This window comes from Megascapheus bottae, chromosome X (assembly GCF_031878675.1).
Source record: "Megascapheus bottae isolate mThoBot1 chromosome X, mThoBot2.hap1, whole genome shotgun sequence".
Classification (NCBI taxonomy): Eukaryota; Metazoa; Chordata; class Mammalia; order Rodentia; family Geomyidae; genus Megascapheus; species Megascapheus bottae.
In genome coordinates this window covers 35,150,699-35,222,787 of record NC_143547.1, presented here as the reverse complement: position 1 = coordinate 35,222,787, position 72,089 = coordinate 35,150,699, and the positions used below count along the sequence as shown (strand labels likewise).

Below are 72,089 nucleotides of genomic sequence, written 5' to 3'. Positions count from 1 at the left end.
CAGAGAGGAGCTGAGCCCTTCCTCAGGATTTTGTTGCTGTTGATTGAGGACACTAGAAATTCACCCATCAGTGTGCAGATTCATCTCAAGAACCAGCATTTGGAAGAGGTAGGTAGTGCTATCTCAGGGTCCATGGAACAGCCAGATGGAGAAATCACATAGTATTTATAGGAAAGGGACCGTAAGATAACTCAGGTTCTTAAGTAATTTATCCTTGGGAACAGAGGCCTGTGGAGCTACAGGCCTCTGGGATGCATTGGTCCACCCCTGACTCTGTAGGAAACACTGGCTCCCAGTGGTCCCATCCTGTCCCCACAGGTTCTTGGTGAAGCCAAGAACTGCCAAACATACTTGTCAGAGAGCTTTTACTGAGGTGCTTCTATTAATTTTTAAGCATTTCTTCATGTACTGCGGTTTACTTGTTCATAGAGCCTTTTTATTTAGTTCATGCTAGCCTCAAACTTATGATTCTTCTGCATTAATCTCTCAGCAGCTGGGATTAATGTCATGAGCCATTCTGTCGACATTACCTCTTTCCAGATTAAAAGTATAAAAAAATATGTTTCAAGCTGGGCACAGTGGCTCACATCTGTAATTCTAGCTACTCAGGAGGCTGAAATCTGAGGATTGAGGTTTAAAGACAGCCTGGGCACTAAACAACGTGAGACTCATGTCCAATTAACCACTACAAAATGGGAAATGGGGCTGTCGCCCAGAGAGCTCAGGGACAACACTCAGGCCCAATGATAGGGCAGTAGCCCTGAGATAAAGAGCTCAGGGATAGTGCCCAGGCCCTGAGTTCAAACCCCATGTGTGACAAAAATTAATTAATTAATTAATTAATTAAATAAAGAATATGCTGAAACCACTCAGTCCTGCTTTTAGAACTGATTCTGCCCTGTGCAGTTTCCTTATTGAATGTTGCTCTCAGTATTGCCTCTATATTGGCAAGTTAGAGAGCTAGGTGAGCCAGAACCAGACTGTGAGTGGAAAACTTGAAACGCTGTGAGAATCAGTTGTCTGTGATTTACAGAAAATGCATTAGACGATTCATTGGGAAGACTTACCTAGGGGTAGGGGTTGCATGGTGTCTTAGCTTTTTTTTTTTACATTCCTGGGTCTTGAATTCAGTGCCTGGGCACTGCTCTTGAGCTTTCGCAAGGCTAGAGCCCTGCCACTTGAGCCACAGCCCCATTTCTGGCTTTTTCTATGTATGTCGTACCGAGCAATTGAATGCGGGTCTTCATGTGTGCTAGGCAATTACTCTATCACTAGGCCAAACTCCTAGGCCAGTGTCTCAGTTTTTATCTGGACTGAATTGGAGACAAGATAGACAGGATGTTCCTCACAGATTCCAGTGAAGTGCTCCTGTTTAGCCCACTCTGCTATCTCTGTCCGGACCCCAGACTTTCATGAGTACAGGGAAGCAGGCATCAGAGAGGCTAAGAAGGCAGGAAGGAAACTGAACTGGGGTTCCTTGCTGTTACCTTGATCAGTCCCTCTGGCTCTCTGAGTTGGGCTGTGTCACCTCCAAGTTAGCCCCCTCCTAGTAGATCAGCCTATCCATACCTTGAATTGTGGTTCCTAGCTGTGTGACTGTTGATCAGTCATAGCAGAGCTCTGAGCAGCACACTCTGGATGGGCTGTGTTATTTTCAATAAGCCCCCTCATATCACGCCAGCCTCTCCATCCCTTGGGCTGAGTCTCTGATTCTTTTCAATAGGTAACACAAACTTTCCTCCAGGTAGGAACTGGCAGTGGATTTCAAGGCCCTAGCCAGCACTGTTCACCTTGGCCCACATTTCTAGATTTCCTGCAAAGTGCAGGATATGGAGTAGGAGACAAAGCTTAGGAGATGGAGGAAATCATCGCGGGGCTAACGCTGTCTCACATTCAGTGCTTGCTTAACTCTGAGCACCACTGAGGCTGTACTGGGCTAGGGTGGGAGCCACACAGAGGTGAGGGAGGGTTCCCTGGACACATGGACAGGACAATGCTAACTTCGTATGCACTAGATACCATAGCTAGCTCAGTGCAGCACTATGCATGACAATTTTTTTATATTTTCCTTTGCTTAAGAAATATATTTATCTCATAAAGGTGCTCATATTTCTACCTTAAAGGAGATTTTTCAGTATCTTTTGCCAGTGATCATAAGCAGAGTTAGGAGAGACCATGGTCGTTCCACAGGTAGAAATACATGTGTGTTGTGGCCTTTATAAGGATTTTTCCTAGGCTATATGCTTGCTTCAAATGAATGGCAAAAGGAAGGAAGGAAGGAAGGAAGGAAGGAAGGAAGGAAGGAAGGAAGGAAGGAAGGAAGGAAGGAAGGAAAGAAGGAAAGAAGGAAGGGCTTGACCCCTAAGTGAAACATTAGTTGGAGTGTGATAACTGATTAAGAGCAAGATAAAAGAAATGAGGGAGTAGTGGGGGATTGAATTAGAAATGAAGGAGCTGTGGAATGAATGAAGTCATTTTCTCTGCAGGAGCACAAGTGATGCAGATCTTTCTTAGTGCTCAAATTTATTGCTCTCAGCAAAAGTTACTTTGCCTTATTATGTTTTTTACAGTATTTTTAATATAACAATAGTTATACAAAGGCTTCCACATTATTCTGATGCTTCTTATTTCCCATTTCTCAATGTTTTTTTTAATGTGATGAGACCTTCTGAGTAGCTATTTCCCCCTTTTGTACTTTTTTTATTAAAGAATTTATTAACATTGATTTTTACATCTTATTTCAAGTGACATATTCAGTTTTTTGTTTTTTATTAAAGAATTGATTAACATTGATTTTTCCCCATATTTCAAATGACGTATTAACAAACAAGTATTCATGAAGGGAATCTCTATATACAATCACTGGCACTTAGATTTTAAAACATAATTAAAATTTGGGTGACGGTTTGTATGTCATAAATACATATTAATGTATGTAAGAAAACATAAAAAGTCTATGAAATTAAAAAAAAACATTTTATAGGGTCAGATGTTGGTCCTAGTGGTAGAGTGCTTTCCTAGCATGCACGAAGACCCAGATTCAGTTCCTAGATACCACATACATAATAAAGCTGGAAGTGCTGCCGTGGCTCAAGTGATACAGTGGTAGCCTTGAGGAAAGCCCAAGGACAGTGCCCAGGCACTGAGTTCAAGCCCCAGGACTGGCAAAAAAAATTATAGTTATTATAAAGGTAATGCGCAAAGAGGTTAGAGTTACATTTGTCAGGTAGAGCATTTACTTTTAGGCAATGTCACCCCTTCCCTTGTTCTCTCCCCACTTTTCCCTCCCATTTCAAATCATAGGTGGATTACCTGATTTTCAGCACTGTGTCCAGTGAGTACCATTCTTGCATTTGTTCCCCATTTTCCCCTCTATTTCTGCACCTCCCATTACACTCACAATGGCCTATAAGGGAACAAATAGAGAAAAGAAAAAGAAAACAACAACAGAAAGCACAAAGGGCTTCACGAGTTCATTTTGATAAATGCCATTTTGTATGATCACATGCACGGGGTCGTTGCCCCTTCCATTATTCAGGTTTCTCCTCTTTCCTTAATTTGTTTTTGCAGGATTTTTTTCTGTTCCTCTTGTAGGCAAAAAGTACAGTCGTAGGTCCAGTTGTCTGGTTTCACAAGTAAGGAGTGATGTCTGGGAATGTTTGAGCATTATCAGTTTGATCCGCATCTTCTCTGTACTTTTAACAATTGTGCTGCCTGACTTCAACTGTTTGCCTTGCAAGGAGGTTTGGAGGGTTTATGGGGTCAAATGCAGCCAGGCCCCTTTACAACTCAGCTCAATGAGAGCCTAGTTGCCAAGACACAGACAGCCAACAATCTAAGCACCCTCCCCCTGTGTAAACCAGTATTACCCAATATAATGTTTCCATGCCAAGGAGCATGGATTTGAAATAAGATACTGTCCAGGAATATCAGTGAGGCATCCTTTATCCATGGGCTTAGCATAGCACATATTGTTTAGTGAGACCCAGATGGCTGGTCCTCCTGTGTACATTCCGGGCCATTCAGTGAGGTGCCATCCCGGCTTGGACCATCTATTACCTAGAATGGTACAGCCAGGGTTTGGAACTGGGGTTCCCTATGTAAACAAGGCTAGAAAATCACCCTGGAGCACGCAGCCCCAAACCTCCCACAACCCAGGTTAATAGACAGACAGACAGACAGACAGGCTAGGAGGTTGGCCTCACTATGTTTACAATACTGGCCAATGAGGAAGCGCCTGGGCCGCATGGACCAGCCAATCCCTGCACAGCATCTCGAGGCCTCCTAGAAGTGACAGCTGTTTGTGTACAAATCTGTCCAATCAGAGAGGAACGCCCAGGCTGGAATTCTGTGGTTACCCAGGCAGTTGTGGACCGGATGATAGACTGCACGGTTCAGGCTTTCTGGTACCGGCTGTCTGGTACTGGCTGCCCGCAAGCTGCTTAGGAGGGCTGCTCCTGAGCGTCGTGGATCCAGGTCCAGGAAGTCCAGGACCTCGGGCCATCCTGTAGGTACAGCTGTTCCTGGTCGATCAGGAGCATCCCAGAGGCGTCCTGGGTTCTTTGATACTGCATTGTGGGAGGGGACAGCACGGGCATGTCGGGACAGTTGACTAAAGGGCACTTTAGTGTTCAGCAGTGAATGAATAGAAGGGTCCATACTAGCATAAGAGACAATAGCATGGCTCACTGTTTAGGGTTGGGACTTATAGGGGGCCATGAAGGCTTCCGGAGAAGGGCTGGTTCCAGTCAGAAGGTCCTCAGGTTCTCTGAGGGTGAAGTGGGCACTGAGTGGGCAGTGTTCTTCCAGACAAGGCAGACCATGGACAAGAGACACTTAGGAACCCTGAGGTGTTCCAGGGGATTCCATGATGTGCAGTGAGCCATGCCCCTGGACTGAGTGTGCGGAACAGTACCCATGTGTCATTTCCCCTCCTTTGGTTGGTTTGTCTACACGTCTGCACTGGGTCTCAAGGAGACAAGGAGCAATGCAAAGCTTTGCTCCAGAGGAGGGAGAGGACAAGCACCCTGTCACTAGGCAGGCAGAAAGATTGACCTTGATGCCTGCTGGGCAAGGAGAGACCCTCATTCATATGTGAGGGAGGAAAGACCCAGGCATCCATGCTGCTCTACTCCTGGTGGCATGGGTGTCCTTTTCTTTTCTTTTTGTAGTTGTGTATGGGACTGGAGCTCAGGGTCTGAGCTGTGTCATGGAACTTTTAACTGAAAACTATCACTGAATACTAACACTTCAAAACACAGTGGTATTTTCTATTGTTTGTGCTTAGCTGTAGATAAAAGTCTAATAGACTTTCCTGACCAACCTGGCTTGGAAGTGAAATACAAAGATCTCAGCCTCCTGAGTAGGTTAGTTTACAAAATGAGCTACCAGAACCCAGATTAGAAGCCCTTTCTTAATACAGTAAATTTGACAAGATTTGATTTAGGTTCTTCACACTTAACTGGAAAAACAATCTTGGAGCACAGATTTCCTGAAAGTTTTGTTTTGGAAAGCAAAAGCCCCAAACATCAGCAGGCAGGTCACTCTTGTGCATTGTTTGCATGGTTTCTCTGGTTTTCTATGAGAATGTCTTCACCTGCTTACCTCTTTTTATTATTATAGTTCTCTTTCATAGTTGTACAAGGGAATCACAATTTTAAATGAAGTGGTTTAGGAGTACTGATCAATGTCACACAAACCAGCACTCTCACTCATCCCTCCACAAACACTTTCTTTCCTTGCTTGTCCTCCCTTTGCCACCTCATTCTGTTGCTGCTAAGGACCCAATAAGAACATATGAACATTAGCAGTTACCTCACTACAGTAGTGTTTCAGTTCAGATATTTGTTATATTTTTTCACCAGTCCTGGGGCTTGAACATTGGGCCTGCCCACTCTCCCTGAGCTTTTTTTGCTCAAGGCTATTATTCTACCATTGGTGCTACAGGGACACTTCTGGCTCTCTCTATTTATATGGTACTGAGGATTGGAAACCAGGGCTTTGTGCTTATTAGGAACGCACTCTACCACTAGGCCACATTCCCAGGCCTTTCACATTTTTAAGAACAATAATTTACTGTGTATGTTATGTCAATTGTGGGTTAAGGAAATACTCCAGAAAAGAATTGTGGACACATGTAATGGATTTTATTACTGAGCACTGGTGGCTCACACCTGTAATCCTAGCTACTCAGGAGCCTGAGACATGAGGAATGTGGTTCAAATCCAGCCTGGGAATGAAAGTCTGTGAGACTCTAATCTCCAATTAACCACCAGAAAACCGGAAGTGATGGTATGACTCAAGGGGTAGAGTACTAGCCTATAGCTGAAGCGCTCAGTGGCAAAACCCAGGCCCAGAATTCAAGTCCTTCTTCTGATCTCCCCCCACCAAAAAAAGAAATATATTATATTAATCTTGTTGGGACATACTGAAATGTTAAATTAAGAAGGTAAATATACATAATTTTAGAAAGTGCTCCTTATTGCTTTAAGATCTCAGTAATGATCATTGATAAATATTCAGCATTACTCATGATATTACACATGACATCCACTGGAGGGAGATTCCTTGCCAACAGTAGCTGTGTAGCTTGACCTCTGAGGACTCAGATGAACTTCTTACAACCCATATTTACATGATGTCATAGCCCAGAGTACCTCAAAGGAAAAGAGAAAAAAAATGTAACAAACAACACTTCAGTAGACTCATGACATAGGGGGGAAATCAAACAAAGAAAAAGACCAGACCTACCTCTTTTTCTTTCATTTTTTCTTCTTTCTTCTTCTTTTTTTTTTATTCTGGTCCTGGGTCTCAGGACCTAGAAACTGTGCTGAAACAACATTTGTGCTCAAGGCTAGTTCTCTGTTTCCTTAGCCACAGTACACCATCTCTCTTTTCCCCCCAGACATTGGAATCTGTTTTGTAATGGGAAAGAACATGTACACAAACTCATATGTCCAAGCTCATGAGAAATCTTTATGTCCTAGGCACATGTTGTCAGGAGTGGGGTAGCCCCCAAAGTTTTGAACCAGAAGAGAATCTCCTCTTCATACACCCTGAGAGGAATGTATGCTGAGGTAATAAAGATGGAAAAAACTAATCTGGGAAACCAAATTATGAATGGAAGATATTCAATTTGGTTCCAAAAATGCACTAATGATTTTTAGGAAGAGAATGAGACCTCCCAATCTTCCCTAATTTTCTTCATGTCCTATCTGCTTTGGATTTTCCAGAGCTACTATTAGAGGATAGAGTTTGTGGTGTTCTGCAGCAGGTGTTCCAGGGATCCTGGAGTTTGTGCACTTCAGAGGCTCAGAGCAAGACAAAAGATTAGAAGAACAGCAGATGCAGTTAAGACTCCAGAGAATCAGCTCAAAAAAGGATCTTCTATGATTCATAGGACCAAGGTAAATCTTGATGTTTACTAAGCATTCATCAGAATCTATAAGTCTTTGATGTTTTCTGGTGCCTCATGCTATAATTCTAGGAATTCAAAAAGGCTGAGACCTGAGAATAGCAATTCAAATTCAGCTATGGCTGAAAATTTTGTTTACTCTAATCCCCAATTATGTGCCACAAAACAGGAAGTAGACTCTTCATTCAAACTCCAAGAGCACTAGCCTTGAGCCACAGAGATCAGGTACAGATCCTAGGCCTTGACTTCCAGTCCCATAAAAAATAAACAAACAAACAAAACAAAAACAGAAACAAAAAATCACCAGCTGTCCAGCTGTAAGAAAACAGATTTTCATCATCATAGGCATGGAACCACTAGCCAAGGGCCAGTGCCTCTCCCATCTCTACTACACTTCTTCCCCTAGAATATTCAGGGTGACCTTCACCAAACACCACATTTCCAATATCAAACTCAGACTGTGACACTGGAAAGAGGGCTAGTATCTCAGTGTGCAGAACATGTCCAAAAGCATCCTGGGATGTGCAAAAGAACTCCAGAACTCCAGGTAAAAGAGAATGAAACAACATATTCCAGGAGAGGGAAGAGCAAAGGAGGCCTTGGGACACAAAACATGTATTGTGGCAAATGGGATCTCTCAGGAGAATCACCTAACAGGCCGATGTACCTCAACACACAATATTTGCGATTGGGACAAAACATTGGGAAGGTAGTGCCACGGACACACTATAAAGTATTCTGAATTTCACACAGGGATTTGCCATCAATCTTCCCCTTGGTGGAGACAGACTTTTCTATTTTCTTATATTTTTCTGTTACAGACTCACTGAAGATGGGCTTTCCCTCTTCCATCAAAGGCACCAAATTTGTGACTCATTTCTACTGTCCCCTTTCTATATTGCAGGGCACTGGTGCATCCTGAGTGAGACCCCACGGCCAGCTAGTCCCGGACCTCAGGTGGGAGGAGAGCCCTTGAAGCCCACAGCCCTGCATGCACCTCAGGACAAGGAGGCTGCAGGTGGCTGCATGAGGAACACATAAGGAAGAGTGGGAACTGAGCGACTCTGAATCAGCTCCCAACTCTAGGCACAATGGAGAGTGAGGACTATGTCCTTTGTCATTGGAAAGGGGACTTGTGGCCTGCTAAGGTGTTGTCCAGAGCAGGGACTCAAACACACAATGAAGGGAGAGAGGGATCACTCTTAGATGTACAAATCCTCTCTGTGGAAAAGGTGCAAGTGAGAAGCACAGATGTAAGGCCCCTCACAGAGGCTGGGACTGAAGCCATTGTGTCCTCAGCAGGATTGTGCTTGAGGGCCAATGAGTTTCCAGGAGATGCTCTGTACAGGGACTCTGGCCCACCAGGCCAGGCTAGTGCCCACACAGAAGCACTTAAAGTAGCATTGGAGATTCTGTCTTCCAGAAAACTAGCAGGGCAAGGAACCCCTGTGGAGTCTCCACAGTCAGAGCCAGAGGCACCAAGGGCTCAGCCTGGCCCTGGCCCTTGCACTGACAAGAAACAGCCCAAACGCAAACTGAATTCTGAACCAAATCTGGGGAAGAGAGCATGCTTACCATCCCATCACATGTGCCATGCTGGCAGTGAGCATGCTCTCCCTGATGAGCAGTCCGTGGCACACACAGCCACTGCTGCTTCTGCACATGAAATGCAAGCTCAGGTATCAGAAAGCTCCAGTGTGAGCTCCCTAGTACCAACAGTGAAGGGAGCCATTAATCCATCACAGAGTGAGAAAACCTTGGGGGCCCCAGCACCCAAGTCCTCTGGGCACCCTAGCTCCTGGAAATGTCGATATGCTAAAGCTCAATTTCCAGGTCTATATATGCAACCAGTTGTGGTCCTCAGCAGGCTCAAAGACCAGAGCCAGAAAGGTGAGGATGCTGGTGAAGGGATCAAAGTATGTGATCCCCACAGGTTCACTATCTCCCCAAAGGGCATGGAGGATTCTGCCAAGAGTGCCTCCCAGGCAGGCTTGCCAGGGGCTGGGGCCTCCTCTGTGTCCCCAAACTCATGGATTCCCCATGCTGTCTCTACTGCAAATAGAAAAAGGAAGTGCCAGCCAGCAGGTGTTAACACAGGAGCAAAGAAATGTAAAGTTCCTAAGACATCCAATGAGCCTAAGGTCACTGGTACCAAGAAGGCAAGTGAGAAACGAAAAGAAACACAAAGCAAAAGTGTGGCTCCCAGGAGCAAGGCACCCCTCATTGAAACAGGAATGCTGGTGTGGTTTTATCTCAGAGGTTATCCATTTTGGCCATCTGTGGTACAAAGTGTGGACCAAACAAAAAACTCAGCCAGGGTGCTGCTGATTGAGCCTAACTTGCTCTCTGAACAGAGAGGCATTCAGGTCCCTCTTTGCAAACTAAAGCCCCTGGAGTGCAGGTCCAAAGACCTCCTTGTGCAGAGAGCCAGCCAGCATTATGGCCTTGGTGTGGCCTGGTGCTTGTCACTGATTACACACTATCAAGAAGTGGTCGCATCAGGAAATTTCAAGGGTTCTTTTCTGGACTACTTGTCAAGCAATGGTCATTTCCTAGTTGCAGAGACCTTTGAAGAAACTGAGCAAAAGGTTCATTTTCCAGTGGTAAAGTACCCCAACCAGGGCGACTCTGAAGAGAAAACATTTCAGGATGGAAAAAGTACCCTAGGCAAGGGGAATTTCCCAGGGTGTGTAAATGGAAAGATGGAGAAAGAGAAGAAAGAGGGGACAGGGGAGGAGCAGAAGATTTATGAGTGGGCAAATTCTGAGAAGGAGGAGGAGAAAGAAATGGAGGACATGGACAAGAATTGGAAAAAAGTGATTGAGGAGGAGAGGGAAGAGGAGGACAAGAAAGATATGGTGAATGAATTGAAGGAAGAGGAGAAAGTAGAAAAGGAGACACAGAAAGAGGAGGAGATAGAGGAGGAAAGAAAGGAGGTGGAAGAGATGGAGGAGAAGCAGGAGGAGGAGAAGGAAGAGGAGGACAAAAAAGCAGAAGAGAAAGAATTAGGGGAGGAGAAGTTGGGGAAGGAGGAGAAAGAGGAGGAAAGGGAGAAGCAAGAGGAGAAAGAAGAGAAGGAGCAGCTGAAGAAGCAGGAGTTTCATGATGTAGAGAAGGATGAGATAATGGAACAGAAAGAATTAGAGGAGGATAGGGAGATGGCAGAGATGGTGGAGGTGAAGATGGATAAAACGGAGAAGAGGAAAGAGGAGAACATGGAAGAGAAGCAGGGGGAGGAGTTGAGGGGGAGGATGTAGGCCATGAGAAGAAGCGAGATGATGAGGAGCAGATAGAGAATGGAGAGGAGGAGGATATGAAGATGGAGGAGTTAAAGTTTGGAAAAGGGGAAGAGGAGCAGAAGGATAATTTGGGGAATGAAGAGAATGTGGGGCAGAAAGAGGAAGAGAAGATTGAAGAGGTGATGTTAAAGAAAGAGGATGAAGAAAAGGAGAAGGAGCAGGTGAAGGAAGTGGAGGAGGCAGAGGAGAAGATGGAGGAGGATGAGGTGGAGGAAGAGGAGGAGAAGGAAGATGCAAAAAGTAAGACAATGTTAGAGAAGAAGAATGATGAGGAGGAGGACAAAAAGCAGGAAGAGGAGGAGGAAGAGGAGGAAAAGAAGGAGGAAGATGAGGAAGAAAAGGAGGAGATTAAGGAGGAGGAGGAGGAGGAAGAAAAGGAGAATGAAGAAATGGGGGAGAAGAAGGAGGAGGAAAAATAGGAAGAGAAGGAGGAGGAGGAGAAAGAGCAGATCAGATATTTCAGAATGATTCTGTCAGACAACTACTACGTGCATACATGAGAGGCAGACCCTCTCATAGTTCTTTAGATTTATATTGATTTGCCCTCTATTTGACCTGTTCCAAAGTTCCATAAATTGAGAATTTACAAAAACTGAATCTTCCTTTTTTTTCAAATAGTTCTTAGCATGGCATTTTCTTTAGTTCACCATCTGGTTCTCAAATTAGTCACAAGTTACTCATTCTATAGACTGCAATCTCTTTGTTTCCCTGAGATTAAGCAGCAGAGATGGTGAGACCTCGTGTAAACTTTTACAGAAACATCCATGGCATCATTCCTTCTTCCAAAGGGACAAGTACACATAAAGAGTTGGATCTCTAATGTCCTCCCTGTATATATTTGGGGAAGAGTCCTGAATGTTGAAACAGGGGACAAAGCTATTTTCCTTGATAACCTTGCAATCCACCTTCAAAAACACACCTTTGGAGTCCATCAAAACACTGACTTATTGTGTTACTGCTGTGCTATTACTAAGGCAAGGGGAATTTACAGCCTGCACAGGCCATATTTCAGCCCAAGCAGGAGCAATTGATCGATCTACTCTTGAAATGCCATTTGTGAGAAGGCCCTTCCTCAAGGATTGAACGACTTCCTGAGGGTGGTCAGGGACACAGGCCCTCAACCGACCTGACAGCAGACTTGTTTCCCTCCATAGTGTCATCTGTCCCTATAAGTAACACTTTGAGTCTTCCAGATCTCAGGGGCTGCCCAGCCGCTGGAAGCCCCAACTGCCTGCTGAGGAGCCCATCCACCTGGTGCCTTGTTAGGCACACTGAATGCCTGCAAATGGGCTTTTGTCTGTCTAAAATCATGCAAGATTTCTGTTTTGACTTTCTAGTTTGCACAACAGAAATGTAGCCTAATCTGTCATCAGAAATGAAAACTCTCACGGTGACTGGGAGTACCGCACAAGGTCAGGGTCTGCAGAATTTACCCTGGACATCACGCACTCCATATCACTCAGTGGAGCCCCTGGACAGATACGAGTGGACAGACACTCTAAAAGTATGTGAAGTGAAGCCCATGTTTAGCAAACTATTGTGAATGATGGTTTCTAGAGAAAAAATATGAGCAAAGCTAGTTTATTTCAAAAGCTCTATGTGGAAACTAAGTTTCACTAGTTTCAAGGGATTATGGAAGTGTTGTAGGAATATGGCTATTTTCATGACATTTGGCGACCTATGCTGATGGTGTGAATTCTTGAGCAATTTATAAACTTACAGTCTGCATTCTCAACAAAACCAAAGTGACTTTCACCCTGAATATTGGTTGTACAGTATGGGGGAATATAACTATATCTCATCCTTAAGTGCTGCACACAAAACAAAATGTATGAACTCTCCTCCAGAAAACCCAAACCTGGGAAACGATGAACTTTTATTTAGCGTTTTGATGTTTGTAACGAACTTTTGTGTTGTGTTTAATAAATATGTCCATTCTTTTTTCCTGTTGTGGATTTGTGCACATGTGACTTCCAGAATGTATAGTCATAGGTGAAGTCCTCCTTCCCCTGGTAATAGTTGTGAGGATCAGAATAACTCCTTGCTCTGTAAGAGCTTTATCTTTCAGTCAGCATGCCTTGTTTTTCCTCTGTGGAAGCTAGTTGCTGAGTTGTACATAACATCCAACTTCAGCTTTCCTATAGCCAAGTGTAGACTCCAAAGATCTCATTTATTCTTGTGTTCAGTAAGTCATTCATTGTGTCCCTCCCTCACTCACTCATAGGTCCAGAAATCCAGAGATGATAAATGTCTTTCTACCCTGTGCAGTAGCCAAGGTGACCTGTGCTAGACCTCAAACGATCATCTGTTCCTAGTGTAACGTGTGCTTGTGTGAAGTGAAATCCCCAAGAATCACTCACACTCAGCTCATGGACTTAGGAGACTCATTCTCAATCCCCTGCTCCTTGTGTCAGTGGTTAAACATCAGGGTCTTCTGCTCATGGTTGGATGTTAGTGCCACATTGAACCAACATATACAGGGTTCTCCCAGGTCTCTCTATCCACAAATGAGGATATCTAAAGAGGTTGGAGCCTTCATTGAATTCTATGTAAGAATTTCTGACAAAGTTTTGTAGACATAATTTGCTTACAAGGCATAATATTCCCTGTGCCAAGTTTTTATTTTTTTCCAGTCCTGGGTTTGGGCTCAGGGCTTGAGCACTGTCCTTGGACTTTCTCAAGGCTAGAACTCTACCACTTGAGTCTCAGCACCACTTCCAGCTTTTTGCTATGTATGTGAGGTATCGAGGAATCGAACTTGGGTCTTCGTGCATGCTAAGCAAGCACTCTACTGCTAGGCCAAACTCCAGGCCTCATGTGCCAACTATTTTGCTTGCTAAAAAACTCTCTTCTCCAGAATCCTCTGAACCTCTGTATCTGGTTCAGTGCACTACCAGCCATGAGCTTGGATCGAGTGAGTGCCAAGCTTGGTCTCAACCCTCATGTCTTTGGTACAATGAGCTCCTCTGACTTTTCTACTCACAGACCGCTACCAAACTCTTCACCCTTCCCTCACTTTTCTCGTCCTTGCCTATTCCATGAATCCTCTGGGCCTCATGACATGGCTGAAATCAGTGTAGAACAAAAATCCCTGCCCACCTTTGAAGGAACTCAAGTTACCCCTTCCAGACACCCTTTAGGTGAGCTCTAGTTAATTTCTATGAATGAAACTTTATAACTAGGGAATACTTTCCTTTACAGCTAAGGCATTCATTTTGTCTAGGTTTGCTTTCATGGAAAAGGAAATAAGTTATCTGTAGAGACACTGAGAAGTAAAGCCATTGGTTATAAAACCTTCAACTTGGCCCTTGTTTTTACTGTTACCTTGGAAGCATGACCTTCCACTACATGTTCTCAGTCCTTACAATAGTGCAACCAATCACTGATTTATTCTCTCCAAATATCTTTGTAATTCCATTTCCCATCATCATGTTTATTTGGTGAAATATGCACATAACAATTATGTGGTGACAACACCACTGGTCATGTCTACCACTCCCATGCTTGATTCAGTCTACCACCTGTGCAAAGGCCTCCTCTTCAATGCCCTGGCACCTGCTCTCTCCCTGAAGATCTTGGTTGTCAGCATTAGCAGGGATTTTCCTAGCAGCCCCTGCCTGAGAGACTACAACAGGAGACTGAGGCAGGGGAACTTGTCCTCAGAGCAAAGTCAGTGAATGCCTGAGCCCCAACCCTAGCTAGTCTAGCCCTCTTAGTACTTACCCATACCTAGGCCCACCAAGTACCCTTATTTCTGGCCTTCAGTCCCCTCTTCAGCCTGCCACCCACAATCCCACTCTGCAGGGCCTTCTGCTTTCCCATTTTCTCTGGCTTAGCCTCCAGGAGCCTCATTAGCTTGCACATTATGACTTTAGTCAACTGCCTCAGATGCCCTGGGCCCAGTGCAGCTGTTCTCTAATTGGTCGAGTAAAAGCACTGATGCTGGAGTTCCTGTGCCTGAGGATACATTGCCACTGGAATCTCAAATACCATGGAACCCCTGGTGTACACAGCTCCTTGCTGTGAGGGGTGTGACAGTAAGCTTAGAAGTATGTGGCTCAGAGAACTTGATGGATTGTGAGAAAATTAGTGCCTCCTCCTTCCCGTGTTCCCTGTACTCCCTTCCCCTGCTTTACCTTATCACATCTCTCATACTCTACTTAACCTGCCCTTTTCTTTCCTTTTTTTTGTTTCTTTTCTTTTTTTGTGGGTCATGGGGCTTGACCTCTGGGCCTTGGTGCTGTTCCTGAGCTCTCCAGCTCAAGGCTACCTCCCTACCCTGATTATAAAGATTTACTATTTGGCTCATATATAGTAGCTACCTCCAAGTTGAAACCAGGAGGATTACAATTATTAGAGATAGATAATCAAGTTGTTTTACCAATAGAATTACCTGTCCATATGTTAATTTCAAGCCCCACTTCCCATTTTCTAGTGGTTAATTGGAGATAAAAGTCTCAGGTCTTTTTGTGCCTGGGCTGGCTTTGAACCTTGATCCTCAGATCTCAGCCTCCTGAGTAGCTAGGATCATATGCGTGAGCCACTGCACCTGGCTCCTTTTCTTTCTTTTACTTTGTGTACCTTTGCTCTCCTTTTCTTCCTTTTCTTTTTCCTTCGTCCTTCTTTTTGATATTGTTTTAGAAGTGGGGCATGAACTCAGGGCCAGTGTACTATCCATTAGATTTTTGATTCAAGACAGCTGCTTTTGAATATGAGGCACACAAACGAGCTTTTTGCTCCTTAATTGAAGGTAGAATCTCATGGACATTTCTTCCTAGAAGTTTTTCAACTAAAAATCTCAGTTCTCAATCTCCTGAGTCACTTGTGTTATTGGTGTGAACTACGGGTACCTTTTTATTTTAATAGATGAAATGAGGCTTGGTGAAAGTCATTGTTTGTGGAGAGTTGTTGGGGTCTGGGCTATATGTTGGGACCCTTTGTGTTGGGTCCCCTACTTTTCCTGTGGGACCCCCTTGTGCCCTAAGTGAGAACCAGGGTCTGGATCACTGCAGAGTGCCTGGAAAGTGATCAGAAGACATGCCTGATGAGAGATGTTCAAATACATAAATGGAGATTCAAGCACAAACTTATTTGGGAACATTTGGCATAAAGCCTAGAGACAGTGAAAATAAATGCATGACCAGGAGTTGGTCTGTCTGGGCCTGAACGCAGCTACCAGAATGGGAGGGGAGGGGAGATCTGCAATTCTTGATTACAGTCTGAATTAGACAGACTTTGAGCTGTTGATGTGGGGTGAGACAGTTCAAGTCTAAATCACAGCACTTTCCCTAAGTTCCTCTTGACCTTGGCATATCCCCTCACCTTTCATTGCCTTGGATTCCCCTGTAGGAGAGAATACATGTACTAACTTCTCTGGGTTGTTACAGCATATAATCACCAAAACTGCTGGCACTGTTTGCTGATAGCAATCCTGGGATAGGATACTGACCCAATCTACAGAAGACTGGGTGAAAGAGATAAGGAGAGTTTAAGATGTGTGCATTCCCAGCTGACCAGGCCAGAGCAAGCTGTGTGTCATGTCACAGGGGTCAAAAGCAGTCATTCCTCCTCAACTGGTGGAGCTGTGGTGTGGCTTGGTTGCTCTGAAGAAGATGGGAGAGGAGGGAGAATCAAATGTCCCAGATGGGTGAGTGTGCCTGCTCTGCTGGTCAGGTGCAGGGTTCCAGTGTGTGTGAAGAGAGCCCCCCACCAGCCTCAGGCAAGTGTCCTGACTCCAATCTTGCTAATCTAGGGAAAAGAACCCACCCACCCCTCACTGTCTGGACTTATTCTGAGGCTTTAAGAGCACACGAGAGCCTCCTATGAGAGCAAAGGAGGCAGCACTGGAGCCCATGTGGACAGGGTGACATTCGGCCTATTTGGAGCTGACTCCTTCCATGGGAGCTCTGGAGCCAGATCTCAGTCTCAGCCCTGCATCTGTTGCTCAACTGATGAATAAACTGGACAAGATGCTTAACCTCTCCTGGTCTCAGGTTCTTTTTCTTCTGAATCTTTAAATGAGGCAAATCAGGCCGTTGTCTCTGTGAGAATTCAGGGAAAAATGAAGACCCAAGGTCTAGCCTAGGGATAGCAATTATTAAGAGGATTTTGTGAGGCCTTAGGATCAAATGCTCCTGCACAGGGCCAGGAATGTGGTCTAGTCATAGGGCACTTACCCAGCATGCAAGAATCCCTGAGTTCTATACCTTGGTATCACATACACAGAAAAGGCCAGAAGTGTACTGTAGCTCAAGAGGAAGCTTAAGAACAGTGTACAGACCTTGAGGTTAAACAGCTGAGTAGGCAAAAAAATCTCCAGTATCAAAAGCTCCCTGTCACTGCAAATGTTTATTTTCCTTTGTGGGGCTTGGTTTCCTCATTTGTGAAGTAATTGCATTACTCTAGGGCTATGAGCTTCTTTTCTGTCTTAAGGAAGAAGTTTTCACGTGTATCCATAGCTCCTCTCACACCATGGTCCTGCATCCTCTGTTCTCCAACACTTAAACTGTGTTTGGCTATTTCTTTTTTCCTGCCATGTCTTTGATGACCTTCATGTCCTTTGCCCTGGAGATGATGTTCAAGGTAGGAAACCCCGGATATTTTTGGTACAGCAGAGGCTTGAGAAACTGCCTGAATTCCCTATTGTCATGGCTTGGTACTAAGTGGCTATCATACACAATCTTTCATAGATGTAACAAGTCATGTAAACAACCCTCAGCCTAGCCTGGGTTAAGGATTGACATGTTTCAAAAGAAAAATATCCAGGCACTGAAGGCAAATGACTGTAATCCCAGCTACTCCAGAGGCTAAGATCTGAGGATCAAGGTTACAAGCCAGCCTGGTTAGGAAAGAAAGCTTGTGAGATATATTGGGTGGAGAAGGGAGTGTGTGGCTGAGTAAATGTGTGGGGGTGGGGTGGTGGTAGTTCTGTCTTGTGGCTAGATCTCAGGACATGGGCCCTGTGCCTGAGATCTTTTTGCTCAAGGCTAGTACTCTACCACTTTGAGTCACAGCTGCACCTCTGATTTTTGTGGGGTTAATTGGAGGTAAGGGCTTCGCAGTGACTTTTCTGCCTAGGATGACTTTGATCTGGGATGCTCATTTCTAATCACCCTAAGTAGCTAGGATTACAAGTGTGAGCCACTGCTGGCCAGCTATAAGATTCTTCTCTCAAATAAGCCACTCAGAAAAAGGCAGAAGTAAAGCTGTGGCTCAAGTGATAGAGCACTGGATTTGAAGAAGGAAGATCAGGCCTGATGACCAGGTGCTAGGATTCATGACTGACCCCTACATTCATGAGAGTTAGAGCCCAAATATCCATACTAAACCCAGACAATCCTGTGACCCAGATACTGCAGGTAGGAAAGCACCTGGTAATTTGCATTTAATCCAGCACCCAGAGCATCCTCATCCACTGGTCTGGAGACAGGTATTGGGAAGCCCGTTGCCTTCACAATCACAGCAAACCATCTTCAGAGAAAGTTATAGATGATAATCATAATTCCTGGAAATGTCATCAGGAAGAAGATGGGCAGGGAAACTCCAACCCGTGACTGTGTCCAGGACCTCAATAAATTATTGACACAAGGTTAAGCTGTTTGTGATGTGATCATTCCGGACTCGATAAGAGAATTTATGTTGGACTTAGGAATACTAATAAGCATTGCAGTAGAATCAGTTTCATCTTCCTGAAAGATGACAAAGGAAAAGACAAATTCTGGAATTATAGGACTGTAGAAGCATCTTCTCCTGAGGGCATCTTCAGCACTCTGACTCTGCAGTTCTTTCAAAGTAAAATAGCAATAAGATTATCATCTCATCTCTGGCCTAGATCTTTCTAGAAAGATCTAGCAAGCATATGCTTTCTGTGGTTATTGGATGAGAGTTTGCTTCTTAGCACTCTTGGTAAAGGAAATGTGAATCACTTTTAGCATTATTCAGTGTTGTGATCATAACATCATTGTTGGCTGAGTGCTCACACCTCTTCCCCCTCCCATATCTCTGTACCTTGATGGCTGACATCCTTGAGGTGTTAGCCAGTATTTATTTCATAATCAAAAGGCATCTGGCAAAGCTGTGGTGCCCTGTCTGCATTGAGGGACAAATGGACGATGAAAAAGACACATTTTTGGCAAATGTGTGTGTCTACTTGGATCACAAATCACATTTCTTCCCTATATTCCTCTTGGTCTGCACACTCATACTGACTGGGGAGCATGGTCATGCCTATCTGGAGAGACAAGAGGAAAAGAAACATTGAATTTGGTAGAATCAAGCCAGGGCTTTTCTATGGCATGAAATCATATTAGACAAAAATGACCTTTAGCCAGGTCCTTTTCCCTTATGGCCTCACTGTTTTCCCCTCCATCTCTGTCAAACTGTAGTGTCTTGCAGCTCTATTGGGCTGCATGGGAAGTGACTGATCCATTGAGACATCTAAAGTCAAAAAACAACTGAAAAATGTGCATAGAGGGCAGAGTCTGCCAGCAGAAGCAGCCATGCTTAGGGGTAAGAGGTAAATACCGAGGTTGCTTCCACAAGGCTGTAGCTACATCCTCCATTTCTCTGTGTTCTCTGGGTGGGACAGCCAAGACTCCATTTCACAATGCTTAGTGGTTCCTGTCACTGAGTTCGAATTTTATTTATCTTGGATATTTCAGCTGAATCTGTCTGCTCACTGAGGACACAGCTGAGGCCCTCCTCATTCTGTGGTTCCCACAGCCTCTACCCCTTGTAGCAGATGTCTTTCCTTTCATAGCAGGGTCTGAAATTAAAACTTAGCCTCTGAAGATTGGCCTGGATGGTGTATGGCTTGAGCTCATCCCTGAGCCTATCTCAGAGGTTTTGGATGATCAAGGCCACCCCAGGCACGTGTGTTTTCAGGCCCTCCTTTGCCAATTGGCATGGTAGTAATGAGATATGGGGATGGAAGCCAGATCCTGTTTTCCCTGGTGTAAATAGGAGTACTTGAGCTGTCAGGATTGTGGCGTGTTGAATTTTCTTGGTTCTGTTACATGTTTAACACTCTCATTGATGCCCTCATTTCACAAAATGTTAGGATTGTTCAACCTATTTTGAATCTGAAACCAAGGAAGCTTTGAGTGATGTGGGGTTTACCCAACAGGCACAGCTTAGAGGGACTGGAAATGGAATGTTCAGCCATTGATAACCAAGAACACAGGGTACTGGCATTAGAAAGGGGTGTCACTCTTTCACAAATCAGTATAGTTCACTTTTTATCCCTCAGAACTTGAAGAATAAGTCCAGCCCCCAAAAGCTGAGCTGAAAATCTTGAAAGGAATATTCTCTTAAACTCACATAGAGCATACTCCTACCGTCCATCTAATACTCAAGAAACCCATCCCATCTGCTATGGTGACTGGACTGACCTGGATTTACCTAATTCCACTTATCAGGGAAGACATTGAGAGGAATGTGAGCCTTCACAGGGAAGGAATTCTACATTGCTAATCTTAGGTCCAGTTAGCATCTTCTGTACATTGGTCAGTTCTCTGAGAAATGAAGTCATAGGAACAGAGAATCTGAGTAGTGTGTCTTAGGGAGAAGCTCCAGGCCCTCTTTTTCCCTGGGTCTCTGGAGTTCCCTTAACACTCACCTGCTCACTGTCTGTTTTCATAGCACATCCCCCAATTTGAAGCATTCTCCCTTGATTCCCCAGAACTCTCACAACGGTGAGTTTCTTTATCAATCAGGTGACCTAATCAACTCCTATCCTCCAGGACTTGTAGAATTCCTGTGGGGAAACCTGGCTTTCTCAGTCCACTTGTGCCACTGTAATATGTATTGAATATTGGCCAGGCACTGTGACTCAAGTTTCTAATCCTACCTATTAAGGAATCTGGGATTGGAAAGATGGCATTTTGAGGCAAGTCTGGGCTGAAACATCCTTGAAACTTCATCAGGATTGATAAAGCTGGGCTAGTGGTGAAGAGAACAAGATGGGAGTAAGTCACACTTGGAAGGAGAGAGAGTGGGTGAATGCAACACTGAGGCTTCATCTACAGCATCAGGCTATCCCAGGTTATGCTGAATAGTGGACGCCATTGGATCCTCCGATTCTCAGGGCAGAAATATAAATCCACATGTCCTGCCTCTAAGACAAATTCTTATCCTTGTCTCTATTCTTGCAAAGACGTCTTCCAGTCTTTTTCTCCACAGAGAAGAAGGATAGATAGTACATTTTCTCAGTGGACACACTGTGTTGACATGGATAGAATGTGGGGTGTAACAAAGTCTTCAGACTATTTTTTTCTGCCCTGAAATCACCCTTGCTTCATTTGGAGAGCCTGAACATGGACAGGCATAGTAATTTGAGTCTATAGCTAAGGCATTGGGCCAGCTCAACATTGCTTTGTGAGAAGCTTTGAGGACCCCAGGGAAATTTGCAGGGAACTTCCAAGCATGAGCAAGGTTTTGTGGACAGAGAAGGGCAGTGTCATCTGAAGTGAGAGTAGAGACAAAAGGTGTATGCCTAGGGAACCACAGGAAGTGTAAGGCTGGAGTTGGACTGGGCAAGTGATCTTGAAAGGTCACAAAAAGTACATCAGGTTTTCAGGGTATTTAGAGCAGAGAGTGATATGAAGGGCCTTGTGTGCCTGAGGAAGATGGGAAGCACAGGAGTTTCACAGGAAAGTGATGCTGCAATACCCCTAGCAGTTGTTTGGGAGCAAGGTAGCCACAGAGGGCTTTGGTAACATTTGTGACAGCACCATGGGCTGAAGGAGGGAGCCTTGGGCTAAGTCCAAGCACTGAGGACATCAGTGGGTGAATCACTGAGTGTACTTTAGGGCTTTCTCTGTTTATGTCCCTGGGAAGGCAGAGACCTCCCATGGGAGGCAGACACATTTGATTGTGACACATTCCTGCCACAGAGCACACAGCCCTGGGACCTGGTCATGGTGTTTGGGCAGCAGGCTCCTTCCACATGCTGCTCTAAACTTCTCTGCATGTCTTCTTGAGTGATGAGAAGGGAACAATAAGGGCAAGGGCCATTGAGGGATGTGCATGATAGATTGTATTTGGACATGTGTGGTTTACACAGATGAAAGTATATGTAGACATGGAGTTTGTGTGCATGTGGAAATATATATATATATATATGCACAGAGAGGTTGTACATGTTAGAGTTGAGGTCAGATGGAGGTGTATGAATGAATGCACACAGCGCTGTGTGCACAATCATGATGTTAGTTGTACATAAGAGAATATGGCTGCATATGGATGTGAAGACATCTGAGCATATGTGAGGATGGGCTCCAATGGCAGGATGTGGATATAGTGTCATGTGTCTCTCCGGGTACTCTGTTGACCCTGTACAATTTATTCTATTTTGCTCCTGATCTTCCTGCTGTGTGTAGAAATCATGTGGTGGTCCTGGGCTGACAGGGTCACTCTTCATCTTCTTGTCCACATACCCATTTCCTAGAGAAGACCTGGAATTTGCCTTGAGCTCCACTTCCCTTAGTTCCTACTGTCTCCAGGTACTGAGACTGTGTTCAGAAAGCCAGAGAGGAGCTGAACCCTTCCTTAGCATATTGTTGCTGTTGATAGGCTTTTGGGGTCCCTGGAAATCCACCAACCAGTGTACAGATCCATCTTCAGAGCCAGCATTTGGAAGAGGCTGGTAGTGATAACTCAAGAGTGCACAAGACAGCCAGACTGAGAAGTTACAAGGTATTTATAAGAAGGGGACCCTAAGACAACTTAGGTTCTTAAGTAATTTATTCTGCAGAACAGAGGCCTTTAGAGCTGCAGAGCCTCTCCTGACTCTGTAGGAGACACTGGCTCCCAGTGGTTCCATACTATCCCCACAGTTACCTAAAATAGTGCTTTGGAGAAGCGAAGAACTGCCAGAAATACTTTCTAGAGAGCTTTTTCTGAGACTTTTCTATTTATTTAAAACTATTCATGTGTTGATTTTTACTTCTTCACAGTCTTGTAATGTAGTTCAGATTGGCCTCAACCTTGGGATTCTTCAGCATCAACCTCTCAGCATCTGGGGATTAAATAATGAGCCATTATGCCTACATTATGTCTTTCCCAATGAAAGGTATAAAAAATTCACTACAACCCCCCCCCCGCCCAGTTCTACCTTTAGATCTGATTCTGCCCATGCAGTTTTCATTAGTCAGCTGTTCTTAGTATCGCCCCTAGATTGGTAAGCTAGAGAATTAAGCCAGCCAAACTCAAATTGTGAGTTGAAAAATTGAAAACTGTGGGAGCTGGTTGTCTGTGATTAGTAGAAAATGCAACAGAGAGCTGGGCTTGGTGGCTCACACCTGTAATCCTAGCTATGCAGGAGGCTGAGATCTAAGGATCAAGGTTCAAAGCCAGCCCAGGCACAAAAGGACCTGAGTCTTATCTCTAATTAACCTCTAGAAAACTGGAAGTGGTGCTTGGCTCTAGGGTAGGACGGTAGCCTTAAGCTGAAGAGCTCAGGGACAGCACCCAGACCGAGTTCAAGCCTCAGGACCCACAAAAAAAGGAAAGAAAAAGAAAATGCAACAGAGGCTTTAAAGTTCAGTTTGGAAGAATTACCTCGGGATCAGGGGTTGCATAGTTTCTCAGCCTTTGCCTGGAATGACTTGGAGACAAGAAAGTTCTCCACAGATTCTAGTAAAATGATTCTGCCTGGCCACTGTCTATGGTCACTATCCAGACCCCAGACTTTCATGAGTGAAGGGAAGGAGGCAGCAGATAGGCAAATGCTAAGAAGGCAGGGAGGAAAGTGAACTGGGGTTCCTTTGATCAGTCACTGTGGCTTCTGAGCTGGACACTGTGGGCTGTGTTATCTCCAAGTGTGCCCTCTCCTATCAGGTCAGGCTCTCCATCCCTGGTGCTTACTCTCTGAGTCTTTTCAGTAAGGAAAGAAAATATTCCTCCAGATAGAAACTTGCAGTCTCTTTCAGGGCCCATCTAGCACTGTCTTCCTTGGCCCACATTTCCATGCTACTGATTGCCTGCTAAATCCACACTGTGCAGGGGACACAAAGCCTGGGGAGCTCTGAGAAGTCACTGAGGAGCTGAGGTTGTCTTGGATACAGTCTCTGGCACAGCTCTGTCCAACAATGGATGCTAAGTGGGACTAGGGTAGGAGCCATAGTGAGGTGAGGAAGGCTTTTCTGAGCTCGGGGACAGGGACAGTGCTGACATCAGCTCTGGGAAGCCCTAGCTGTGTTGCAGAAACTGCAGGTTGTGCTAGCTCTAGGCACCAGGTACCAGGGCTAGCTAAGCAAAGCACTCTGCATGACACATTTAGAGACATATGCTTTGACTGAAGAGACCTATTTATGTCAGGATGGGAGCTCATGTGTCTACTTTAATGGACATTTGTCAATGTCTTTTGACAGCGGCCATGAGAAAAGAGTTAGCAGAGAACATGGTTCTTCATCAGGTAGGGACACATGGGTGTTGTGGCCTTACAGATGCTTTATATTCATTATTCCTATCCTGTCTGCTTGCTTCAAATGAATGGGAGAATAAATGAAGGAATGGACCAATGAAGGAAGGAAGAATGAATTTTGGATCCCAGAGAAAATGAATTGTTGTGTGCTGAGTGAATACAAGAATGAAGATTGACACAACAAATCAGAGAAAGGCTGGATAAGTGGGACTGCATTAAACTGCGGAGCTTTTGTATGGCAAAGGACATAGCTAGTAAATTAATTAGGAAGCCTACAGAGTGGGAGAAGATCTTCATCAACCAAACAACGGACAAAGGCCTCATATCTAAAATATATCAACAGCTCAAAAAATTGAATCACTCCAAAACTAATCTCCAAAGTAACAACCATCCCATTAAAAAATGGGCCAAAGACTTAAAGAGAGTCTTCTCTAAAGAAGAAACAAAAATGGCCTATAGACACATGAAGAAATGCTCAACAACATCTCTGGTCATAAAAGAAATGCAAATCAAAACAACTCTAAGATTCCACCTCACTCCAGTTAGAATGGCCAGGATCAGGAAAATGAATAATAACAGATGCTGGAGGGGATGTGGCCAGGAGGGATCACTACTACACTGTTGGTGGGAGTGCAAACTAGTTCAACCACTATGGAAAGCAGTGTGGCAGTGCCTCAAAAGACTAAACATAGAACTCCCCTATGACCCAGCAATTCCACTACTTGGCATTTACCCAACCATCCAGAAACAAGGGCATACTAAATCCACTAGCACAACAATGTTCATTGCAGCACTATTCACCATAGCAAAGATATGGAACCAACCTAGATGTCCCTCACTTGATGAGTGGATCAACAAGTTGTGGTATTTGTACACAATGGAATTCTATGCTGCTGTCAAAAAGAATGACATCGCCCCATTTGTTAGGAAATGGAAAGACTTAGAAAAAATCATATTAAGTGAAATAAGCCAGACTCAAAGGAACTTAGGCTCAGTGGTTTCCCTCATTTGTCATAATCAGTAGAAACCTTGGGCTCTACTAGCAGAGATCTGCAATAGAGCAAAACCGTAATACATAAGGCCATATAGTATGAAGCTAATTGAAAGGACCTCCAGGATATTGAAACAAAAGCCATATAATGAATGATTGTTGTCCTTAATGTACTATGTTGTCTCTCATCTCCTTTGCTGTCCCTTGGTTATCTCATATTGTTATAGTATCTCACTTTGTTATCTGATATATTGAATTTATTTGTATTTGGCTATTTGAAATTTGATAGGGAAGGGGGGAAAACCAAGACGGGTGGGGGGTGTGGGGGGGGAGGGTAATGGGTACCAAGACATGTGAAAGGGTATCAATGTATGTGAATTAATGCACCTTCTATCTGGCAAATATCATGTAACCCTTTTACTAATTACAATAAAAAATAAAGAAAAAAAAGAATGAAGATTGAAATAGTGAGTGAATGAGGAACTGATGTGGATTGCCAGTGAAAAGTGAGTGAGGAAAGGATTAGACAGAAAGTAAATAAACTCATTTTCTATTCAGAAGGCAAGTGATGGAGCTCTGCTTCCTTAGTGCTAGAATTTTGCTGTCACCTTGGGACATTTTATTTTATTACATTTTATTTTTATATGCTACTTTTATATTAACATTAGTAATATAAATGATTCTCCCTTGTTATCCTTCTTCTATTACTCTGTCTTTTAGGACATATTTTATAGTCATTATAAAGCTAAGATACAGAGGAGTTACTGATACATGAGACAGGTAATGAGTACATTTCTTTTTTAAATTTTATTGTCAGGGTAGTATATAGAGGGGTTTTAGTTACATTCATCAGGTAGTGGGTGCATTACTTCTCACACATTGATACCCCTTCTCATGTTACATTTCTTTTTTAGACAATGTCACCTTGTCCTTTGCTCTATTATGGAATTTCCATCCCATTTGAAACCATAGGCGATTTAGTTCATTTTCAACATAGTGTTCAGTGAGTACCACTGCTGCATTTGTCCATTTGTCCCACCATTTCTGTACTTCTCATTACACTCACAATGAATAAAATGGAACAAACAGAAAAAAAGTAAAGAAAGCAAAAACAGCAAAAAGGAACAAAACTTTGGTTTCATATCCATGAGTTCATTTTGACAAATATCATTTTATATGATCACATGCACATAGTCACTGTGCCTTCTGGTATTCAGGTTTTTCCTCTTTCCTTGACTCTTTTTTTCCAGCATTTTTTGTCTGTTGCCCTTATGGACTTAAAGTAGAGGCTAGCTCTGATTTCACAAGTAAGGAGTGACCTCTTCTGGGGATAGCAGTATCAGTGCTATCTGCATCTTCCCTTTATTAATAACTATTGTGTTGCCTGATTTCCACCCCATTCCAGTGTTTATGGGGTCAGATGCATGCAAAGCCCCTTTACAACTCAGCTCAAGACTGAAGCCAACAGGCTAAGCAGGCTCCCCCTGTGTTAACCATCATTGCCCAGTAGAGGCTTTCTAGCCCAAGGGCTTGATTTTAAAATATGAACAAGACAAGAATATTATTAGCATGAAGCCATTGCTTCATGAGCCAACCAGCAGGTAGTGTGGTCTATCCAGACCGCATTGGTGGGTCAGCTTTCTGGGTACCACACAGAGCATTCATGGAGGTGCCCTCCCGGCCTGGGCCACTTATGACTCACAATGGTGTCACCAGGCTTTGGGGCTGCGCCATAGCAGGAGAATGAGGCCAGCCTAGCAACCTGGAGCACGTGACCTCACGCCTTCCAGTTCCCCAGGGAACTATAGATAACCAGGCCACGAGGATGCCCAAACAATGTTTATACGACCAGCCAATGAGCAAGTGCCTGGGCCACATGGACCAGCCAATCCCTGCACAGCAGCTCGAGGCCTCCTAGAAGTGACAGCTGTTTGTGTACAAATCTGTCCAATCAGAGAGGAACGCCCAGGCTGGAATTCTGTGGTTACCCAGGCAGTTGTGGACCGGCTGATAGACTGCACGGTTCAGGCTTTCTGGTACGGTCTGTCGGGTACTGGCTGCCAGCAAGCTGCTTAGGAGGGCTGCTCCTGAGCGTCGTGGATCCAGGTCCAGGAAGTCCAGGACCTCGGGCCATCCTGTAGGTATAGCTGATCCTGGTCGATCAGGAGGGTCCCAGAGGCGTCCTGGGTTCTGTGACACTGCACTGGGGAAGGGGACAGGGTGGGGATAGCGGGTCCGTGTGGATAATTGGCATTTCAGTGGTGAGAAGTGAGTTAGTGGAAGGGTCCACATTGGCCTGTGATACAATAGCACTGCCTAAAGCTTAGGTTTGGGGCTGGTTGGGGAACTTGAAGACTGCCAGAGGAGAGCTGGTTCCAGTTTTTAGGACTTCCCAGTCTCTGAGGGTCACATCGGTACTGGGTGGGCAGTGGCCCTGGGGTGGACACTCTCCATGTCTGCCACACCGGCAGACATTTTTTTAAAAATATTTATCTTGGTAATGTATCGAGGGGTTACAGTTATTTTTGTAAGGTGCATTACTTTTTAAATTTTTTATTGTCAGAATGATATATAGAAGGGTGACAGTTACATTGATGAAGTATATTATTTCTTGAACATTGTTACCTCTTTTCATGTTTTTCTCCCCCTTTCTCTCCTCCCATCCCTTCCCAAGTTGTAAAGTTCATTCCCAACATAATGTTCTGTGAATATCGCTATTACACTGGCTCACCCTTAGTCCTTTGTCAAATCAACTTGTTTTAGATCTTTCCCTTCCCTGATTCAAATAAACAGATAGCTGTATAAACGGTACACCACGGGTACCAAAGTCAAATATCGCAAACGAGAGGATAAACCATAAGGGGAAAAATAGGAAAAAGAGAAAAAGAAGAGTAAAGAAAAGACTTCGCAGAGCACATTGAGAACAACAAGCACAAGGTTCAGTCTCTTTTTTACCTATACCAGGAGTTCATTTGGCTAAGCATCAGGCTTTACGGCCAGATGCACATAGCTTATCACCTATTGCGCCCCTCTGCTAGGAAAATCCTAGATGCATATCGATTATTACAAATGAGAGAAACCATGTTCCTTTGGGTCTGGCTCACTTCACTTAATATTATTTTTCCCCAAGAGTTTCCATTTCCTTACAAATGAGAAAATGTCATTCTTTCTGATTGCAGCATAGAATTCCATTATGTATTTATACCACATCTTCTTGAGCCATTCATCTACTGAGGGGAGCACAGGGGAGTTTAATCACAGGAATGTGATTCAGCAATGCTCCTACAGTAGTGTGGGAGTGAGATGGGCACAGAGGGCTCTGGTAACATGTGTGAGAGATGGTCTGGGCTTGGCTGCACCCTGGGCTGAAGGAGGGGTTCCTGGGCCCAGTCCTGGTCGGGATGTCATCATACCTCTGACATGGTCAGTTGAGAAGGCTGGGTTGGTAGACACTGAGGATACAGAGTAGATCCACAATTGTGGGGCTTTGTCTGTTTATGTCCCTAGGAACTCAGAGGTGTCCCTTGGGAGACAGCCTCATTTGACTGTGACATACTCCTGCCTTCGAGTCCTCAGGCTTGGGTACGTGGCCCTGATATTTGTGCAGCTGGCTCCTTCTGCACGGTTGTTCTAAACATCTCTGCAGGTCTCAGTGAGTGATGAGCAGGTAAATGTAATGAGGGGATACTGATGGGGTGTGCTTGATAGATTTGCATCCAGACAGGCAGGGGGTACACAGGTGAGAGTGTATATACTCATGGAGTTTGTGTTCGTGTGGGAATATCTGTAATCATGAAGAGGGGGTGAGAATGTATGTACACGTGGAGCGTGTGTGAATGTGGGAATATCTGTAATCATGAAGAGGTTGTACATGTGAGAGTTTATGTATAAATGGATGGTGCGTAAAGGTGTGCACATACAAACTGGTGCACGATCCTGATTGTATGTGTACATATGAGTGCCGGGGCCACCCGGCAGCGAACCAGGATTCCTGAAATAGGGGTCAGGGACTAGGAAAAAATAGAAGAGAGACAAACAGATGGGATTTGGGAGGACCACAGCCCAAGTCAGCAGCCCAAGAAGGCTGTGAGCTCCAGACTGCAGCCCCGTTATTTCCAAATCAAAGCTTATATACTTTCTCGAAACCAGGGAACTGCCAGGGGTTACATTCATATGGTAAATCTCAGATCAGTTAAGCAGGACAAGGCATAAAACAATAAAGCACTAAAGCAATAAATCAAAGATATCAGAAAGTTCACAATACAGACAATGTAGCTCAGAATTTCCTAGGCATGGCACCAGCTCGCTTCTTAGTGTGGTTATCTTACTCTGATGTGCAGATTCAAGGGACAGCCTGGCTCCACACTCTGGCTCCCAACATATGAGCATATGGGTACACACTGGTGTGAGGTCAATTGTGCACATATGAGAGTGTGTTCCTATGAGGGTATGCAAACACGGAGTTTGTGTTCATGTAGGAATATAGGTAAGCATGGAGGGGTTGTATACATGCAAGATCATGTGTAAATGGATTGTATGTAAATGTGTGTACATAGGAATCTGTGCACAATTGTGATTGTATGTGTACATATGAGAATATGGGCGCATATGAGTGTGAGGGCATGTGTCCATATGTGACTATGTTTTCCTATGATGGTATATTGGTATAGTGCCACGGGTCACTCATGGCATTATGCGGCAATTCTAACACTTGTTCTCTCTGCTGCCCTGTTGGTCTTCCTGCCCTGTGTGGAAATCATACAGTGATGTTGGGCTGCCATCATCCCTCTTTGTCCTTTTGTCCACATGCACATTTTCTAGAGAAGGTCTAGGGTTTTCTCTGAGCTCAGCATCCTTTAGCTCATAGAGTTTCCAGGTACTGAGACTGCGTTCAGAAAGCCAGAGAGGAGCTGAGCCCTTCCTCAGGATTTTGTTGCTGTTGATTGAGGACACTAGAATTTCACCCATCAGCATGCAGATTCATCTCAAGAACCAGCATTTGGAAGAGGTAGGTAGTGCTATCTCAGGGTCCATGGAACAGCCACATGGAGAAATCACATAGTATTTATAGGAAAGGGACCCTAAGATAACTCAGGTTCTTAAGTAATTTATCCTCGGGAACAGAGGCCTTTAGAGCTGCAGGCCTCTGGGATGCATTGGTCCACCCCTGACTCTGTAGGAGACACTGGCTCCCAGTGGTCCCCTCCTGTCCACACAGTTATCTACAAGACTGATTTGGTGACATACTTGCTAGAGAGTTCTTTTTTCTGAGAGTTTTAATTTCTAAGTATTTCTTAACTTACTGATTGTTATTCCTTCAGAGTCTTACTATGTAGTGCATGCTGGGTTCAAACTCGAAATTCTTACACATCAGCCTCTCAGCCAATGGGATTAAGTCATGAGCCATTGTGTCTGCATTATCTCTTAACAAATTAAACACATAATAAATTCACTGCAACCCCTCAGTCCTGCCTTTAGAACTGATTCTGCCCTGTGCAGTTTTCCTTAGAGACTGCTGCTCTCACTATTGCCCCTAGATTTGCAAACTAGAGAGTTAAGATAGACAAAGTCAAATTGTGGGCTGAAAAATTGCAAACCTGTGGGAGTCTTTTTAATGTGATTAATGGAAAATGCAATACAGAGGCCAGGAGCTTGGCCTAGTGGTAGAGTGCTTGCCTAGCATGCAAGAAGCCCTGGGTTCCATTCCTGTCCAACACACACAGGAAAACACAGACGTGGTGATGTGGCTCAAGTGGTAGAACGGTGGCCTTGAGAAAGCTCAAGGACAGTGCCCAGGCCAGGCTTCAGAATTCAGTGGGGAATAATTTCCTGGGGACCAAGGGTTGCATACTCTCTCAGCTTTTATCTGCAATGAGTTGGAAGCAAGGTAATCAGGATGTTCTTCACAGACTCTACTAAAAATGCTCCAGTATAGTCCACTCTGTGCTCTATGTCCAGGCCCCAGACTTTCCTGACTAACGATAAGGAGCCAGCAGAGAGGAGAAGGCTAAGAAGGCAGGAGGGAAACTGAACTGGGGTTCCTTGCTGTTGCCCATTGATCAGTCAGTGTGATTCTCTTAGCTGGACACTCTGAGCTGTCTAATCTCCAAGTATGTCCCCTCCTAGTATGGTAGCCCCTTCTGCTGTATCCAGATTGTGCAGGGGAAGACAAAGCCTAGGAACTCTGAGAAGTCGTTGAGGTGCTGTGGCTGCCTTGGATTCCAGTCTCTGGCTCGGCTCTGTCCAACCATGAGGTTGGACTGAGCTAGGGTAGGAGCCACACAGAGGTGAGGGAGGGTTCCCTGGGCACAGAGACATTGTACCCACCAGTTATCATAGCTAGATAAGCAATGCGCTATGGGTGATGCATTTTATGACATTTTCTTTTGCTAAAGAAACATATTTATCTCAAGATGGTTGCTCATTTGTCTACCTTCCAGGAGATTTTTCAGTAACCCTTGGCAGTGGTCATGAGCAGAGTTACGAGAGACCATAAGACATTCCCAGGTAGTGACGCATGTGTCCTGTGGCCTTCCACAAGCTTTATAGGCATTATCCCTCACTTGCTTCAAATGAATGAGAGAAGAAGCAAGGAAGGAAGGAAGGAAGGAAGGAAGGAAGGAAGGAAGGAAGGAAGGAAGGAAGGAAGGAAGGAAGGAAGGAAGGAAGGAAGGAAGGGAGGGAGAGAGGGAAGGAAGGAAGGAAAAAAGGGAGGGAGGAATAGGTGAATGTTTGACCCCCAGTGTGATGAATGAATAATGGGGTGAAGAATGAAATGAGTGAGTAAATAAGTGAGTGGGTGGATTGTCAATAAAAAGACTGAATGAGGAATAAATGAGATAGTGAATGAACTAAGTGATTGTAACTCTTTCTTATTTAGTGCTTGAATTTGTTGCTCTTAGGTTAAGTCACTTTGCATTATTATATTTTTCTGTACTTTTAAAGCACATTAGTTATAGCAATGACTTTCCATTGTTCTTTCGCTCGTTCTTTCCAATCACTCATTCTTTTAAAATATTTCATAGTTATTTTAAAGTTAATATACAGAAGGGTAGGAGTTAGACTATTTAGGTAAGAGTACATTTATTTTTGGACAATATCACCCCTTCCCTTGCTCTCTCGCACTTTTCCTCCCCAGTTTCAACACATCTAGGGTTCACTTGATTTTTCAGCACATTGTCCAGTGACTTCCGCTGCTGCCTTTGCTCCTCTTGGTCCTTCAGTTCCTGCACCTCCCATTACACTCACAATGGGCTACATGATAACAAAAAGAGAAAAGGGAAAGAAAACAACAACAACAAAAAGATATAAAGGGCTTGTTTTCATTTCCATGAGTTCATTTCGATAAATATCATTTTGTATGATCAGATGTACGTAGTGTTTGTGCCTTCTGTTACTCAGATTTCTCCTCTTTCCTTGACTCTCATTTTCAGAATTTATTTTTCTGTTGCCCTTGTAGACAAAAGGTATAGTATAGGTCTGATAAACTAGTTTGGAAAATAAGCAGTGCCCTCTTCTGGGGATTTCTGAACAGTATCAGTTTTTTTATATATGTATATTTTTATTGTAATTAATAAAAGGGTTACATGATATTTGCCATATAGAAGGTGCATTAATTCACATACATTGATACCCTTTCACATGTCTTGGTACCCATTACCCTCCCCCCCACTGCCCCCCTCTTGGTTTTCCCCCTTCCCTATCAAATTTCAAATAACCAAATACAAATAAATTCAATATATCACATAAGAAAGTGAGGTACTGTATCAATATGAGATACCCAAGGGATAGCAAAGGAGATGAGAGATAACATAGTACATTAAGAACAACAATGATTCGTTATATGGCTTTTGTTTCAATATCCTGGAGGTCTTTTCAATTAGCTTCATACTATATGGCCTTATGTATCACGGTTTTGCTCTATTGCAGATCTCTGCTAGTAGAGCCCAAAGTTTCTACTGATTATGACAAATGAGGGAAACCACTGAGCCTAAGTTCCTTTGAGTCTGGCTTACTTCACTTAATATGATTTTTTCTAAGTCTTTCCATTTCCTAACAAATGGGGCGATGTCATTCTTTCTGACAGCAGCATAGAATTCCATTGTGTACAAATACCACAACTTGTTGATCCACTCATCAAGTGAGGGACATCTAGGTTGGTTCCATATCTTTGCTATGGTGAATAATGTTGCAATGAACATTGTTGTGCTAGTGGATTTAGTATGCCCTTGTTTCTGGATGGTTGGGTAAATGCCAAGTAGTGGAATTGCTGGGTCATAGGGGAGTTCTATGTTTAGCCTTTTGAGGCACTGCCATACTGCTTTCCATAGTGGTTGAATGAGTTTGCACTCCCACCAACAGTGTAGTAGTGATCCCTCCTGGCCACATCCCCTCCAGCATCTGCTATTATTCGTTTTCCTGATCCTGGCCATTCTAACTGGAGTGAGGTTGAATCGTAGCGTTGTTTTGATTTGCATTTCTTTTATGACCAGAGATGTTGAGCATTTCTTCATGTGTCTATAGGCCATTTTTGTTTCTTCTTTAGAGAAGACTCTCTTTAAGTCTTTGGCCCATTTTTTAATGGGATGATTGTTACTTTGGAGATTAGTTTTGGAGTGATTCAATTTTTTGAGCTGTTGATATATTTTAGATATGAGGCCTTTGTCCATTGTTTGGTTGGTGAAGATCTTCTCCCACTCTGTAGGCTTCCTAATTAATTTACTAGCTATGTCCTTTGCCATACAAAAGCTCCGCAGTTTAATGCAGTCCATCCTTTCTCTGATTTGTTGTAATTTTTGGTCCTTATTAAGAAAGTTTCGACCTGTGCCAAGGAGGCCTAGTGTATCTCCTATTCCTTCTTGTAAAGTTTTCAATGTGTCAGCTTTTACCTCCAGGTCTTTGATCCATTTAGAGTTAATTCTAGTGCATGGTGACAAAGAAGGATCCAACTTTATTTTTCTGCAGGTGCTTAACCAGTTCTGCCAGCACAACTTGTTAAAGAGGCTGTCTTTCTTCCATTCTATTTTTTTGGCTCCCTTGTCAAAGATTAGGTGGCCATTGGTCTGTGGTTTAATATCTGGGTCCCCAGTTCTATTCCATTGGTCTTCAGGCCTGTTCTTGTGCCAGTACCAAGCTGTTTTGATAATTATAGCCCTGTAATAAAGTCAAAAGTTTGGAATTGAAATTCCTCCAGAGCTGTTCTTTCTGCTAAGAAGTGTTTTTGCTATACGGAGTCTTTTATTATTCCATATGAAATTTTGAATTGCCTCTTCTATTTCTTTAAAGAATGCCATTGGGATATTGATGGGTATTGCGTTGAATTTGTAGATAGCCCTTGGCAAGATTGTCATTTTTACGATGTTGATTCTTCCAATCCAGGAGCATGGGAGGTTTTTTCCATTTCCTTAGTTCTGCTTTAATTTCCTTTTTCAGGGTTTTAAAGTTTCCATCAAAAAAGTCCTTTACGTTCTTGGTTAAGCTAATTCCTAGGTACTTTATTTGAAGGTTCTTTACCAAACTCATTCTATGAAGCCAGTATAACCCGCATCCCCAAACCAGACAGAAACTCATCAAAGAAAGAGAACTATAGACCTATTTCTTTGATGAACATCGATGCAAAACTTCTCAACAAAATACTGGCCAACCTTCTACAACAACTCATCAAAAAATTATACACTATGATCAAACTGGATTCATCACAGGGAGGCAAAGCTGATTCAACATACGCAAATCAATTAATATAATTCAACACATCAACAGGAGCAGGGACAAAAATCACATGATTGTCTCAATAGATGCAGAAAAGGCATTTGACAAGATCCAACACCCCTTTATGTTAAAAGCTCTGTAGAAACTAGGAATCCATGGAACATTCCTCAATATAATAAAGGCTGTGTATGACAAACCCACTGCTAGTATTACACTTAATGGTGAAAATCTAAGGCCATTCCCTCTAAAATCAGGAAGAGACAAGGATGCCCATTCTCTCCACTCCTCTTTAACATAGTATTAGAATTCCTAGCCAGTGCAATAAGGCAAGAAGCAAGCATAAAGGGGATCCAAGTAGGGAAAGAGGAAGTAAAACTATCCCTCTTTGCAGATGACATGATTCTGTATTTAAAGAATCCTATAGACTCTACTCCCAAGCTCCTTGAGCTGATTCAAAACTTTGGAAGGGTAGCAGGGTATAAAATTAACCCCCAACAATGCATGTGTTGGGGCCGGGAGTTTGGCCTAGTGGTTAAAGTGCTTGCCTGGCATGCATGAAGACCCGGGTTCGATTCCTCGGTACCACATACATAGAAAAAAGCCTGAAGTGGTGCTGAGGCTCAAGTGGTAGAGCTCTGACCTTCAGAAAGTCCAAGGACAGTGCTCAGGCCCTGAGCTCAAGCCCATAACTGGCAAAAAAAACAAACAAACAAAAAAAAACAATGCATGTGAATTAATGCATCTTCTATCTGGCAAATATCATGTACCCTTTTATTAATTACAATAAAAAATATATTAAAAAAATTTTAAAAAAAGAAAAAAATTAACCCTCAAAAATCAACTGCCTTCCTTTATGCCAACAGTGAGAGGAATGAGGCAATAAGCAGTATCAATTTTATCTGCATCTTTTCATTACTTAGAACAACTGTGATGCCAGATTTCAAGTAGATTCTTCCTTGCAAGGGGGTTAAGAGGGTTCATGGAGTCAAATGCAGCCAGGCCCCTTTACAACTCAGCTCAATGAGAGCCTAGTTGCCAAGACCAACAGACAGCCAGCAATCTAAGCATCCTCCCCCTGTGTAAACCAGTATTATCCAGTATAGTATTTCCAGTCCAGGGATTTTGGATTTGAAATAAGATACTGCCCGGGAATATCACTGTGAAGTCCCATCTCCATGTGCCTAGCACTAGCATATATGGTCTAGCCAGATCTTGTTGCCTGGTCCTCCTGTGTACATTGCTGGACAGTCAGTGAGGAGCCATCCCAGCTTGGGCCATTTATTACCCAGAATGAAACAGCCAGGCTTTTTTGTTGCAGGGTAGATTGGAATCCCAGTGGGCCTAGAATTCTTCGCCTCCACAACTACTTCTGACTACCTGAGGCCAAACAGTTCAAGATTTAGCCCAGAACTAGGCTTTTCTCAGATCCCTGGAAATCTCATTCTAGAGACAGGATTAAGAATGGAGTGGGAAACTTGTACCTAACTCGAACTGAGCACACTGAAATAGGGGCATAGAAGAAAGTCTTCAATTGTTAAGATCCATGCTGGGTTGGAAGAATAATGCCAGTAATTCCAGCCCCTTAGGAGACTGTGACCCAGATATTCGAATCCATTTTGTTCTGAGACAGAACCATGTACAAAAACCCATGTGTCCAAGATCATAAGAAATCTTATGTCCTAGCCACATGCTGTCAGGGGTGGTATAGTCCACAAAGTTCTGAGCCAAAGGAGAATTTCCTCCATGATGGACCATGAGAGGCATGTAAGCTAAGGTATTAAAGATGGAAGAAACCAATCTGGAAGAAATTATGGATGGGATAATTCTTTCACTTTGGTGTCAAAATGCACTGAGTATTTTAGGAAGTAAAAGTAATCTCCCAGTCTTCATTTAATTGCCTTCTTGTCCTATCTTCTTTGGATTTTCCAGAGCTACTATTAGAGGACAGAGTTTGTGGTGATCTAGGGAAGGTGCTCTGGGGTCCCATGATATCTGTGCACTTCAGAGGCACAAAAACAAGCCAAAGGATTAGAAGATAAGTAGATGCAGAGTTAAGAGTGAAGAGAGTCACCTTGAAACCAGACCTTCTGTGATTCAAGGGAATAAGGTAAGTCTTGATTATTTACTAAGAATTCATCAGCATCTACACATCTTTGATGTTTAGATCACACTGTTCCTTGCTTCCCAATCTTGAACAATAGCAGCAGTGACTGGATGATAGTGATTCACCCTGTAATCCTAAGAATTCAGGTGGCTGAGATCTGAGGATCACAATGCAAAAGCAGCAATGGCTGAAATTTTTCATAGAGTCTTACTGCCCCAAACCTGAGTGGATATGTCACACAAAGGGGTAGAGCACTAGCCTTGACCCACAGGGACAGGGACAAGTCCCAGGCCTTGAATTCAAGTAATGCAAACAACAAAAACACCATAACAACATGAGCAGTCCTGCTGTGAGCCAACAGATCTCAGTCACCCTATGCATGGAATCACTAGCCAGGCACCAGTGCCCACCCACCTCTAGTAGAGTTCCTACCCCAGAACCATCTGGGTGACCTTCACCAAACACTGCATTACCACTGTCAAACTCAGAAGGTGACACTGGGCTGAGGGCCAGATGTGTGTGCAGGAGATGACCACAAGCATCCTGGGATGTGCAGGGCAGCTCTAGCACTCCAAGAAAATGAGAAGGAAACAACACATTCCAAGAGAGGGAAGGGCTAAGGAGGTCCTAGGGCACCAAACAGGTACTGATGTAAAAGTGATCTGAAGTCCGAGGTTGATGTACCTCAACAGACAGCACTCATAGTCCACAGAAAAAAGTGGGGTGTTAGTGCCAGGGACCCACTATAATATCTTCTGAATTTCCCCCAAGTTTTTGGTATCAAGGTTCCCCTTGTTATAAGGACCGACTTTTCTAGTTTCTTTTATTCTTATGAGATAGATTCACTGAAGATGGGCTTTCCCTCTTTCATCAAGGGAAGCAAATTTGTGACTCATTTCTGCTGTCTATTTTATATTGCAGGGCACTGGTGCATCCTGAGTGAGACCCCACGGCCAGCTAGTCCTGGATCCTCAGGTGGGAGGAGAGCCCTTGAAGCCCACAGCCCTGCATGCACCTCAGGACAAGGAGGCTGCAGGTGGCTGCATGAGGAACACATAAGGAAAAGTGGGAACTGAGTGACTCTGAATCAGCCCCCAACTCTAGGCACAATGGAGAGTGAGGACTATGTCCTTTGTCATTGGAAAGGGGACTTGTGGCCTGCTAAGGTGTTGTCCAGAGCAGGGACCCAAACACACAGTGAAGGGAGAGAGGGATCACTCTTAGATGTGCGAATCCTCTCTGTAGAGGAAACAGTGCAAGTGAGAAGCACAGAAGTAAGGCCCCTCACAGAGGCTGGGATTGAAGCCATTGCGTCCTCAGCAGGATTGTGCTTGAGGGCCAATGAGTTTCCAGGAGATGCTCTGTACAGTGACTCTGGCCCACCAGGCCAGGCTAGTGCCCACACAGAAGCACTTAAAGTAGCATTGGAGATTCTGTCTTCCAGAAAACTAGCAGGGCAAGGAACCCCTGTGGAGTCTCCACAGTCAGAGCCAGAGGCACCAAGGGCTCAGCCTGGCCCTGGCCCTTGCACTGACAAGAAACAGCCCAAACGCAAACTGAATTCTGAACCAAATCTGGGGAAGAGAGCATGCTTACCATCCCATCACATGTGCCATGCTGGCAGTGAGCATGCCTTCCCCGTGTCTGTGGCACACACAGCCACTGCTGCTTTTGCACATGAAATGCAAGCTCAGGTATCAGAAAGCTCCAGTGTGAGCTCCCTAGTACCAACAATGAAGGGAGCCATTAATCCATCACAGAGTGAGAAAGCCTTGGGAGCCCCAGCACCCAAGTCCTCTGGGCACCCTAGCTCCTGGAAATGTCGATATGCTAAAGCTCAATTTCCAGGTCTATATATGCGACCAGTTGTGGTCCTCAGCAGGCTCAAAGACCAGAGCCAGAAAGGTGAGGATGCTGGTGGTGAAGGGATGAAATTATGTGATCCCCACAGGATCACCATCTCCCCAAAGGGCACGGAAGATTCTGCCAAGAGTGCCTCCCAGGCAGGCTTGCCAGGGGCTGGGGCCTCCTCTGTGTCCCCAAACTCATGGCTTCCCCATGCTGTCTCTACTGTAACTCAAAAAAGGAAGCACCCGGAAGCAGGTGTTATGACAGAAGCAAAGAAATATAAAGGTCCAGAGCCATGCAATGCGCCTAAGGCCACTGGTACCAAGGAGCAACCTGAGATAAGACAAGAAACACAAAGCACAAGTGTGGCTGCCATGAGTGACATGCCCCTCCTTGAAAGAGGAATGCTGGTGTGGTTTCGTTACAGAGATTATCCATTTTGGCCCTGTGTGGTACAAAGTGTGGACCAAACAAAAAACTCAGCCAGGGTGCTGTTGATTGAGCCCAACTTGTTCCCTGAACAAACAGGCATTCAGGTCTTTGTTGGGAAACTAAAGCCCCTAGAGTGTAGGTTGAAAGACTTCCTTTTTCATAGAGCTAGATATCATTATGGCGTTGGTGTGGCCTGGTGCTTGTCAGTGATTACACACTACCAAGAGGTGGTCTCAGCAGGAAATTTCAAAGGTTCCTTTCTGGACTACTGGGCAAGCAGTGATGGTTTCCCAGTTGTGGAGGCCCTGGAAAATGCTGAGCAAGGGATTCATTTTCCAGTGGTAAAATATCCCAACCCAGACAATTATGAACAGGAAACCTTTCAGGATGGAAAAAGTCCCCTTGGAAAGGAGTGTGAGGAGGAGAAGGAGGGGGATGAAAAAAAAGAAGAGAGTGAATTGAAAGGGGAAAATGAGAAGGTAGAAGAAGATGAGAATTTGGTGAAAGAGAAGAGGAAGGAGGAAGAGGGTAAGGTAGAGGAAAAAGAAGTTATGGAGAAGAAGGAAGATGAAGAGGAGATGAAAGAAGAAGAGGAAGAGGACAAGAAAGAGAATGCAGGAGTGCAAGAACTGGAGGAGAAAATTTTATGGAAAGGAAAGGATAAGGTGGTTAAAGAGAAGGAAAGGGAGGAGGAGCTGAAGATAGGGGAGGAGTTGAATACAGAGAAAAAGAAAGAGGAGGATAAGGAGGGAAAGTTGAAGATGGAGGAGAAAGGGGAGAAGGTGAAGGAGGACATGAAGGTAGAGAATGAGGACATGAAAACGGAGGAGGAGAAAGAGGGGGAAGAGAAGAAGGAGAAGGAGGAGAATAAGTAGGTGAACAGTGAGGAGAAGGAGGAGGGAGAGGAGAAAGAGATTAGAAATCTCCAATTGAAGACACCTATTCCATTTTTACATAGGAGTTCCCCCTCTCATAGTCCCATATATTTACATTGACTTATCCCATGTGTGTCATGCACAGAAGTTCTGTAATTTGAGACATCCAGAACATGAACCCCTACCTTCTTGTTAAATTGTTTTGTGCTTGTAATATCTTCAGTTGGCATTTTGTTCTCAAATTATTCACAAGATATTCACTCAATGGATCGTGACATCTTTTTTTTTCAGTAATTAAGCAACAGGGATGGTGAGACCTCATGTATTGTTTTCCAGAAAAATCCATTGCACCTTTCATTTTTCCAAAACCAAGTGGATCTAAATTGTTGGATCTGTAATATAATCCCTGTCTTTATTTGGTGGAGAGTCCTAAAAGATGAAGCCCATGGAGGAGATATTTTCTTTGATAACCTGGCAGTCTCTCATCAAGTGTCCACTGGTGAAGTCCATCACAACACAGACCTGTTGTGTCACCTGCCTCAGGTATTACTAGGCAAGGGGAAATAGCAGCCTGCACAGGCCACTTTGTCAGCCCAAGGCAAGATCAATGGTTTTCTCTGCCCCCAAAATGCCATGTCTCCGAAGGCCGTCTTCAAGGACCGAACAACTTTGTGAAGCCTGTAGTTCTCCAGGCCTTCAGCCTCTCTAACAAGACCATCAATCCCCTTCATAGAGCCATCTGTCCCAGAAGTAACACACTGAATCCTCTGGATCTCAGAGGCCACCCAGCCCCTCGGAGCGCTGACTACCTGCTATGGAACCCATCTACCTGGCCTATCATTAGGGGCTCTGAATGACTTCAAATGGGCGTTTTTAAATTTCAAACCATGCCACATTTCAGGTGGCAGGTTAATTAGGTGCAGGGCGTGGATGACTCCCACAACAGAATGAACTCTGGTCTCCCCTTGAAAATGGAGACTACTCTCCGAGTACCAGGCCAGACACAATGAAACACACATTTTAAACGTATGTGAAGTTCATATGTTTTGATTCTATCTTGAAAAGGGAGTTTTTGAAAGATAAAAATATAAGGCCAGTTTATTTTAAAATGTGAAAGATAACTTCTGTGGGATTCATGGGATTGTCTGTGCATTTAGAAGTGTAGGAAGAAGATCCACTTTTTATGACATATTGCTGCTACCTCTCTGCCTTGTGGGTGCTTGTATACAAAACAAAGTTGCAGTCTAGGTTGATAACACAGCCAAAGTGTCTTTCACCTTGAACATTTGGTGTACAGTACGTGTGAATTTTAACTATAGCTCAATGTATGTGCAGCATGCAAAAGACCATGTGTGAACTCTCCTCCAGAAAATCCATACCTGGACAACTTGGATGGTTGCTCTTGTCATTTTGATGCCTATAAACAAACTTGAGTGTTGTGTTTAATAAATGTTTGCCTTCTGATGTCATGTGATGGACTTTTAAGGTGAGCCTTACAAACTGTAGAATCGCTAGGTGAGAACTACCTGTCTTTGTCCTCTGCCTATTGGAGAGCGAGACTCCCAAGGCCCACTTCTACAACAATATGTCATCTTCCTGTCCACAGGATTTAGGAAGTAGCAATCATCTTCCTGCTGTGTGACAGCCTTTCCCACCAGACAGCATGCTTTCTTTTCTCTGTGGTAGTATTCCCTGAGTTCTACATGAAACTCAACTTCACTTGTTATATATTAGAGTCTAGATTGTAATGTTTTCTGTTGATCTTGTTCACTCATCCATTCACTAAGTCATTCACTCTCTCATTTACTTGTAATCACACACACTTCCAGGAATATACTGAGATGTGGATTGAAGCTCTCATCTGAAAGATATACTTCAGTTTTATATATAGTGTCAGTGACTTTGTGACTGAGGCACAAGTTGAACATTTCCAGACTCCAGCTCCCTAGGGAAGAATTAACAATGAGACTTTGTTCATTGTTTAAATGAAAGCTAGGGGTCTCAGGTAGGTGTGGCAGTGGAGGAGGAGAGGAATCCCTAATGATTCTCTCCTGAGAAGTGGTGGATGGGTTCAGAAGGGGTCTAGTGATGTGGGGGAGAGAGCAAAGTCAGATCACCCCATGGACTTACACAGTTGTGGAGACTGTTTGGTATCCACTACGTATCGCACTCCTTCACTCAGGTTCTGGGACACACTCTGCATCATAAGACAAAGTGGTATGGGAGAGTGTGCCGGGGCCAACCGGCAGCAAACCAGGGTTCGCAGATTGGGGTTCCTGAAATCGGGGGCAAGAACCAGGAAGAAATAGAAGAGAGACAGACACACCGGGTCCGGGATGTCCGCAGTCCAGGTAAAGACTGCCCCGTTTATTTTTCACTCCCGCTTCTTCCCTCCTCCAGACCCAGGGAACCTCCAGGTGTTACATTCATATGGTAAATCTCAGGTCATTTACATAGAATAGGGCCAGAAAGCAATAAGACAATAAAGCCATCGTCTGATGCAAGTCAAGGTACAGTTTGATTCCACTCTGGCTCCCAACAAGAGTGAAGGTGCAATTAAACTCCCCTGTTTTCAATTATATTATTCTTATGTTAACATGGTCATGAAAAGGTGATTTCAATTCTATTGCCCATTCATGAGTATCATCCCTTCCATCATTGTCCACAGCCCATGTATTTCAACTCCACCATCCCTTCAAGTTATCTAGTGTCAATTGCATAAATGTACATTGTGTATTATGACTATACATTCCTTAATAACCATGAGAACAAATACAGCATGTGCAGATTATGGCTTTTCTTGGTTGGAGTGGGTACCTGGCACAGTAAGTATTCAAGCAATAACAATGAAGGGGACGCTCAGTTAGTAGAGACCCAGCCATTGAGCAAAAGGACAAGTAAGAAGTTTAGATCCTGATCTCAGAAGAACAAAAGGAATAGAACTGGGTGTCCATTCCATAGAAAATAAGCCATGCAAGAAACCATGGAGTTGGGGTTCAAGTATTTGGATATTTGAAATTTGATAGGGAAGGGGGGAAAACTAAGACGGGAGGGGGGTGTGGGGGGGAGGGAAATGGGTACCAAGACATGTGAAAGGGTATCAATGTATGCGAATTAATGCACCTTCTATCTGGCAAATATCATGTAACCCTTTTACTAATTACAATAAAAAAAGAAAAAAAAAGAATTGTGTCCAGCAGGTTGAAGGACAAGGTCAGTGGAGCAGGACACTGAGATCTATATCTTGAACTGGGGCTGGGGCTGCAGTGGTTCCACACCTGCCTAGCAACTGCAAGGAAGCAAGTTCAAACTCAGTCCTGTGAAAAACCAAATGCAGCCAAGCTCTAGAGTCTTAGGCCTGGAAACCTAACTCCTCTGGATGTTGAGATAAGAGGATTGAGGTTCCAAGCAAGGCTTGGTTGATAAGTTCTAGAGACTCTTTTTATTATAATAGAAAGGTTACAGTTATATTTGCCAGATAGAAGGTGCATTACTTCACACACATGGATACCCCTTCTCATGCTTTTGCCCCCATTTCCCTCCCCCACCCACTCCCCTCATCTTGTTTTCCCCCCTTCCCCTTCTATTTCACATAAACAAAGTGATGTAAAATATACCAGATAACAAGGTAAGATACTGTGGCATCTCCCCCTAACATCAAAAAGCCTGAAGTGGAGTTGTGGCTCAAGCAATAGAACATCAGCATTGAGCAGAGAAAGCTAAGCAATAATATGGGGGCCCGAGTTCAAGCCTCAGTAATCGCAGTAGCCCAGGATTCATTGAGAGGGGATTTGAGGAATTCAGGTTTGAGGAGGAGTCTCCTCTGGGTGTTTTTGCCCATCTTCAGTCCACTCACCACACAGTCCAACTCTACATGCTCCACTACTTTTCAGTCTTAGCCACTGGCAGCTTCATTGGCCTGCACATTATGACTTGGGCCAATTGCATCCAACACCCTGGCTCCAACGTGCAGTTGTTCTGTGATCAGGTGATCTGAGAAACTAGGCCTTGGGATCCTGCTCATCTGTAGGTTTAGATTTCAGGGGGACACATTACTGTAAGACCCCCGACTCAGCGGGACGTCTTCCAGACGGAGACAGAGCCCCCTTCCCAAGGAACAGCGAGTCCACGCAGTCGGATGCAAGCAGCAAGAGGTTTATTCAGGAACACGGGCGCCCGGGACGACAAAGCCTCCTAGAAGACTTTGCGCACCGAGGCTTGGGGAGGAGGGGTATTTATGGGTAGCAGAAGCACGGTTACAGAAGCAGAAGCATAGTTACAGGGTAGGGGTCGGTTAACTCAAATAAGGCTAGGAGTTTACTTTGGGCAGTAGTGGAATTTTTCTCTTAACTAGAAGAGGGCGGACGTGCCTTTCATCTGGATTTACAACCTTATCAGCCTCATCCGCAAACATCCTGCGGGGCTGCTTTTTAACTTCTTTTGTTGGGCAACAGCAATTACAGCCGTAGCCGGGGTCTCACTAACGATTTATTGGCTGCAGCTGCACTTTTCACCCCCCATTTTCTTATGGTTCCTTGAATGGAATCCTTCATTCAATTAGAGTTGTTTCTTGCTTTTTCAGCTGTTGATATTGCTGGGTAATTACTAATGCCTGAACTACAGATAGACGGTCCTTAACAAACCGAACTAACCTGTTAAGAACACAGGGACCAAAGGTGAGGATCAAAACTAGTATGAAAAGGGGCCCTGCTATGGTGGACAAAAGAGTTGCAAACCAAGGGGATTTATTGAACCAACTTTCAACCCATCCCTGCTGAGACGCGAATTCTTTTTCTCTTTCTGATAGTCTCTCTCTAAGTTTACTCATAGTTTCTCGGACGATTCCTGTCTGGTCTGCATAAAAGCAACATTCCTCATTCAAAGCAGCACACAAACCACCATCCTTTAGGAAAAGTAGGTCTAAACCCCTTCTATTCTGTAGTACTACTTCAGATAAGGATGTCAGAGACTTCTCTAAGGCCGTGATAGACTTTTCAATAGCTTTCAGATCCTCATTCATAGCAATTTGTAAATCCATTAATTGGTCGTTATGAAGTAGAGCAGTGGTACCAGTGCCAATCCCAGCAGCTATTCCCCCCACTCCCAAAAGAAGGGCTATTGTTAAGGAAATGGGTTCTCTCGAATACCTCTTTCTGTTCTCATACAAATCCAGAACAGTCCCTGAATCATGATACGTGATCCTGGGCCATAACTGGACCAACACACAGAACTCCGAGGTTCTGTTAAAAACTTGGGATTGTATACACGGGGTCAGGCCCGTGCTGCAGGCCCAATAAGTTCCATTGGGGGCTATAAGGTAATAGGAGTTCCCTTCTTAACGTTGATCCATTCCTGAGGGGAGTTTGGTTTCCAATAGGCATCTCCGGTGGTTTCACAACCCCAAGCTGCAGAATAGTAATAATCTAGATGTCCGCACTTTGCCTTCTGGCCTGGGGTCTCCAGATGAGTACCCAGTCACCTGATCTGAACAAATGGGGGGTAGGGACAGAGACAGAATCATCTTGGCTCCTCGATCGGCCAAATATTTTCTCTAGGAGTGTGAAAGTCCAGGGTTCTCACAAGCAGTCTTCACCTAGGAGTGATGAATCCAGTAGCTCATTCCTGCTACCTTCACAATGGTTGGTGTGTTGGGAATCACAGTGCAGGTTCATTTGAGTGCCAGGGTACTGGAAACCAGATGCTGAACACATTCCCAGATCAAGTTATAAGGCCTGTAAGGACTGGATTGAATCATGGTTAGCAGTGCCAGCTGAGATAACACATGGCTGGGGGGGGGGGGCAACAATTGTTATCAGATTCGGGCAGACAGCATTCTCTGGTTTGGAGGGGCATAGAGCATGCCCTCCCAGTTCTGCACCCAAGAAAGCCCTCACAACTAGGAAATATACATTCAAGTACAGCAATTCCTCAGATGAGCACAAAGAATGGTTCCACATCAGTATAGCAACTCTAACCCGGTTTGTATTATGGTTGACTCAATTACATGCCAATTTTACTTGTAAGCTCCATTCTCAAGACATGCTCATACCATGTACAATATACAGGAACTTTCTAGGATTTGTCTTTTTCCCTTTTTGTAGAGCAAACATAAGACAATGCTTTCCAGATCCCCCCTTTTCCATAGACTGTTCTTCTGTTTTCTCAATTCTTTTCCAAAGGTTTTATTTACTAAACTTTTTTTCTCTCCTTTACCTGACTATAGCCCTCATTCACATTTAGCACCTCTCATGTCTAGACTGTTCAGCACTGGATAGAAAATTCCCTTCAGTCATCCAGTCACCATAATGGCTGCAAAAATCTAGAGGACTTTGAATTTAGCACAGATAAAATGTCCCATCACCAAGAGTTTAGTTCCAGTCCTCTCAGGAAACAACTGTGAGGTGGTGGTTGAATCTGGCAGCACAGCAGCTCCAATGGAATGTCACACCTCCTGCTGGGTTGCCTGAAAAATTTCTAAAGAAGCTTAACCTAAGGCCTGACTTTGGTGAATTCTCCCAATGCTTTCCTAGATGCTTCACCCGAGCATACTCATTTTTGCAGGCTGGCACCCATTGGTTTTTAAGACAGTATATGGTTGAGAATCCAAAGTAATACCAGGGTGACAGTTTTTAGTGACCAGATTAAACGAGGCTAGGATTCTCTAGACAGGCACAGAAGACTTGAAACTGTAGCCATTCCCCACAAGTGCAGTCTCCACTCTTGCACATCTGTTACTATTTTTTTTTCTCATGCCTCTAACTTATGCTGTCTTAATTTTTTTTTAAAAAAAATAACTTTTTGGTCCCTTTATCTAAAGAGGATGGATGGGCAACGATCCGTCTTCTATAACTTCTTCAGGCTGACTCAGGGACGTTGTTTCTATACCTAGCCAGGGACCCTAAAAACTTAGCCTATTTTACCAAGAGGTTGCCAAGATTACATATCAGGAGTGATATTTTACTCCAAATTGGAGGTCATGTAAAGCATTTAACAACTGCACAAACTTTTTCTTTGATTACAACAGTGTAGCTTACTTAGCACCCATTTGCAAAGGCATTTTCCTGATTGTCTGGGGAACTTAATCCCTGCGACTCTAACTATGCTTCAGTTGCCAGATCTAAACAGATAATAGGGACGCAAGCCTCACATCCACCCTGAATTTGTGGCAGGTGTCAAATCAAACTTCACTCAGTTAGGACTTTAAACTATCCTCTATCACAGATGATTGACAAGTTCCTGCCCAGTTATGAAAGGCATGGGCATTAGTAAGGCATGCTTACAAACTATTCTATGACCTCCCGGCTCTGATTAATTTTGAATGGCCAAGCACAAGTGACTCTAGGATCTGACACCACCTCTGCCATCCAAGCTGTGGCTTACTGCATCTGGATGCTTCATTGTCCCAGTAGTGTCTCTCCACACAGGGATAAATGTTCCATTGGCATTTCACTTTGTTGGTTTCTAGACTTGAACTCAGGGTCTGGGTGCTGTCTCTCAGCTCTCCAGCTCAAGGCTAGCACCCTGCCACTTTTAAGTCCCAAACTCAGGGCCTGAGTGCCGCTCCTCAGCTCTGCAGCTCAAGGCTTGCACTCTGCCACTGTGAGTCCTGGGCCTGGTGCTTGAGTGCTGTCCCCCAGCTTTTCAGCTCAGAGCTAGCACTCTGCCACTTCGAGCTCCAAAGCAACTCTCAATAGCACTCTGACAGATTAGACACCACAGTCTCACAGGGACTTTGCTTTGCCCGGGCTGGCTCAAAACTGCGGCTTTCAGATCAGTGAGTCCTACAAAGGACACTTTACTCCAATTAGAAGCAACAAGGTGGTCAACTCAGAAATAGTCTCTAAGCATGAGCTTACCTAGAACTTGGTGAGGGCCAAATTTACATCTGAATGAGGATCTGCTGTCCTTCTCCATGGGACTGCTGCAGATTGCTAGAGTAACTTACAAGAATAAGCCGAAATAGCAATTAAGCAACCATTTTGGTAGTCCTGATTTTTCTTGTTTTCTTTTTTTCTTGAAACAAACATTTAGGACAACTTCAATTTCAAACTTTGTTCAGAAACCCATTTCCAATGTTCTTTAAACTTTTACTGATATTTGCTTAAACAATTAACACTTTAGCCTTTATTTGCATTTGAAAAATCTGTAAGGGCCCAAGGAACTCCCTTTTCTCCAGGTTTTCCTTGGGCTCAAAGAAAGCCCTTTGCCTTCAGGCCCCCTAGGGCTCAAGGCACTCCCTTTGTTTCCAGGTTTCCTTTTTGGAGAGGCATTTTTTTTTCTGCAGTTTAGGTTACTGCCTAAAACTCCAGCAACAGTTTAAACTCAAATAAGTTTTTCCTCAATGCAAGAACTGCAAACATCATCAGTGCACCAAAAGTCTAAATCTGGACTTAGTTTCCTTCTTTTTCTAAAATACGTCCAATTGCAACCCAGTAACATGAACCCAAATCATACAGAGATAAACTTTTAAACATTCATTCCTTTTAAAATGCTAATCATATTACCCAGATTTTACCATCAGATTTTCAGTGTCAGTCTGCAAAGAAAAAGAGCGAAGATGTGGATCTCAGTCCACCTGACCAGGTTAAGTGAACAGCCTTCATTCCAGCTTATTTACCCAGAGCTGCACCTTTGCCAGTTCACCTCTCACCCCCAAAGATGGTCACACAGGACTATCCTAAGTTTTCCCATCCTTTCTCTTAGCATTCGATTACCTAGACAGTTTTGAAAGATAGGTAAAGTCTCTGACATTAATAAATAAATTTACATTTTAATTCCTAATATTTATCTCCAAATTTCAACTTAAGGAAATAGATTCCAAATTCCCTAATACCTCTGGGCTAAACAGGATACAATGTTTACAATGTAAACAGCTCTATGCATTTCAATATCAAATTATTTTTAATGCAAATTTCATTTAGAAAATACTTTTTCTACTTTAGAAAAATACTTTTTACCAGTTTCTCTTTAAAACAATGCAATAACCCTTTGAGACATTGTAAAACATTTTAACCTAATAATTTTCTTGAAGTTTAGACTTAGATTTACCCAATTGCCTTTTTTTATTTCAAGTATAAATTTATCCATTGTTTTATACAGCATGCTGATAATTTAACCTTGAACATGTTCACTCACTCATTCACACACACTCATACTCAAAGATCTTAAAGCGCGCAAAATTAATATCGGCCGTTCATTTTCCGGAAGTTTGTGTCAAGAGAGCTTTGCCAATTTTACTCTTGCAGGTGAGAACCAGGTTTAAAACAAAACTTTTTACAAGGCAACTTAGCGGTAATTTACACACACAAAAATTGCGAGGATCCATATTTAAGACTGGTACCAATTTTGAAAACAAAACCATACAATAAAAAAAACACCTCACAAAACAAGACAGAAGCGGAGACCTTTAAGTACTCCAAATTTTGATGGCATGCATGGCAGCAGTCTCAGACTGTTCCATTTTAGACTCCGAGTAAAACATAACAAAACAGACATACAAGAAACAAAACAAACAGACCGGTCCCTTAACCTACCGCGCGGCTTTCAGACGGTCGGGGAGGGGCAAAAGCTGTTCCCTCGACCAACAGAGGAATGTATCCTTCCGATACACTGGGGGCACCGAAAAATCGGGCCCCCCCATGGCCATGCGGTCCTGGGTTCATCACTTTAGGCTTGACCTGTGAAATAATAGTTAGGTCAAAAGTGCCATCTAGTGGCCAATCGACTCCGAAAGTCGGCCACTCTGAGGAACAAAGAGTCATCCACATTCTTCTGGACCTCCATCGACTGGTTGCTGGCTATTGTCCGGACCTCCTTCCAGTGCTGTAAAGTAAGGCTTAAGGGGGTCGTCACAGTCTGTCCCATGTTAATATTCAGTCCAAGTCCAAGTCCCGTCACACCAAACACAAGAATTAAACAAACACTAAACGAGAGACACTTCACAGCGCGGCTTCGGTGCAAAACCGAAAGGGGAAGGGCGTTGACACGGCCGAGTCACAGATCCTCAGACCGGGGCGAAGCCCCGAAAACAGATGGAGTAGAGAGTCCTCAGACCGGGGCGAAGCCCCGAAAACAGATACCAGATGGGTCAGAAATCTGACCCCAGATGCCTCCGGGACGTCTCCCGGGGCTGCGGTCGGGAGTCTGAGCTCGTCAGCTCCTCCACGGGTCCGCCAGAATACAGATTGACACGGCCGAGTCACAGATCCGCTGGCGCTCTTAACAAAAGACAAAACAGACACAAGACAGTAACAGTTTGCTGGCCAGCTTACCTCCCGGAGGTGGGTCGGTGGTCCCTGGGTGGGGGGTCTCCTATCTCGGTGGGACCTCCAAATGTAAGACCCCCGACTCAGCGGGACGTCTTCCAGACGGAGACAGAGCCCCCTTCCCAAGGAACAGCGAGTCCACGCAGTCGGATGCAAGCAGCAAGAGGTTTATTCAGGAACACGGGCGCCCGGGACGACAAAGCCTCCTAGAAGACTTTGCGCACCGAGGCTTGGGGAGGAGGGGTATTTATGGGTAGCAGAAGCACGGTTACAGAAGCAGAAGCATAGTTACAGGGTAGGGGTCGGTTAACTCAAATAAGGCTAGGAGTTTACTTTGGGCAGTAGTGGAATTTTTCTCTTAACTAGAAGAGGGCGGACGTGCCTTTCATCTGGATTTACAACCTTATCAGCCTCATCCGCAAACATCCTGCGGGGCTGCTTTTTAACTTCTTTTGTTGGGCAACAGCAATTACAGCCGTAGCCGGGGTCTCACTAACGATTTATTGGCTGCAGCTGCACTTTTCATCACCAGTGGTGTCTTTAATATAGAGGAAACCACTGTCCAGATAGAGATGTTTACAAAGGTTGGTGCAGGGAGTGGCAGTAAACAAGGGGAAGCACAGCTCACCTGTTGGATTCTTGGCAAAGTCCTCCCCTCCTCCTTCCCCTCCTCTCTCCTCTCCTCACCTCACCTTTCTTCTCCTCTCCCCTACCTTATCCTCCTCACACTTCCCTAACCGTCCTCTCCCGTCACTATTTTTCTTTTTCTTTTTTGTGCTTTGCTTATCTTTTCTCTCCTTTCCTTTCCATTTGATAGTGTTCTGTAACTTGAGCTTGAACTCAAGTCCAGTGAACTATCCTTGTGCTTTTTCCCTCAAGTCTACTACTTTACAGTTTGAGGAATACCTCTGGCTTTTTGCTCCTTAATTAGAGATAGAATCTCAAGGATATTTCTTCAGATCTCAGCCTCCTGATTAGGATTACAAGTGTGAGCTACTTTCAATTTTTTTGTGCCAGTCCTGAGACTTGAACTCAGTTCTTGGGCAATGGCCCTTAGTTTCTTTTGTTCAAGGTTAGTCCTCCACCACTTGAGCCAAAGCAACACTTCTGGCTTTTTCTTGTTTATGTGGTACTGAGAATTGAACTCAGGGCTTCAGGCATGCCAGGTGAAAACTCTACCACTAAGCCACATAGCCACACCTAGCATATGTTTTACTAGAGGAAACAAAGCTTGGTGAGACCCAGTGGTGTGGGGTGGGGTACTCTGGCCTGAGCTATATGCTGGGACTCTTTGTTGGGCCTCCTCCCTTTCATTTGGGACCTAATACATCTTAATCTGTTAGCTGAAGTGAGAAACAAGATCTTGATCACTGCAGAGTGAGTGGAAACTCATCAGCACACATGTCTGCTCAGAGATGTTCAGACACAGTGATGGAGATTCAAGCACAATCTCTCTTGGCAACATATGGTATAAAGTCTAGAGACATTGAAAACAAATATGTGACTATGAGTAAGTCTTCCCTGGAAGCGGGTACCCAGATGCCAAGGGGTAATGCGATTCTTGACTACAGTCTAAAGTGGACAGACTGAGCTGTTGATGTGGAATTAGCCAGTTCAGATCTAAATCACAGCACTAAGTTGCTCTTGACCCTGGCAAATCCCTTCACCTTTCAGTGGCTTGGATTCCCCGGTAGGAGATAGGTAATACATGTGCTAACTTCTCTGGATTGTTGCAGCATATGATCACCAAAAAAAAGAGTGGCACTGGTTGTTGTTTGCAATCCTGGGAGGGGTTGCTGACCCAGTGCACAGAATGCTTTGTGACAGAGGAAAAGTGAGTTTAAGATGTGTGCATTCCCAGCTGACCAGGCCAGAGCAAGCTGTGTGTCATGTCACTGGGGTCAACGGCAGTCATTCCTCCTCAACTGGAGGAGCTGTGGTGTGGCTTGGTTGCTCTGAAGAAGATGGGAGAGGAGGGAGAATCAAATGCCCCAGGTGGGTGAGTGTGCCTGCTCTGCTGGTCAGGTGCAGGGTTCCAGTCTGTGTGAGGGGAACCTCCCCCCAGCCTCAGGCAACTGTCCTGTCTACTCTGTCTTGCTGCTAATCTGATTTTGTCTTTGGCAGAAGAAAGTGGGTGCACCCAAGCAAGACCAAGGAGGAGCTGGTAACAAAAAGCTTGGGGCAGATGTTTATGTGCATCTTCAAGGCTGTCATGGGAAAGAAGGGTCAGAGAGGAAATTCCAGGGCTCAGAGGCATTGCTGAAAGGCTCTGGGAGCCAGTTTTTCTGTAGGTTCACAGAGACTTCTCTGCAAACTGTGATGCAGGTGCTGCACTGTGCTGTGTGTGTGAAGAGATGCTGATGTGTTGGTGCAATATCATTGGCTGTGTGTGTGAATGTGTCTGTGTAGTGTGTGTGTGTGTGTGTGTGTGTATCTGGTTGAATGCATCTTGTATGTGTTTGATTATGCATACAAATGTGTCAGTGAATGTGTTATGTGTGTGATCTTGTATTGTCTTTTTTTTGTGTGGGTCATGGGGCTTGAACTCTGGGCCTAGGCACCATCCCTGAGGTCTTCAGCTCAAGGCTACTGCCCATGGCTACCAGCACCAATACTAAGAAACACGACATGGAAGATTCAAAAATGATCCTAATCGGCAATGCCAATAGGCAAATGAAGAAATGTTCCACATCTCTGTCCATAAAAGAAATGTAAAATTGGGCCAGGAGTTTGCCTTGCATGCACGAAGACCTGGGTTGGATTCATCAGTACCACATAAATAGAAAAAGCTGGATGAGGTACTGTGGCTCAAATGGTAGTGCAGTATTTATTACTTGTGAGTACAGTGGGGAATGGAGGGGGTTATTGTGTAATCTGAAGTATATACTCTAGAGAATCATTCCTAATAATCTTGAAAATGTTGGGCCGCGAGTTTGGCCTACTGGTAGAGTGCTTGACTAGCATGCACAAAGACCTGGAAGTGGTGCTCTGGCTCAAGTGGTAGAGGTTTAGCCTTGAGAATGCCCAAGGACAGTGTTCAGGCCCTGAGTTCAAGCCCTAGGTCTGATTTTAAAAAAAAAGAAACACAAATTAAAACAACTTTGAAAGCCAGGCGCAGTTGCTCATACCTGTAATCCTACCTACTCAGGAGGCTGAGATCTGAGGATCGAGGTTCAAAGTCAGTCCAGGCAAAAAAGGACCTGAGACTCTTATCTCCAATTAACATATAGAAAAGGGGAATTGGGGCTTGGCTCAAGGATAGGGTAGTAGCCTTGAACTGAAGAGCTCAGGGTCAGCGCTCAGGCCTAGTTCAAGCCCCATGACCCAGAAAAAATAAAATAAAGTAAACTTTTAAAAAATAATTTGTTAAATAATTTGTTGTAATAAATGAGTCAAAATAATAAACAAGGGTGAAAATACATTTCTAACGTAAACAACTCACAATGACAAGTACTACAGTAAAACTAGGAAATAAATAAAAAGTTCATTTTAGTAAGACTTATCAGTAATTATTTGAAAATATATATAGAACTTCTCCAATTACCAGATGCACAGTAAATGATTGCACAAAAAAAAAATAAAAAAAAAAAACAAGACACAGGCCAAGAGTGTGGCCGAGTTGTAGAGTGCTTGCCTAGCATGCACAAAGACCTGAGTTTGATTCCTCGGTACCACATATATAGAAAAAGCTGGAAGTGGTGCTGTGGCTCAAGCGGTAGAGTTCTAGCCTTGAGAAAGCCCAAGGAAAGTGCTCAGGCCCTGAGTTCAAGCCCAAGACTGGCAAAAAAATGAGGCCTGATGTGTGGCCTAGTATTAGAGTGCTCGACGAGCATACATGAGACCCTGGGTTCAATTCCTTGGTACCAGGTACACAGAAAAGTCAGAAGTGGTTCTGTGCCTCACGTGGTAGACTGCTAGCCTTGAGAAAGCTCAATGATAGTGCTCAAGCCATGAGTTCAAGCCCCAGGACTGGCACAAAAAAATAAGTCTCAAAAATGTTTGGCTTACAGAAAACTTCCAATATATCTAAGAATCCTCATACACCCTATGTGAAGAGATAAATTCTTTCCTGTGAATTGATACCAAAAGCAGAAATGGCCATCAAAAATAGATTTTTATGGGGCTGAGAGCATCGCCTAGTGGTAGAGTGCTTGCCTAACATTCACAAAGATCCAGCTTCAATTCTTCAGTATCACAGACATAAAAAAAAAGTTGGAAGTGGTGCTGTGGCTCAAGTGGTAGAGCGCGGCCTTGAGAAATCCGGAGGACAGTGCTCAGGCCCTGAGTTCAATCCCCAGGACTGGGAAAAATAGATTTTAAGTAAAAAAATTCTAGGAAAAAGAAAAAAAGCACACCATCATATAATAACATGGTAAATGCAGCAAATGCTAAGTATATATACATTGAATAAACCATTATGAAAGATTAACAGATTTATGTGCAAAAGTAGATTACAATACAGTAACAGTTGGGATCTACAATAGCCTACTTTTAACAATGTCAAATCATGCAGGTAGAAAATAAAGCAAAAAATAAGTTAATAGACATGAGTTCAGTGGAAAGTACTTGTCATCGTAACTATGCAACTAAGCCAATCTCAAAAAGACAAATATCCCATTTTCCCTTATATGTAGAATAAAAATTAATAACATGGCATGTTTTCAAAATATGAAATGGTTATGGGATAGCATCATTGCAAGGGAAGAGAAAGTAGTGGGATTGAGCATTCTAAATGAAAGGAAGGCTTCATAGGTGTAGTTAAAATCAGTGATAATGAAACAGATGGGAAAAACTTTGTATAAAGAAAAGTTTTATCACAGAATTAGTGAGTTTGGAGAGGTAACTGACATGCTAGTCTTGGAAAGAAATGTATACTGACTGAAGGTAAACGTAAAGACAGTTTTCAAGATGTATGGAGACTAAAAAATAGTATCTTTCTTTTGTAAAGGGATAATTATGTTTTAGGGAAGCAACTTATAAAAGTGTTAGGTTTTTGAAAGGAAACCTTAATAATGGTTTCCTTAATTCAAAATAACTAGCTGGGTCCTGGTGATTCACATTTGTAATCATAGCTATTCAAAAGGCTGAAATCTGAGGATCACAGTTTGAAGCCAGCCTAAGCAAGAAAGTCTGTGAGACTCTTACTTCCAATTAACTACTGAAAAAAACCTAGAAGTGGTGGTGTGGATTAAGTGGTAGAACAGTATCCTTGAGTACAAAGAGGCTTAAGGACACTGGATAGGCCCTGATTTCAAGCCTGAAGACTTGTACCCCCCCAAAAAAAAACCATATTTTTAAAAAAACCTAAGAGAATAAATTTAAAACATATCACTATATATATTTTATATATGCTCAATTGGTTATTTGAAATAGGATAGGGAAGGGGAAATCAAGATGGGGGGAGGGAAATGGGGAGCATGACATGAGAAAGGGTATCAATGTTTGTGAAGTAATGCACCTTCTATCTGTTGAATACAATGTAACCCTTCTATTAATTACAATAAAATATATGAAAAAATATATTACTATACAATATTGAATAAGATGGTAGATAAATTGATTTGATTTAATCATTGTACCACAAATCAAATTATACTAGGATTTAAACTGAAGGATATATACATACTCACATACATATATTCTACTTTGATTTATTAATATGTAAAAATAGACAAAGAATATGAAGAAAAGTTTGAAAGATGTGTATTCATCTCTATGAACTAAGTATGCCTTCTGTAGAAATTGAAATGAAAAATACACTGAGGAAACTCTTCACCACTTAAATTGATCACATTTGTTGATATCTGATTATATTCCATGCTGTTGACAGTTGAGAAAAGGGTGTTCTGTCTTATCCCCGAAGTTGGGAATATGAGGATATTTAAACACTGTTGAGACAGGCTTTAACTTGCTCGTTTCTGTTACAAAAGGGTAAAATCTGACTGAAGTGAGAGATTCAAGAATTTGAGGCCAGCCTACACAACTGTAAAAGAAAATAAAGGTGGGGGGGGGTGAGACAGAAAGAAGAGTTGAAAGAACAAGAAAGGGTAGAGGAAGTCAGGCAGGCAGGAAGTAAGTTTGGGAGGGAGGGAGGAAGAAGGAAAAGGAAAACAGCAACTGAGACTGCGCCAAGCTAAAGGGAAAGAAAGCCGTCAAGGGGCGGGGCCACCGACGGGAGCCACTACGCCAAAAAGACTTCTCAATCTTCTCTGTGACGTTTTAGACTGTTCCTCTGAAACTAGGGCTGAGGCCGCCGCGACAGGACAGACCGCGGCAATGCTATGGCAGGGAAGCTTCTTCACGAGTCTCTCTTAGAGGCTCTGGGAAGTTTCGTCGATGGGGTCGTTAAGCAGTCGCGTGTTGGGACGCCCGGAGCCCAGGGAGCCCAGCAGCGAGGAGCCAGAACCGGAGGCCGGCCCCAGTTCTGCGGTTGACGGTAGAGGGCGAAAGCGCAAACAAAGCGGAGAGGGCTACTGGGATCCAAATGATGACAGCTCCGACCCTCAGTATCGGCCAGACAATCTACAGTTCGCACGCCACGTAAGCCACAAGAAAAAAGCTAAGATTTCCTCCACCTTTGCTTACCAAAATTTGTTTTTGAATGGGATGATCAGTGACATTAAAATCCGTGCGCTGGGGAATATATGGTATTTACATAAAGTATTTTTAAGTCAGTCAGGATACTTTGCTCAACTGTTTAGAGATTCCTGGGACGATAGCAGCAATGATATTGTTGAACTGGAAATTCATGACCAAAATATAAATGTGCAATCCTTGCACCTTGTACTCGGTTCCTTATACAGAGAAGAGGACTTCTCAATAGAACCCTCTCAAGTTCCAAGTATTTTGGCAACAGCTCATCTGCTTCAAGTAGAGGACGTAATTTATCAATGTAATGACATCATGAAAGAAACAATTAACGTGAAAACCGTGTGTGCTTATTATACAGCAGCAGATGCTTATGGCTTAGATTTTGTAAAGAGGGAATGCTTTGAATGGCTCCTTCACAATTTGATGACACACCCAATGATTGAACTGTACAAAGAAATCAGCCTAGATCTCATGAATCTACTCATTACATCTTCTAATTTACTTGTAATGCAAAAGGAGGTAGACATATACACCACACTCAAACAATGGATGTTTCTTCACCTTAATCCAGATTGGAAAGGCTCAATTAATCAGCTTTTAGTTATTGCTAACAACTGGCTTTCCAATCACATGCAGTGTGCCAGTGGTGCCACTTTTCTTGAAACTAGACAAGGAAAGCCATTTCAACCAGTGTTTAAAAAATTGAGGTTTCACCATATCATCTGTGATCTGGCCTCCACGGGAGTTATTGAAAAAGATCATATAATACCTTCTGAGTGGTTATCATCAGTCTACAAACAACAATGGCTTACCTTGCTGAAGGCACAGAAACACAAGGAAATTGGACCTCGAGTCATAAATGTAAAAGAATTTGAAGGATGCAGCATGCGATGTGGTAAAAAAGTGATCAAAGATGGCAAGTATTCATGGAAATGGTCAGGCTTCCATTTTGGCTTTCCATTACATGTCATCTTTGCCAGCCACTGCATAACCTTCAAACAAAATACTTCTAGCCAAATGAATGAACGTTCTACCCGTACACCGGTTCTACGACATATTGCATTCAGATTAACTCTGGTAAATTTTGATTCTAATGGAAATCTAAGTTTCAGAAAAACAACAGGTTATAAGATCATTTCTTTTGAAAATGATGAGGAACAAATAGTAATGAGACTGGATAACACAGTTCTGACATTCCCTTTATATGTATTTTGCAACTTCTTGTTTATATCTTCAGAAAATACAAGAAACTGATAATCTGACTTTAATAACATTTTGAAAAAAATTGATGCCTCATTTAACCTTTTGTACTGTAAACACAAGATGACCAAGGACAAACAAGAAATATTTTTACAATTGTAGTAACACCACAATTGGCTCCTTTTTATCTTGTGTATCATCTATGAAGAAAAAAATTTATCCCAGCAAAATATTCATAACATCAGAAAGAAACTGATTCTGGCATCATTTAATGAAAATTTACTCTCAACTGATAAGCTCCAAATGAAATAAGAGATCATATATGTAAAGAATCTTCATAAATAAATCTGATAAGATTGAGAGAAAATAAAAACCATTCTCTTTCTACTGAAACTGTTGCGTAAATGTGGCTTTAATTTTGAAATATTACATAAAAGAGTCAATCGTTATGTGAAATCTGTAATACTCCTTTAGAATATATAATGTATGGTTCCAAATAACTAAACAATATCCAATTTTACAACATTGCATACTATGTAATTTATGTTTTTCAAATAGACTTCTGCATAGTCTATTTTTGTGTGGTATGGAGATTATGTACTTCTGATCACCTACATATATATGCAGATAACATAGATGATAGGTAGCTATAAATATGTCACTGTCTTACCATTTCTATATATTATATATGTATAATTTTTTACTCTCAATCTATGGGTGGATATTTTCACACAATCATCAATAGACAAATATAGTAGAAAAGTGGTAGGCTAGAGTCTGGGGGAGGAAAGAGAAAGGAATAGGAATGGAAAGATATTAATTACAAAGTTTCAGTTACACTAGAGGAATAAATTTAATGATTTGTTGCACTGCATGGTATCCTTATTTGTAGTCACATAATTTTATGTATTTTACAAATGCTTGTGAGTAAATAATATACACATGCAAATATATACATATTTATATATAATATACATATTATATAATGTATATATACAGATTTATATTTGAAGAAACTACAATGATTTTTTTTTGTGGGTCATGGGGCTTGAACTTGGCCTGGGGACTGTCCCTGAGCTCTTCAGCTCCTGGCTACGGCCCTACTCCTGAGCCAAGCCTGACTTCTCCTTTTCTAGAGGTTAATTGGAGATAAGAGTCTCAGGTCCTTTTGTGTCTGGGCTGGCTTTGAACCTTGATCCTCAGACCTCAGCCTCCTGAATAGCTAGGATTACAGGCCTGAGCCCAGCTATAATGATAATTTTTTAAATGATTAAGCAAATAAGAACTCTTAAGTGACAGTGGGTTGCTATGACATCCACTGTGACATGCTGTGACATCCCTTTATGCTGTGACATACAGGGGTATACGAAACATATGAGTGATTCAAAGTACTCTTCATATTCTCTATTTGTACTTAAGCCAATCTCTCTTTTCAGTTATAATTCATTTTAGTTGGCAAATAATTGTTTATATTTATGGAATAAAATGTGTTTTACCATATATATATATATATATATATATATACACAATACACAGACTCATATCACCTCATCAACTTGTTTTTATACTAAGGATGTCAGAAATCTCACTTGGGCTGGGTACTGGCACAACTATCTCCAATTAACCACCAAAAAACTTGAAGTGAAATAGTGGGTCAAATTGTACAGTTTTAGCCCTGAGCAAAAAAGCTAAAGCACAGCACGCAGGCCCTTGAATTCAAGCCCACCAGCACACACACACACACACACACACACACACACACACACACACACACACGCACACAAACAACCCCACAAAATCTATTTGGGCATTTTTTAAAAATATACAATACATGATCACCTGTAAGGTGCAATAGATCACTAAAATGTACTCTTCCAAGCTAACTGAAACTTTGCATCCTCCTTCTCCCTTCCCTCTCTGAGTCTCTGACAACCTTTCTAATATCTGTTCCTGAATATAGATAACTGTGTGAAGAGACATCCCATCAATTGAAGGAATATTTGAGATCCATCCATAAAAGGGACTATTACTCAAAATAGACAAGGAACTGAATTTGACTCTAAGAAAACAGATCAATTTAAAACTGATAAAAGTAGACATTGCAGAGAGACAGACACATAGAGACACAGAGAGAGAAATGATCCACAGAATCTTCTCATTTCTAATTTTTACCAGGCTTTATTACTTTCATCTTCAGACCATTTAATGTAACATTTACTTTAAAATGAAAGCCATTAGGATACGCAACACCCTTTAAACAGCTGTATTCCAAACAATTCTGAAGCTCAGAAGAGAAAGTTTAGTCTGCTAAGCTGGCTGCTATAAATATCAAACATTTTACACTATCCTAAATGCAAATTGTGTGGTTGTCAATATGCTTGTCTTTTCTATGAACATAAATTTCATCATATCACTTACTTCTTGAGCACTAAGTCAAGAGCAATTTAATTTTCCTAACGTGTTATTTTTCTATTTTTATCTTCAAGGCTCTCTTGTTCTCATGAATCTTAAAGGCCTGACAATACCTTCATCTTTACTGGTGAATATCCCTGCATTCCTTTTCTTTTTTCTAGTCCTGGGACTGAAACTCAGGGCCTGAGCACAGTCCTTGGACTCTCCTCAAGGCTAGCATGATACCACTTGAGTCACAGCACCACTTTTTCTGTGTATGTGATACTGAGGACTCGAACTCAGGGCTTCACGCATGCTAGGCAAGCACTCTACCACTGGGCCACACTGGCCCTCAGGTGGAACACTTCTTTTACTTACAGTTCTTTTTCAAATTTTGTCATTGAAAATTCATAAAGGTGTTAAAATATTTAATAATTATGCCTAAAGAGGTGTTTGAATATAGATACTGCTAAATAGTTCCTTAGGGCCTTCATTTTTAGCTCCATTTCGCCAATTTAAGCTTAGATATCCACCAGCATCAAGATTTAGTATATCATTGCAGGAAATTTTTTGCCAGTCCTGGGCCTGAGCTCAGGTCTGAGCACCATCCTTGGACTTTCTCAAGGCTAGAGCTCTACCACTTGAGTCACAGCACCACGTCCGGCTTTTTTTCTATGTATGTGCTACCGAGGAATTGAACCCAGGTCTTCATGCCTGCTAGGCAAGCACTCTACCACTAGGCCAAACTCCCGGCCCCAGGATTTTTTTTTCTTTTTTTTTTTATTGTAATTAGTAAAAGGGTTACATGATATTTGCCAGATAGAAGGTGCATTAATTCACATACATTGATACCCTTTCACATGTCTTGGTACCCGTTTCCCTCCCCCCCACACCCCCCACCCGTCTTGGTTTTCCCCCCTTCCCTATCAAATTTCAAATACCAGGATTTTTTTTTCAAATAGGAATTCAAAGAGAAAGAAAATTACTATTGGTGATTTATACTAAAGTCTTAGATACAGCTTAAGGTGTACCATGAAACATAGATATTGACAAGCAGAGTTAGATGTTATGCATGAGTGAGAGATGCTACTAGCAGAACTGACAGAAGAGGATCAGCAGCAACGTCTATCTGACCTAAAGTCCCCAAGCCCTCTGGTTCTCTTTGGAAATTCCAACATACATAAGAAAGTATTGTAGGGCCTGGTACTGGGGCTCATGCCTATAATCCAAGCTACTCAGGAGTCTGAAATCTAAGAATCACAGTTCAAAGCCAGTGGGAGCCCTAAAGTCCATGAGACTCATCTCCAATCAACCATCAGAAAACCTGAAGTGGTGCTGTGGCTCAAGTGGTAGAGCACTAGCCTTGAGCTGAGGAGCTCAGGGATGGCACCCATGCCCAGAGTTCAAGTCCCATTATTGATGAGAGACAGACAGAGAGAGAGAGAGAGAGAGAGAGAGAGAGAGAGAGAGAGAGAGAGAGAGAGAGAGAGAGAGAGAGAGAGTTGTAGGTATGGGTTTAAGACAAAGGCAAACTTAGGAAAGGGTGCAATGTTTGTGGAAATCATTATTTGAGGGAATAAAAAGCAACAGAATATTAAGTGACATGCATTTGGAATTCAAGACATAAAAAACCTCTAGTACAACTGGTCCAGTACAGGTGGATACACAAGACACTGAAAAGCTAAGACAAGTAAGTTCATTTAATTTTCTCTATAGAAGGAACTCCTCATAACTAAAATTTATGTGTCTGCTTGGAATGCTAGAGAAATCTTATACTCCAAATACTGCAAAAATAATTGAGTCTAATAATGACAAGTATTTTACATATGTTAAGTGGTACAATTATCAACAATGTATGAATTTCCTTGTGGATTGTTAGAAAGAATAAAAAAAAAAGTTTTTCCAATCCTGGGGCTTGAACTCAGGACTTGGGCTCTGTCCCTAAGCTTATTTTTCTCAAGGCCAGCACTCTACCACTTAAGCTACAGCTCTATTTTCAGCCTTTTCGGTTTATGTGGTACTGAGGAATCGAACCCAAGGCTTCATGGATGCTAGGCACACACTCAGCCACAGTCCCAGCCTCAAAATTAAATATGTATATATATATATATATATATATTTAAAATGAAAAAAATAGGAAACAATTCCACAGGTCACATTTGATATGTTTCTGTTCCATTTTCAAACACTATGCTATAACTATTAAAAATGAAAGAGAGCGTTCATATTAGCAAAAAAAATTAACTTGAGCTTATTCTAAAGTGGATATTTTGCTTTCAAAGTGTGGAGAACTATTATATTTTTTGGTGGTGGCACTATTTTCACTTGATACTAGATCATTTGAATCATCTCTCCATCCTTGACTCTTGCTGGTTTTGAGATAAGAACACTTCAACTCTTCTGCCTAGCTGTGCTTTGAACTATGATTCTTCCCAAGTAGCTAGGCTTATAGGTATGATCTACCAGTGTCCAGCAGAAGACCTGGAAAAATATATTAAACAAGGCAAACCAGGCCCAAAGAAGTATAGGTTGCATGGTTTCCCTCATTTTAATAACTAGAATATGTCTGTGATATTCTTAGCAAGTGATCACAATAGCCTAATTGCTAAGTGCATACAACAATATATAATGAAGCATATCAAAATGATCTCCAAAAATTTGAAATGTTTTTATTTCCTGTATGCAGTTATTTCTATTTTTTTCTTTCTATAGCCTTTGTCATGTATATAAGCTTATCAGAGCTGTGCAAGGGAAAGGGAAAAAGCAGGACAAATTGTGAGCTAATGTAACGATGATACTCACTAGACACTAAGGTGGAAATTAACGTTACAATCTACTGGGGAAGAAAAATAGGACGGGGTAAGTAGGAGAAAATGAGGGAGGGGGGAACAGTGTCTAAAGATAAATGTACTCATTGCCTTACTTCTCCAATCTCCTGTTCATCACCTTTACAATACAATTTATAAAAAGAAAGAAAAACCATACATTCTTTTAACTATTTTCAAAAGAAAAACAAAGATAAATGGATACACTATGATCTAGTTAATACTCTAGAACTATAATATAGCTTTGGAGAGTCAAGTGTGTTATATAGAAGAAATAATGACCACGAGAATACCATGGTCAGAGAGGTTTGTATGGAAAAATTATCTCAAGTAATTTTCTTGTTAGCAAAAAACACATGTATTTAATTTAGAACTTGCTGTGATATGATAAACATATTGAAAAATTCTGAATGAAGCACTGTTAGTTATACTACAATATTAATATCGGACTGGAGGTGTGGCTCAAGTGTGTTTATTAAGCAAGCATTTGATTATTTTTCTAGGTCCTGGGGTTTGAACTCAGTGCTTGGACATTGTCCCAGAGCTTCTTTGTGCTCAAGGCTAGGGCTCTACCACTTGAGCCGTGGTGCCACTCCTGTGTTTTGCTTAGTAGTTAATTGGAGCACTCTACCACTAGGCCAAATTCCTGGCCCCTTTTTGTCTGTCTGTCTGTCTGTCTGTCTGTCTGTCTGTCTGTCTCTCTCTCTCTCTCTCTCTATATATATATATATGTATATTATACATATATGTCTCTATATAATGAATGTATATGTATATACATATATATAGAAATATATAAATGTAGAAAAGTCTTTCAAACTTAAGCCTTTACTGAAGTATGAGAAATTGGATTTCAGGAGGCTAACAAGAACCAGTTGATAAAGTGACTGGCCTTATCTAAATTATAAAACGGTATGATTTATCAGCACTTGATTTTCTTCTAGGGAATTAGAATCATAGTGTAATATAGATAGTAAATGGTTACATGATTAGATCTTAATAAGGTCTACCACTAAATCTCTAATGAGATCTCCTGAGAGACAGTTTTCTAGCAAATTAATGCTGAAAAAATTAACCATGGCTTGCATGACTTGAATAAAAAATGTCTATCAAAAGTTTATGCCGTATTTCTTAAAAACTTTCACTTTTCCTGATTTTACTTTATACTTATTACTGTACTAAATCTTAGTTTTGAGAACAACCCTATGCTCAGTCTTGTGATTGTTCCTTTTCAGTCACTAAATTTCTCCCCTCAAAATCCTACTAATAAATATATTATGGAAATTTCACTAGCTTATGTGCTATATTTGGCTAGCTATCATGACTTCATATCTGTGAAGTCCTGTATTAAGTTAGAAAGAAGTAGAAATATAAATTATTAGGACTACAGTTGGGTGCCGATGCTTCATGCCTGTAAGCCTAGTTACACAGAAGGCTGAGATCTGAAGATTCTCGTTTGGAGCCAGCCTAGGCTGGGAAGTCCGTGAGACACTGATCTCTAATTATCCACCAAAAGGCCAGAAATGGAGCTGTGGCTGTAAAGGATCACCAGCCTTGAGCAAAAAAGCCAAGTGAGAGCTTGAGGCCCTGAGTTCAAGCCCCAGTACTAGCACTAAAAAGTACTTAGACCCTAAAGTTTTATATCATATTAACTACATTATATTTATTTCATTTTTCATATTAACACTGAACAAAGGCAAACATAATGAGTTATAACCAGCTAGAAACAAAGCAATAAAAACAAAATAAGGCTTAGATATGAAGTATCTCACCAAAGGGCTCAAATGTTGAAGGGTTGGCTTGCCTGGGTGGTAAAGATGATTGAACCATGAATTCATGTGTGAACAGGCTATGCACGAGGTAAGACTTTATTAGAGGCCCTACTTAGAGAAAGTCAGTGAAGATGTAATTTTGATAGGTTTCTCTTATTCCTTGTCCCTTCCTTTCCCATGGATCCTTGCTTCCAGCTTCAAGGATGTGAGGCTCTTTGTCTCTATCCTTTCTCTGCCACAAATATTATAACTTACCACAACCCAGAAACAATCTAGTTGGTCATGAACTGCAACCTCTGAAACATTGACCCTTAAATGAACCTCATCTCATTGAAATTGCTTCTCTTTAGATATTTGTCACACTGTTGGATATCTGAGGAATGTAGAGAACTATTACGAGGGAAGTGAGATTGTTGTTATAATTTTAACTGACAGCACTATAACATTCAGAAGCGATTGGAACTTGTTTATTTGAGGATATTGAGAAGTGTAGGAGATTCAGGCTGTAAGAATTTAGAATGCTTTTTGCCAGTCCTGGGGCTTGAACTCAGGGCCTTGGCACTGTCCCTGAGCTGCTTTTGTTCAAGGTTCATACTCTTACCACTTGAGCCATAGCACCACTTCTGGCTTTTTTCTTTTTTATGTAGTACTAAGGGATCGAACCCAGGGCTTCATGAATGCTAGGCAAACATTCTACCACTGAGCCATATTCCCAGGCTGAATTTAGAATATTTGACTAGAGCTTAATGAGAAATCTGGAGGGAGTTCTTAATAGTAGAGGGCCAAGAGGAGTACAGACAGTAAAGATTGTGCTCATGAGATTTCAGATAGGAACAAGATTCTAATGGGAATTGGACAGGGGCTATTCTTGTTAAATTGAAGAAAAAAGGATAGATAGAAGATAGAGCGACAGAGATAACGATTAGATTAGATTAGATGCTGGTCCTGGAGCTTCAACTCATGAACTGGGTGTTTGCCCTTAACATTTTTGCTCCAAGATAGTACTCTACTACTTGAGCCACAGCTCCACTTTGGGCGTTTTGGTGATTAGTTGGAGATAAGAGTCTCACAGATCTTAGAGCCTGGGATGAAAGTCTGAGATCCTCAGAGTTTATTCAGCCTCCTGAGTTGCTAGGGTCAGATGCCCAGCAAAATCTTGCTATATTTTAATTTTGTTGCAAGAATTTGCTTGAGGCTAAGTTTCCATAACATAAACTAATTAACCGGAATGACAATATTTCAAGACAGCACAATATTCACTCTTTAGAATGAGTATTGCTAGCTCCTTTTAGCCTGGTAAACAGCAAGAATTGGGAGTATCATAAAAAGCAGAAAGATTTGGAATACTTTCAGTCTGAGCAAGAAAGTAGCAGTGTAAAGTTGGAAGAAGGGCTATGTGATTGCTAAAGAGATTGCCACCTTTAAAAAGAAGCCAACTACTTAGTGTTGGTAAAATAGGAAAGAGATCTTTAAAGCATGTCAGAAATTGGACAGTGAGCTCATGAAAGATTCAGTTTGGGCTTTGTAATGTAGTTTGAAGCAGATATTGTGATATGTCAAGCTATACCTATTTTGTTCTAGATTGCTTTGAATACCTAATTGATGTGTCAAAGAGTGTTTTAACATTGATTTTTTTCTAGTTCATTAAAGAATGCAATTCGATTTTATGAGGATTTCATTGAATCAGTAGAATGTTTCCGATTTTATGGCCCTTCCCACAATATGAATTCTGATCCATGAACAAGGGTCTACTAGAGTCTTCAATTTACTTCTTTATGCTTTTCAGTTTTCATAGTAGAGCTCTTTTGCCTCGTTGGTTAGATTTCTTATTGGATATTTGATTTTTAAGGGTCATTGCAAATGGAGTTGTTTCCTTGATTTTATTCTAATGCGTTTGTAATTGATACGTACATAATTACTCAATATGGAGAGAACAGCACAGTGCCAACAAAACAAGCATAAACCAAATTTTTAAATATTATTCAAGAACTGAACACAATTGCGAAACCCCAAATATAGATACAAAAATAGGCTAAAATTGCATGGGATGTATTACAAAGCTGACAGTAATATAAAATCAGTAGCAATTAGTAAAAAGGTAATGTATTTTTAAAGCATAATAAGGAGCGATATAAAAAGTAAGGCAAGATATATATTTTTTTTCAGGTATGAAAAGTCCAGTGGGGGAAAAATAACATACAGACCAATAGATAGATCCCTTTCCCCCAGAAGATGAAGAAAGGAGATTCTTCACTTTTTTCCCAAGTTCCATGTTTTGAAGTTCAGTAGATGTGCAATTTTCTCTTTTATATTCAAGTAGATCAAATTATAAAGGGGTAGGTAAAGGCTGAGCCTTGCTCTACCTCTACTTCTTAGGGACTTTTGCTGAGGTAAACTGATGTCAGTGATCTCTGTTTTAGTAAATTGTTACACATAAAAGGCACACTCACATCACATCAAAATATAGCTGTAAGGGTAAACTGGACGATTTCCATCTCTTATTAAAAAGAAAAGCTATATCAATAAGTGTGTTGTCATGGTAAATGCCCAGAGGTGGCTGCTTTTCTATTGCATGTCTCTGAAGCGCTGAAAGTAGAAAGGCAACCAATGTAATGAAATACGTTTTGGTGAAGGGTGAGGTATTAACATTAAGTAAATCTGTCTTCCTTGGCTAGGATTGTCCTAAGTCCTTACACAAACCCCTGAATAAGTGTTCTCATTTCTCTCTTTTGTGTGCCAGTTCTGGGGCTTGAAATCCAGGCCTGAGTGCAGGACCTGAGCTTTTTTGCCATAGAATCGCTCTTCCAGCTTTTCTGCCTGGGCTGGCTTTAAACCATGCTCCTCAAATCTCAGTCTCCAGAGTAGCTAGGATTACAGGCATCAGTTACCATTGCCTGGCTAACCAAAGATCAGAAAACAATGCCAGAAAACAAGGTGACCTTGGCTTCCTTCTGTTTAGCTGGCTCTACCTACCATGTAGATTTATGTCTGTAAAATCTTCCAGTGACAAGTTACCTAGATCCACATTGACTCTCTAGAAGGATGTTTGCCTATCCAATGAAGAGGAGTATTTTCTGGGAAATGGATACATAAAAATTCGGGTGCCTCTGACCCTTTTTTTTGTCAGCTATGGTCTTGAACTCTAGGTCTGAGCGCTGTCCCTGAGCTCTTCAGCTCAAGGCTACCACTCTACCACTTGAGTCACAATGTCACTTCGAGTTTTCTGGCAGTTAATCTGAGATAAGAGTCTCACAGACTTTCCTGCTGGGACTGGCTTTGAAGGGGGATCCTCTGATTTCATCCTCCTGAGTAGCTAGGATTGATTACATGCATGATCCACCAGTGCCCAGTTCTGATCCTTCCATTTTTAAGGTTTATAATAACATCAGTGAGCAAGCAATGAACTGCAGGAAGATAGGGTGGGATGGGAGATAAGAAGCATCTTTTGTTTTAACTCTGTGAAAGACAAGTGTTGGGTAATTAAAAAAGAGACAGGCCGGGAGTTTGGTCTAGTGGTAGCATACTTGCCTAGCATGCATGAAGATCTAGGTTTGATTCCTAGATACCACATGTTGTGCCCTGAGGAGGGGTCCCCAAAGAAAGAAGGCGTCCGAAATGCGAGGTTTATTGCGGGATACAAGCCAGGCAGGGAACTCGTCTGTTTGCACTGCACCCATAGCAGTGAGGTCGGGAGGAGTTTTAATTAGGGCTCACACAGTCTTCTTAAAGGCAAAAACCACAGATTTACAGCCACCAGGTGATCTAATGAGATAAGGTAGGGGTCAGGGGACTTTCCAGGGTGCTGGAAACTGACTGACAGGAAGTTCTCACGCAGGTTGAGTCCCATTCAACTGTCAGAGAGAGGTTTTATGGCTTGGGAAACAAATGGTATAAGTGCAATCTAATTTTGACACAAAATAGGTTAGTTCCTGGAGCTTATGGACACCTGAGCGAACAATGGCTGACTGGGGTTCAGAAGTTCCTTTCAGATAAGGCAGCTTATTAATTGTTCTCTCCTTTTTATGCAGCCTCTGGGTCCTCAGAAACCTTTTTGAAACCTCTATCTATGAGTCAAGCCGAATTTCTATTCTGCTAACTGAAGGGGAATAACTTTGGGTCTGGGGATAATTTTTCATCTCTACACCACATATACAGTACAAGCCGGACGTGGTGCTGTGGCTCAAGTGAAAGAGCTCTAGCCTTGAGAAAGCCCAAGGACAGTGCTCAGGCCCTGAGTTCAAGCCCTCGGACTGGCCAAAAAAAAAGAGAGAAACAATATTTTAAAATGAGGAAGAGAGAATGCATAGTGAAGCAGGAAAGAAGTTGCAAGACAGCTTAAAACCACAGAGAACTGAGAAAGATAAAAGAAATTTTAAAACCCCACACTTCATCCCTCATTCTCTGCGGGATTAAGAAAAAGTCAACCACACAACCACAAAGTAAGCCTGATGACCCTACTGACAGACAGAAATACTGCTATCGGATAAGGCATATATTCTGAATAAACCTTAAACCCAGTTCAGGGTTTGGTGAAGTAGTGTCTGTTCTGATATTAAGAGTTAATTCAGATGGAAAAAAATGTCACTCTTCTTTCCTGCCCTTTTTTAAAAAAATTTTTTGGTCATTCGTGTGGCTTGAACTCTGGGCCTGTGCACTGCCCTGAGCAATTCAACTCAAGGCTAGTGTCTACCACTATAGCCACAGCACCACTTCCTTTGTTATTCTTCCTACCTCAAAGAGCTACATCAAGTTTCCTTTTTAAGCCAGATCAAGTCAAGTTCTAAGAGTCTTGGGACATTATTGTCAGAGTGTCTCGGTGGAGATGGCCACAAGAGGGAGTTATGGAGAAGGGAAAAGCCTGATAAGTTCCTGCTGAGAAGCTTAAACTGCTATAATGTGCCAATGGTTCAAAAATGCTTTTAAAAAATTCACTGGTGGGGCCAGGAGTTTAGCCTACTGGTAGAGTGCTTGCCTAGCAAGCATGAAGAACTGGGTTTGATTCCTCCGTACCACATACATAGAAAAAAAGCTGGAAGTGGTGCTGAGGCTCAAGTGGTAGAGCTCTAGCCTTGAGAAAACCCAAGGACAGTGCTCATGCTTGAGTTGAAGGCCCAGGACTTGCAAAAAAAATTCACTGGGACATAATAAATTATACAGGTATCTAGGTGTTCACACAATAAAACCAAAGGAGGATATGTATAGGAGAAGATGACAAAGCTCACTAGCTATGTGCATATGATCATATAAAATAAGATTTCTCAAAACATACTGTTGTGCACTGAGAGGAGTCCCCAAAGAAAACCACTGAGATTGAGGAGTCCGAAATGCAAAAGTAAGGTTTATTGTGGGTACAAGCCCTTTTTAAAGGCAAAAATCACAGATTTACAGCCATGGGGGGGGTCAGTGAGATAAGGTAGAGATTAGGGAACTCCCTGGGCTAATGGCCCATTCAACTGTCAGAGAGTAGTTTTATGGCTTAGAAAACAAATGCCATCCCTTGAATTTACCCGAGTTTTGGTTAATTTTAACACAGACAGGTCACTTCCTGGGACTTAATGGCACAATTCTGTTTATTTAATTTATGTGCACTTTTGGGTCACTCATAGTTTATATAACAGCAATATGGTTACTACCTCAGAGTGGGGGCGCGTTTTTAGCTCCTCAATACCCCAAGAAAAGGAAACAAGAGGAGCTTTTTTGTTGCTGCTGCTGCTGTTTTTGTTATCTTTTCCTTTTGTTTTGTTTCTTTATTTGTCTTGGGGTGGGTGAAGGGATCACAGAAAAGGAACAAAGGGTGAACAAATACAGCAGTGGTACTCACTAAACACTATGTGGGAAGTGAACCACACATCTTATGGGATGGGATGGGATTGAAAAACAGAGAAACAGAGAGAAGAGGAGACATGGTTCAAAAAGAAGTGTACTCATTATCTGACTTATGTAATTGTAACCCCTCTGTATATCACCTCTACAATAACAATAAAACATATTTTTTAAAAACTGCCAGGTGGCATGGTGGCTCACACCTGTAATCCTAGCTACACAGGAGGCTGAGATTTGAGGATCACAGTTCAAAGCCAACCCAGGCAGTAAAGAACTTGAGACTCTTATCTCCAATTAATCATTAGAAAATGAGAAGTAGGCCTGTGGCTCAAGGGGTAGGTCGGTAGACTTAAGCTGAAGAGTTCAGGAAAAATGCTCAGGCCCAGGGGTGGGGCAGTAGCCTTAAGCTGAAGAGCTCAGGGATAGCTCCCAGGCTAGAGTATGAGCCCCATGATCCCCCCCCAAAAAATTGCCAACATTTCAGACAATGGAGGGCAGGATTGGCATAGTCCACACAGCCTGTAATGAAAAGCAGAATATCCACACCTGAGAGTCACAGAGGAAGCAAAACTCTGATCCTGTACTTAGTATGCCTGACCTTCATTACCTGTATCAGAGTTACATGTATTGGATGCCATGCAGGTCTGAAAGGCATAAGCCCAGGGCCCTACCCCAATCATGTGATTTTACCTGAGAAAAGGATGTGAACTGTTTGATGGGATATGAAGAACTGAGATCCACATATAGGACTGAAAGCCTCAAGTTCAGGCTTTTCAAATCACATGATTTACAGTCTTCTCATGAAGAAGCAAACTGCTGGATGGGTTCTGAATTCTCTGAGTCCCACCTCTGGAAACTATATCCCAATAAGGGCTGAGAACCCAGAGTTCAGGCTCTCCAAACCACATAATTTCTGTAGCTTCCTCTCTTTCCAGAAGATGAAGTACTGGGTTGGACCTAAATATCCCTGCTTCCAGGATCTCCATGGGCTTTCTGATGGGTGAATATGGAAGTCATGAGCTGAGACCTTTCAGACCATATGATTTACATAGCATTCTCTCTCATACAGAGGAGAAGTTGCAGAGCAGCACCTGAAAGCACTGAAATCAACAAGCAAAGTGCCTCAGT

The 72,089-nt window shown here is 42.7% G+C and overlaps 1 protein-coding gene and 1 long non-coding RNA gene across 2 annotated transcripts; both read left to right on the top strand.

Annotated features, from left to right (window-relative positions):
- Positions 1 to 28,645: 28,645 nt before the first annotated feature.
- Positions 28,646 to 38,010, top strand: LOC150040826 (uncharacterized). The gene is made up of 3 exons (XR_016533853.1): positions 28,646 to 28,794; positions 36,765 to 36,942; positions 37,861 to 38,010. It is a non-coding gene; the product is annotated as an uncharacterized LOC150040826 (long non-coding RNA).
- An 18,616-nt stretch (positions 38,011 to 56,626) lies between these two features.
- On the top strand, positions 56,627 to 58,459 carry LOC150040825 (germ cell-less protein-like 2). Its single transcript, XM_090327252.1, has one exon. The coding sequence runs from the start codon at positions 56,696 to 56,698 to the stop codon at positions 58,202 to 58,204; it is 1,509 nt and encodes a 502-aa protein (XP_090183378.1). The 5' UTR covers positions 56,627 to 56,695; the 3' UTR covers positions 58,205 to 58,459.
- Positions 58,460 to 72,089: the final 13,630 nt, after the last annotated feature.

Excerpts from the sequence above, each read along its gene's own strand:
- LOC150040825 (XM_090327252.1), top strand. The coding sequence starts at position 56,696 with ATGGGGTCGTTAAGCAGTCGCGTGTTGGGACGCCCGGAGCCCAGGGAG.